This window comes from Myotis myotis, unplaced genomic scaffold, assembly GCF_014108235.1.
Source record: "Myotis myotis isolate mMyoMyo1 unplaced genomic scaffold, mMyoMyo1.p scaffold_m19_p_2, whole genome shotgun sequence".
In the NCBI taxonomy this organism is placed as follows: Eukaryota; Metazoa; Chordata; class Mammalia; order Chiroptera; family Vespertilionidae; genus Myotis; species Myotis myotis.
The window spans coordinates 25,480,588-25,545,767 of NW_023416324.1; the positions used below are offsets into that span (position 1 = coordinate 25,480,588).

General features: G+C 45.7%; 1 protein-coding gene, 1 non-coding gene and 1 pseudogene across 5 annotated transcripts; 2 read left to right on the forward strand and 1 right to left on the reverse strand.

The window, feature by feature from the left end:
* Nucleotides 1-6,825: 6,825 nt before the first annotated feature.
* Nucleotides 6,826-20,868, forward strand: MFSD2A (major facilitator superfamily domain containing 2A). 4 transcript variants are annotated; one of them, XM_036350823.1, is made up of 14 exons: nucleotides 6,826-7,081; nucleotides 8,554-8,682; nucleotides 10,366-10,490; nucleotides 14,161-14,284; nucleotides 14,405-14,483; nucleotides 15,052-15,209; nucleotides 15,650-15,740; nucleotides 15,865-15,986; nucleotides 16,187-16,270; nucleotides 16,893-16,976; nucleotides 17,067-17,179; nucleotides 17,921-18,064; nucleotides 18,156-18,332; nucleotides 20,421-20,868. In XM_036350823.1, the coding sequence occupies exons 1-14, from the start codon at nucleotides 6,989-6,991 to the stop codon at nucleotides 20,482-20,484; spliced, it is 1,587 nt and encodes a 528-aa protein (XP_036206716.1). In that variant the 5' UTR covers nucleotides 6,826-6,988; the 3' UTR covers nucleotides 20,485-20,868. The 4 variants fall into 4 exon arrangements, with proteins under 4 accessions (XP_036206716.1, XP_036206717.1, XP_036206718.1 ...); XM_036350824.1 differs by lacking the exon at nucleotides 15,052-15,209 and having other exon boundaries at nucleotides 14,427-14,483; nucleotides 20,421-20,496; XM_036350826.1 differs by lacking the exon at nucleotides 10,366-10,490 and having other exon boundaries at nucleotides 7,061-7,081; nucleotides 20,421-20,496.
* LOC118678061 lies at nucleotides 13,208-13,341 on the reverse strand. The gene has a single exon (XR_004974732.1). It is a non-coding gene; the product is annotated as a small nucleolar RNA U109 (small nucleolar RNA).
* A 9,745-nt stretch (nucleotides 20,869-30,613) lies between the features above and the next one.
* On the forward strand, nucleotides 30,614-60,698 carry LOC118675095 (annotated as a pseudogene).
* Nucleotides 60,699-65,180: the final 4,482 nt, after the last annotated feature.

Consider the following 65,180-nt stretch of genomic DNA (forward strand, 5'->3'; position numbering starts at 1 on the left):
CGTTATTCGTAGGTCTTCTCAGCACTCAGAGTTTTCTTGGCAAGTGGGATTGTTTCTCTCTCCTGGGAGGACCTTGAACTTGGGGGAGTCCAGGATGAGAAGATGCAGGGCACTGGTTGGTGGGGGCAAGGGAGGGCCACCAGGTGTCCCAAGTGTCGATGTAAGAAACAGTCAAACCTGTAGAGAATCCTTAAGAGTTTATTTGAGCCAAACTGACGACATGTACTGGGGAACAAGTTCTTAAATGTTCCAGAGAACAACAGTTTAGCAGCTTCTTTTACGCATTTGAAATTAAGGAGGGGATGTAAGGAAGATTGAAGAGAGCACTGTGGGGATTGGATCAGAGGATATTAACAAGGTTATGTGTGCTTTCTTAAGAAAGGTTATGTCTTTAAGGGGTGTTACTGCTGACATCTCAAAGGTATGTTCATCTATCAGGGGTGGGGAACCTTTCTTCTGCCAAGAGCCATTTGGATATTTGTAACATCATTCACGGGCCATACAAAATTATCAACTTAAAAATTAGCCTGCTATATTTGGTCAAACGTTTAATTAACTCACCTCACCCCTAATGCCTTGGCATGGCCAGACCAAATGATTTCTCGGGTCTTATATGGCCCTTGGGCCAATGTTCCCCACCCCTGAAGATGCACAAGAACAATGGACAGAGCTTGCTTAAGGCAAAGATAAACCTATTTATTTATTTATTTATTTATGTATTTATTTATGTATGTATTTTTGAGAGAGAGAGAGAGAGAGAGAGAGAGAGAGAGAGAGAGAGAGAGAGAGAAACATCAATGTGAGAAACATCAGTTGCCTCCCTTATGGACCCCGACCAGGGATCAAACCCACAACCTAGGTATGTGCCCTTACCAGGATTAAATTCGAACTCCCAACCTTTTGGTGTACAGGACAATGCTCCAACCAACTGAACCACCTGGCCAGGGTGGCAAAGATAAACATTTTTTTTTTTAATTTTTTAATATATATTTTATTGATTTTTTACAGAGAGGAAGGGAGAGAGATAGAGAGTTAGAAACATCAATGAGAGAGAAACATCGATCAGCCGCCTCCTGCACATCTCCTACTGGGGATGTGCCCGCAACCCAGGTACATGCCCTCGACCGGAATCGAACCTGGGACCCTTCAGTCCGCAGGTCGACGCTCTATCCACCGAGCCAAACCGGTTTTGGCAAAGATAAACATTTTTAAAAAAATATATAGTTTTATTGATTTCAGAGAGGAGGGGAGAGGGAGAGAGAAATAGAAACATCAATTACGAGAGAAAATCATTGATCGGCTGCCTCCTGCATGCCCCACACTGGGGATTGAGCCTGCAACCTGAGCATGTGCCCTGATCAGGAATTGAACCGTGACCTCCTGGTTCATGGGTTGACACTCAACTACTGAACCACACAGGCCAGGCAAGATAAACCTTTTAGTAAAAAGTTAGATGCCTAGGCCCTGGTTGGTGTGGCTCAGTTGGTTGAGTGTCGGCCTGTGCCCTGAAAGGTCACCAGTTCAATTTCCAGTCAGGGCACATGGCCGGGTTGTGGGTTCAGTCCATAAGGGAGGCAATCCACCAATGTTTCTCTCTCTCTCATTGATATTTCATGCACTCTCTCTCTCTTCCTCTCTCTTTCTAAAAAAAATCAATAAAAACATTTTTTTTTTTTTTAAAAAAAAGGGAAAATAAAACATATGCCTAGGGCATGATCCACCATGACTTGCCTAGTTAGGAACCTGTGAGGTGACTTTCAATAGAACCCTTTTATTTCATCCACACAAGGAATGTCTGGGAACTCTTCATGCCCCTCCTCCCCCTGACAACTGAGGCTCAGAAGCCAGACTCATCACCCAGCCCATTCCTGAAGCCCAGGATAGGGGGCCTCTCTCTGGAGTGGTCTATAGCTTTGTGGGATCACGGATCAGTCTTGAGACTTCTGCCCCACAATTGCCCAACCAACATCCAGGCAGGAACTGGCAGCCTCAGGTGACTTCAAGAGTCCTCAGCTACTTTTTCCCCAAAGAACCTCTCCTGGGATCCTCAGGAGTCCCTCCTTCCTACTTTCTGTCTGCCACCCCCCATCCCCGCTCTACCACCCTCCTCCCCCCACACCCCCCCACCCGGGACAAACAAAGGGACTAATTGGGAACAGGTTGAAGTATTCCCAACACCGTAGCTGTTCCAGGAAGCTCTTGTTCCAGCCTGTGCCTCTTCAACCTGGCCATTCCCTGGGCTCAGGCCTTAGAGCACCATCCGGCAGGATGTAAACTTACCAGTGGCTATTGAACTAAGTATTGTTAGGGCATGGGCTGGGCTCCTTTTCTCCAGAAGTCAGGGTGGTAGGTCTGCTAGTTAGGGACTGAAAAGATCTTACCATTAGATAACAGACCGTAAGCTATACTACTTGGCAACATTGGCATCTGACAACACCTTCACTTAGCAACAATCTCCTAGCACCAACACCTCAACAGCTCTACCTGACAATCCTGCCTAGAAGCATTCCGGTCTGCTAAAAATACCACCTTGAGTCCCTGACATAGAGCTAGTCCCTAGCCATTCATACCAAATTTTCTCCCTTCTGACTTAAGTGGTCTTACTTGGTGAGGTTTTGCTCAGCATACTAATACTGATAATGATAATAATAAACGCTTTTAAGTGCTTTCTATATGGCAAGCAGTGTTCTAGGCACCCCACTTAATCCTCGTGACAACCCTATGAGATAGATACAATTATTATCCCCACTTGGCAGGTGGGGAAAGTGAGGATCAAAGAGATTCACTAATTTGCCCAAGAGTAACCTGTAATGGTAGGGTAGGCTATGAAGCCCGGTAATCTGTCTTCTGGGATCTTTGCACTTACCTCTGCTGCTCTGTTTCCCAAGAAGCTCAGGGGACCTGGGGAATTCCCCCAAAGGCCTTCAAGGGAGTGTTCTGGGGCATTGAAGAAGCCCTCAAAGCTGGGCAGGTTGCCCTGTGATGGCACAGATAGGTGCAGAGCAACCAGGGGAGCACTGACGTTCATTTGCCTTAGGTCATGAGGCTGGGCTAGATCCAGAAAGGGTTAAGGATGGCCAGGAGGGTGTTCCTACCACAGAGCAGGGAGCTGTTGGTCTGCTCTCAGGGAGAAGCCCTTGTCCGCACTGCTATCCTAGGTAGAACATTGCTATGAAAAATGGGCCCAGGTCTCTGCTCCAGGCTCTTGAGGGTAATAGGGCTGGAGAGGTTACCTTCTGTCCATTGTGGACTGGAGCCTCACCAAAGCCCCTTGGGCTCCAGGCCTGGTGGTGTGGGGGTATGAGGGTAGGAGGGAGAATGGCAAGAGGCCCAATGGAGATACATGGTCAGGACTGTATTCATCTGGAGGACAACATCTCTAAGTGACAAATTCATTGACAGAAAAAGATGCCTGATTCTGGGGTTATAAAATTAGTTCCTGCTTCCCCTCTCTTAGTTTTAGGTTCATCATGGTAAATAGGGGTAACAACAACTACCCTCTTCAGTGGTGTTGTGAGGAGTAAATGAGATTGTGTAAATGGCAGGTGCTTTCCTCGTGCTTGCCCAGCACACAGTGGGTGTTCAATAATTGGGAGCTGTTGGATTAGCAGTTAATGGTAAATGAGTGTCTGTAGTGATGTGTTATGGGGCTCTTTCCAGACCAACAGTATGTATGGTGGAGTTGAAGTCCCAAGGAACAGCCTAGATCTAAACGTAGAGAGGGAGAGCCCTGGCTGGTGTGGCTCAGTTGGCTGAGTGTTGTCTCATGCAATGAGAGGTCACTGGTTGGATACTCAGTCACGGCACATGCCTGCGTTTCGGGCTCCATCTCCAGTAGGGAGCATGCAGGAAGCCGCTCAATGTTTCTCTCTCTCCCTCTCTTTTCCTCTCTCTCTAAAATCAATAAAAACATATTTTAAAAACTAAACTTAGAGAGGGAGAGAAAACAGGGGGCAATAGAACTGACATTCAAAACAATTTTGGTGCCCTAGCCGGTTTGGCTCAGTGGATAGAGTGTTGACCTGTGGACTGAAGGGTCCCGGGTTTGGTTCTGGCCAAGGACATATGCCCACAGTAGGGGGCCTGTGGAGGCAGCCGATCAGTGATTCTCTCTCATCATTGATGTTTCTGTCTGTCTCTCCCTCTCTCTTCCTCTCTGAAATCAATAAACATTTTTTAAAAATTGGTGAAAACACAATACAATATACAGATGATGTATTATAGAATTGTACATCTGATATCTATATAATTGTATTAAACAATGTCACCTCAATAAATTCAATAAAAATGAAAAATGGGGTCTTATCTTTAAAAAACCATATAGACAAAAATTAACAACAACAACAAAAAACCCACAAAATTTTGACAAGCTGGAATAAGCAAGATGACATTGTCCTTCTGTAGCTTCAAGTCTTTGCACAAAGCAGAGGCAGGGGAAGAGACCTCACTTGACCCCAGCTCCAGTGAAAAGGATCTGAATGATTTAGTTGACCACAACCTGATGGGAACTAATCATGGGAGAGAAAGACTCGGGAGCCCAGCAGCCTTAGGCTGCATTAACAATGTGTCGAGTCCAGACTAGGGGAAATAATGGGCCTATTGTGTTGGCTTGGTCAGGCCATATCTGGAATCTTGCATTGCTACACTGACAGACTGGAATCGGGCCAGGACTGGGACCAGCTCAGCCTCAGCTCCCAGGCACTTGTGCTAAGCACTTCCTGTGCATTTTCTTGTTTCACACCAAAATAACCCTTTAAGATAGTCACTCTTTAAAAAAAAATCTTTATTGATTTCAGAGAGAAAGAGAGAGATAGAAACATCAATGATGAAAGAGAATCATTGATTGGCTGCCTCCTGCAAGATCGGGAATTGAGCCTGCAAGTGGGGCATATGCCATGATCATGGGATCGAACTGTGATCTTCTGGTTCATAGGTCAATGCTCAACCAACTGGGCCAGATAGTCTCTCTTTTTATTGTTGTTAATTCTCGCCCGAGGATATTTTTCCATTGATCTTTTAGAGAGAGTGGAAGAGAGAGGAAAAGACAGAGAAACATCGATGTGAAAGAAACACATTGATTGGTTGCCTCCAGCACGCACCCTGACCGGTGCCTGGACTGGGGATGAGCCTGCAACCAAGGTACGTGCCTTTGATTGGAATCAAACCCAGAACCCTTTGGTCAGCAGGCTATCCACTGAGCCAAACTGGCTTGGGCCAAACAGTCACTTTTAATATCCCTACTTTATACATAGGAAGGTTAACTGGGTTGCCTAGAATCAATCACACAGCTAGTAAAAAAGCCTGTGGCTTTTCCGAATGGGCCTCTCTTGTACCTGGGGAAGGCTGAACATGCATCATTGAACATAAGTTTATTTATTTTATTTTATTATTTTATTTTATTTATTTTATTTTATTTTATTTTAATTTTATTTTATTTTACATACTAGAGGCCCGATGCACAAAATTCGTGCAAGAATAGGCCTTCATTCCCCTGGCTGCTGGCACCAGCTTCCCTCTGGCACCAGGGACCCGGGCTTCCCTTGTAGCCCTTGTTTCATCTGGAAGGTCATCCGGAAGGATGTCCAGTCTAATTAGCATATTACGCTTTTATTATTATAGCTATTTTTATTGATTTCAGAGGGGAAGACAGAGGGAGAGAGAGAGAGAAGCATCAATGATGAGAGGGAATCATTGACTGACTGTCTCCTGCATGCCCTCTACTGGGGATGGAACTCGAAACTGTGCCCTGACTAGAATTGAACCGTGACCTGGTTCTTAGGTCAAATCTCAACCATTGAGCCACACCAGCCAGGCACCACCAGCCTCTTGAGTGTCTGCCTGGGATGATGTTGGCACAACTGACCAAGAGGTGTCAGAAAGACTGTTATTGGCATCTATGTGTGGTCTCTGTTCTAGACTAATGTCCTCTCATCTTCTTTCAAGGACCAGGTTGATTACTCAGTACTCTCTTTTTCAAACTTTTCTTGAATTATTTCAACCCAGAGTGCCATTGAAGCTTTGTATCTCCCAGGGCTTCTTGCTGGGGAGACACATGCGGTCTTCCGGTGATGTTTGCCAGAGGAAAGAGGGAAGGCTTTGGGATGGGACAAAATCTTTCTGGCCTGGTTCCCCCACATGTGCGTCTCCCTTTCTTCAACTATAAAATGGAGATAATAATAGTACCACCCTCATTTGGTGGCTGTGAGGGCTGAATGACATCATGGTGAGCATCTAGGAAGCTCTCCATAAAAGGCTGCTCTTATCATCAACGTGTAGTAGTGTAGTAGCGGCTGTGGTCCCGGCTCCTCTCCACAACTTGGGGGTTTGGTGACCGCAGGGGAGCGTTGCCTCATCTTTCTCCCCCATCTCTGAGGGCCCCAAAGATGCCAATGGCAGGAAGAGGAAATGGGGGATGAAAGAGGGGAAATGCCAGTGCCACATCCTCCAGGTTTGGAGGAGAGGGAGACTCAAGCGATTCCAGATTTTAAAGGGGGTTCTGAAAAAACTACAGAGAGGCTTCTGAGTCCCTACCTTTCTCAGACTTGGGGTCGTGGAGTGCAGGCTGAACTCGGGGAAAGCTTGTTCTGGGAGACCACGCGCGCGCTCAGCCTCAGGCTTCAGTTTCTGGTGATGTCAGGTGGCTCTCCCCGCCTTCACTCGGTAGCGAGGTTCGGGCTTCAGAACGTGGCTCAAAGACTGAGCGCCTCAGGGGTGGAAGGCGGGGGGCCGGCGGGCGAGCGGATTGGCTGGAGGCGGGGCAGCAGGGCTCCGGGATTGGCCGGCTCCGGGAGGGGGGGCCAACCTTTAAGAGGTGCGAGGGGGAGTGTAAGGGAGTGTGCACTCGCGTCTGCCGCCGGCCTGCGGGCTTACTCTCGCGCGGTGACTGTGGCGGCGGCGGCGGTTACTGCCCGGGTCCGGACGGAGCAGAGGCCGGCGGAGCAGGAGAGCATCCCCGCGTCCCGATACCAGGCGGCGTGGCCCGCGGGTCATGGCCAAAGGAGAGGGCGCCGAGAGCGGCTCCGCCACGGGGCTGCTGCCTACAAGCATCCTCCAAGTTGGTGAACGCCCGGCCCAGGTGAAGGTGAGAACCTGGCATCCGGGTGGAGGGCCAGGGCCGGTGTGTGTGTGTGTGTGTGTGTGTGTGTGTGTGTGCGCGCGCGCAGGCTGATGGGGGCATCAGGATAAGCCTGGGTCTGGGATACATTGGGTTGCCCGGGGACTGGCGGCCCCAGGGGCAGGGGTGAGCCTGGAGGGGCCCTGGGGGCCGGGAGCCACGAAGTAGTTCGTAAACCCCAGCACCCCTGTTGCTCACCCTCCCTCCGCACCTCTACGGAGCGCGCCGAGCGCGCCAGCCCACGGCTCCACGAGGCTCCCGGCTCTGCCTGGCTGTCTTTCATTCTTCCGTGACTTGCGGCTTAGAAGCCAAAAAGATTCTAAAAGCCAGAGAGACCCCAGAAGTCTGGGAAAGTCCTCTTGGTTCCCCATATCTCCCCCCTACTCCCCACCCCCACATGCCTACGTTTTCGCCTCAACTCTGGGAGGGCCGCTCAAGTTCATTCATAAGAACAAGGACTCCGCTCTTAAAGGAGCCGCATTCCTGAGGCGTTTGTGTGAGTGTGGGTGCAGGGGCTCATCTCCTGCCTGTGCTTTGGGGGTCTTGACCTTGGGCACCACCCCCAGCTCTTCTCTGGATATAATGAAGGACCGGATGAAATCAGGTAGCCCCAGGGAGGGATCCCAGGTCATAGATTTCTGCCTGGGTGGTGATTGCCTTTTACTTTTAGTTTTAACTGATCTTTGAAAGGAGCCCAGGCAAGCAGTTAAGCCGCTGCCGTGAGTGAGTAATCTCTACTTTTCCATGGGCAACCTCAACCTCCCTGGTGCCCCACCCAGAGAGAACCCAGCCCTGCACCCTGAGGCTTTTCCTCCCCTCTCCGAGGTCCCCTAGGAGCTGAGGAAGGGCAGGGCAGCTCCTGGGTTTGCCTGAAGCTCTGGCTGCCCACAGGGGCCAGGGATGCTCTGGGACAGATGGAAGGAACAGCTGTGCCTGCAGTCAGCTGGGCTGGGCCCCTACAACTCTAGAGCCCTCGCCCAGTAGGCAGGTGGGTCCTGGCCTCTGAGCCAGGGCAGGAGCTGGGGCTGCGCTTCGGCAGCTCTTGTCAGCAAGAGGATTTTCAGGTTGTGGCAGTTGGTGCTGGGTGGGGACAGGTCCGCTGCTGGAGCATGTTCCTCTTCCAACCTGGAAATGAGCATGACTGAGGCCTTGGGGGGAGTTTTTTAAAGATGGTGGGCTGATAAGAATCTGGGGGTGGGGTAGGTTGGGTGGCTTAAGGGAAACTTCTTCAGTATGGACTCCCCCTTTTCCAGGTTCCTAAGAATAGAGAATACCTTTCTTTTCTTGTGGGAAGTGCTATCTAGCTGGGTGGGAATAGAGCAAGACAGATTTGTTCCGCCTGGCAGAATTGTCTGGAGGGATGGTCCTGTCTTTGGAATTTTCTAGGATGGGGACTAGGAAATTGGGTCTCCTTTTATGCTTTTCTCTTCTCCCAAAAGGAACCAAAGAAGAAACAACAACTGTCCATTTGCAACAAGCTTTGCTATGCAGTTGGGGGGGCCCCCTACCAGATGACAGGCTGTGCCCTGGGGTTCTTCCTACAGATCTACCTGTTGGATGTGGCTCAGGTGAGTGGACTGGTCATGCCAGGGTTCCTGCAGCATCCAAGGTTTTCCCCACCTGTGAAATGGGACTGGGAATCCCGACTTTGCTGCCTGTCAGAGTCACACTGGATGAGAAATAAGGGTTTGGAAGTATCCAAAATGAGAGTCTATATGCCCCAGGAGTCATAGCTGGCAAAGTCAGGCAACTCCTCCTTGTCTGGCAAGAGCAAGAGAGCCTGGAAGGGTAGGCGGTGGTATGAGGGAGAATGGAGCCTGTTGGTGACGCTGTTCTTAGAAGAGACTGGCACACCATGTCCCCAGCTGGACAGCAAGCAGTCAGCTGGCTTGGCTGTGGGGTTGGTAGATATTGCCAGGCATGTGGATGAGGTGCATCTCATTTTCACCTGAGGAGCAGAGGCATGTGGGGGGAGGGAGGGGAAGGCTCAAGTGCTGGACTGAGTTAGGGTGCCCAGTACATGGGATCTTTGACTGGGAGGGTATTTAAGGTGAAGCTGGGCTCCTCTGTACTCGAGAAGCTTTAGCCAGAAGCTTGGCATCCTGAGAATTCATCTTGTCTGAGAGAGTGGGAGGCTGCACAACCACGGATCTCAGGGCTCCCACACTGGCCATCTTTTTTATGTAGTATCGGACTTTGCAAGCAGGGCATCTTAGTTGTATGCATTTATATGTCGGGAACACTGAGCCCCAGAAAGGACAAGTGGCAGCATTCAACAGCTAGTTTTCAAGCAACTTTCATGGGTTGGGCCCTGAGTGGGGTGCAAATATGAGGAACCTGCAGCTAAAGTGTAAAACTGTGTTGTATGTTAAAGTTGGAAGTCTGATTAGGGAGACTGCCATGTGGGAGAGGCCAGAAGTTCCCCAGCTTCCTGGAGCAATAGCAATAGTAGGGTCTTTTCTTTTTAAACATGTTTTTATTAATTTTTGAGAGAAAGGAAGGGAGAGGGACAGAGAGAGAGAAACATCGATGTGAGAATGTAACATTGGTCAGCTGCCTCCTGCACAAGATTGAGCCCACAATCTGGGCATGTGGCATGACTGGGAATTGAACCAGCAACCTTCCGATGCATGGGATAACACTCAACCAGCTGAGCCACACTGGCCGGAGCACAATAGTAGGGACTTGATGGGTGAGGGAGAGACCAAAGAAGCTGTCTATTCAGGCCTAGAAGATTTGGGGGAGGGAATAGCTTGAGTGGGTAGTGATAGGCCACTTTTTAAAAGCATCTATAGGTTCCTTTTTCCACGTCCAAGATAGAGCTTGAGCCATAAGGTAGGGATCATGACTCCCATTATATAAATGGGGAAATTGAGATCTACTGTGGTCCTAACCAGCAAATGCTAACTCTGGTATCAGGTGGCTGGGGGATCAGGGCTGTGAAAGGGAGGCAAGGAAGTCATTCTGGATTCATTCTAATTGATGGGAGTGTTTTCAAGGGCAGTGAAGGGGAGGATGTAAGGGAACAGATCTGGGAAAGTTTCTAAGGAGGCACACAGTGCTATAGCTATCAGAATTGTTACTGTCATTATTAACAAGGCAAGTGAAGGTGCTTAAGGCCTGAGTGAGAGCTGCACAGTCTGCCAAGGGTCTGGCTGAGGAGGGGAGGGAGCCCCTGCTTTTGCCTACCAGTGAAAGCTGAGGTAGGTAGAAGGATGAAGGGGTCATTTTTTGCCTGTTCCCCATTCCAGGTGGACCCATTCTCTGCCTCTATCATCCTATTTGTGGGCCGAGCTTGGGATGCCTTCACAGACCCCCTGGTGGGCTTCTGCATTAGCAAATCTTCCTGGACCTGTCTGGGCCGTCTTATGCCCTGGTGAGTAGAAGAGGTTCCTTCAAGATGGCAGAAGTCAGGGCTTCAGCATGAATACTACCCTTCAGTTTTTCCATGTGCCTTGTCACAAGCTGAGGGGTGAGGAGAAGGAATGACGCAAAAACCCGAGTGTCGAAATGCTAGCTGAGGTCAGCTACCCCAGGCATGGGGCCTGGATGCCATGCCAGTTTATCTCCAGTCTGGCCAAACTGTTAAATTGAGCAACTTCCCCCTGCCCAAACCCTATTGCTTCCCAAGTTCCATTCCCTTCAATGAAACTGGAATTCTAATTTTTCCCACTGAGTCACTGCCCATAGTAGGACAGGTAGTACTGCATAGTGGTTGAGAGGAGCCAGCCTGACTCATTTTGAATACCAGCTTCACCACTTACAGCTGTGCAACCTTAGACAAATCACCTAACATCTCTGAGTCTCAAGTTTCTTCATCTGTAAAATGGGGACAATAATATGCCTATCCCATAGGGTTGTTGTAAGAATTTCAAATGTTATTTTATTTTATTTATAAGTACTTAGAACAGTGGCTGGCACAGATTAAGTGATATCTAATTTGGCACCCCTTCGGAATGACTCCTAGTGGGGGAAGACCGAGAATGGGATATAAGACCCATAACCCCTTGGTACAAAACCTACAGTACTCAGCCTCCGGCTATCTGGCAAGGTAGGAGGGGTGCTACAGATCAGACAGCAAAGGAGGCACATGGGACAGGCGGACAGGCGGGATCTCTGGTTCCCTCCAGGACATCCTGCTTGGTGGTGGTGGTGGTGTGGGGGGGATATTTCCTTTCATCTCCAGCCCATCCACGCTCAAGTGGGCGCCTTCCTGCCCCTGGGGTGCCCATACCTGGTCTCCGGCCTTCAGCCTTCAAAGCTCTTCCCACAGCCCCCGCCTCTCCCCCACAGCTTCCTTTCCCACGAGCCCCCTCCCACTACAATCCTGCCAGTCCCTGGCTAAGGCCCAGGCTGGGGCCTTTGATCCAAGACTTCAGGGCCAGAGGGCAGGACAGCCTGCCTTACCTGGGCAGCCTGCTCAGGGCTCCCTACGGCCTGGAGCCACACACCCAAGAAGCTATTGTACCCGCCTCCCTGGGAGCGAGGCGGCGGAGGCGGGGCTCTACTGCCACATCGCCTCATGAGGCCCAGCCAATGGGAGGCAGCCCCTCTCGCCAGCCCAATAGGCAGCAGGCCAGCCCGGGTTACTCCCAGTCACATTCAGTTCCTCGTCAGCTGCTGGCGAGGAGAAGATGGAGTGTTTGACGAAAGCTGACGCCCTTGTTCCCTGAGAAGACACGTGGGTCTGGGAGGGGTGGAGGAGGGCTGGGCGGGAGAACTGGGGAGGCCCTGGGCAGGTGTGGCAGCAGCTTGGTGAAGTTGCTGAGGCCCTTCAGGCTGGTTTCTGTTTTAGGACATGTCCTCACCTGTGTGGGTGATACCTCTCGAGTGGCACTACCACCCTTGTCTGAGGGCACACTGGACCACTCATGGGCTGAAGGGCTGCCTTGTAGTATTGTGACCTTCTCCCCGTCCATGCCACAGTTAGCACCTAGGACCTGACACCCCTTCTGTCAGTATAGGAAGAGGCTGGGCCTTTCTGAGTTTGTGAGCCACGTGGCCCATTCTCCTCCCAGGCTTTAGACCAGATCTGCCCTCAGCTACCATTTAAATCCCCCTTTCAGACCAGGAAGACTTTGACAGATAGTTTCCCGGGGGTTCCCAAGGCTGTCCCATGAGAGGCAGGGTGTCAGCAGGGCCACATGGGGAGGCCGAGATGCAGCAGGGCTGGACCTGAGGCCTGACTCCCAGCCCAGTGCTCTCCACAGCTCCCTGGCCGTACTCTTCCCTTTTAGTTTTCCTGGTGTGATAATCACAGCAAACACTCTCTGTATCCCAAGCTCTAGTCTACATTTTAATACCAACTTATTTAAGTCTCAAAACAACTTCAACCCTAGGATATAGAACCAAGGTCCTTACCTGGCTTGTAAACCCCTATATGACCTGGTGTCCCATTTCCTCTCTAATCTTACCTCCTAATTGCATGGTGCATGCTCACTCCACTCCAGCCTCACTGGCCTCCTTGCTATTCCTCATACCTGCCCGGCACAATTCCCGCCTGAGGATGTTTGCACTAACTGTTCCCCTTGCCTGACACACTCTTGCCTCAGACATCTACAAGGCCAACTCCCTCCTCTCATTCAAGTCTTGGCACAGATGTCACCTTCTCAAAGAAAGCTACCTTGTCTACTCAGTTGTGAATTGCACCCCCACACTCCTAATTCCCATTTAGCCTGCTTTATTTCTTTAACCCATAGCAATTAATCACATTTTATTTATTATTTTTTAAAATTTCTACCCAAGGATATTTTTCCATTGATTTTTAGGGAGAATAGAAGAGAGAGGGAAAGACAGAGAGAAACATCGATGTGAGAGAAACACATCCATTGGTTGCCTCCTGCATGAGCCCCAACCAGGGCCCAGGCCGGGTAGGAGCCTGCGACCAAGGTACATGCCCTTGACCAGGACCCTTCGGTCTGCAGGCCGACACTCTATCCACTGAACCAAACCAGCTAGGGCTTAATCAACTTTTAATATGTTTATATGACTTTTTTTGTGGTAAAATATACATACCAAAATTGACCATTTTAACTTTGTTGTTAATCCTCATTTTCCCCCCATTTATTTATTTATTTACTTATTTATTTTTTTCTATGTAGGAGAAATATACTACTACTCAACCTCTACTGTAAGGTTGGCAGCCCTGAGAACTCCTTTTATGTAGCATGTTATGGAGGTATTCCTGCTCCCAAAGGAATGAGGAACAGACATGTTTCCACATGCAACCCCCCATTTATTTTTAATTTTTTTTCCCTCCACTGATTTTTAGAGAGTGTGGAAGGAGTGGGAGAGACAGAGAGAAAGAAAAGAAACATTGATGTGAGAAAGAGACATCAATTGGTTGCTTCCCTCACACACCCCGACTGAGGGCCTCCGAGATGGAGCCTGCGACCAAGGTGCATGCCCTTGACCAGAATCAAACCCTCGACCCTTTAGTCTGCGGGCCAACGCTCTAACCACTGAGAAAACTAGCTAGGGTTTAACCATTTTTAAGTGTGCAGTTTAGTGGCATTGAGTATACTCTCATTGTTGTGTGACTTACTAACCATCCATCTAAGCTGAAACTCTATCCAGGGGTCCTCAAACTTTTTAAACGGGGGGCCAGTTCACTGTCCCTCAGACCGTTGGAGGGCCGGACTATAGTTTAAAAAAAAACTATGAACAAATTCCTATGCACACTGCACGTATCTTATTTTGAAGTAAAAAAACAAAACGGGAACAAATACAATATTTGTATTTGCATGTGGCCCGCGGGCCATAGTTTGAGGACCCCTGCTCTATACCATTAAACAGTAACTCCCTATTCCTCCTCTCCCTAACCCCTGGCAACTACCATTCTTTTTATCTCTGTGAATTTGACCACTCTAGTTATATCATATAAGTAGAATCATACAGCATTTATCCTTTCATGTCTGGCTTATTTCGGTTAACATAATGTCTTCAAGATTCATCTGTGTTGTAGCATGTGTCAGAATTTCATTCCTTCTTAAGGCTGTATAATATACATATTAGATGTGTATAATATATATCCACCCCTCCCTCAGGATCATCTTCTCCACACCCCTGGCCATCATTGCCTACTTCCTCATATGGTTCGTGCCTGACTTCCCACAGGGCCAGATCCTATGGTACCTGCTTTTCTATTGCCTCTTTGAGACACTAGTCACGGTGAGTGTGGGCACCTCCCCTGGATGTGAGGGCAGTCCCCTGGGGCCTCTAGGGTTGGTGCCCAAAGCCACATCTGTTTGTCCATCGTCTGACTGGCCGAGGGCCTCTCTTCCATGCCAGTGTTTCCACGTTCCCTACTCAGCTCTCACCATGTTCATCAGCACAGAACAGAGTGAGCGGGATTCAGCCACTGCTTACCGTAAGTCTCTCCCTAACCCACTGATCCCACCTACTAGGAACCCTGGGTCCCCCATTCCTTGACCGTCCTGCCACATTTCTTCCCTTGCTGGGAATGAATATGAAACCGTCTTAAAAATAACTCAATCCCCTTATGGCTCTGTTGAGACCAGACGCTAGTCTAGACCAGAGGCAGGGACTAGTCAGAGGTCACACAGAGCAAGGATATGAGTTTAGTGGTTCTCAACCTTCCTAATGCCGCGACCCTTTAATACAGTTCCTCATGTTGTGGTGACCCCCAACCATAAAATTATTTTCGTTGCTACTTCATAACTGTAATTTTGCTATTGTTATGAATCGTAATGTAAATATCCGATATGCAGGATGTATTTTCATTGTTCGCGACCCACAGGTTGAGAACTGCTGGAACTTAGGCCTAGGTGCCATCTGCCCCACCACCCTATGGCCACCCTACTTGGAGCTGCTACCATGATCTGGGGCTAGAATTTGGCTTCTACTCATCTGAACTTCCTCCCTTGTGGCCCACAACCCATGGGTCCCCTTCAAAGAACCTTCTCTTTATTGCTTAGGGATGACTGTGGAGGTACTGGGCACAGTGCTGGGCACAGCGATCCAAGGGCAAATCGTAGGCCAAGCAAATATGCCTTGTCTTGAGGACCCCAAAGATTCAGCAGTGGCCACGGAAGATGCCAATCATACACACAGCACCACCTCACTCAGAGAAACGGTGAGGCCCCTGTCAGGGCAAGGGTTTGGGGAGATAAGGAACAATGGGGTGGTTTGCAATCATCCTCAAAACAGTAATACTGTTGCTAAATGTTGGACATTTGATATGCAAACTATTAATGTGGCCATGGCCACTTTGTAGATAAGGAAACTGAAGCATAGAGAAGCTAAATAATTTGCCTCTCTATGAGTGGTGATAGAGTTAGTGAGTTGCCGAAACTAGATTTGGAAGAGATTTGTCTGTGGGTTCTCAGACTCCATAGCCGGCTTCCTAAAATTTTGGGAGACAGCAATAGGCCGAGGATGACTTTTCCATTTCACAGATGAAGTCAGTGAGGCCTCAGAATAGAAGGACTGGTCCAAGGTCATTGAGTGGAGCTACTGAGTTGAGATGAGACCAGACTGACTGTCTCTCTATGTTGCCTTTATCCCGCTTTATAGAAAAATGCATATCTGCTGGCGGCAGGGGTCATAGCCTCCATCTATGTCATCTGTGCTGTCATCCTGGTCCTGGGCGTGAGGGAACAGAGAGGTGAGAAGCCGTGAGGCGGGTGGGGTGCAGGCCCCAGCACAGAATGGCTTTGTCACTCTGCCTGGGTCTCAGGCTTTGGAAGGAGCTTCTGCTCTCTTTCCTTACTGTTCCCTCTGGTCCCCAGAAGCCTATGAGACTCAGCAGGCTGAGCCGATGCCCTTCTTTCGGGGCCTCCGACTGGTCATGAGCCATGGCCCATATATTAAGCTTATTGCTGGCTTCCTCTTCACCTCCCTGGCTTTCATGGTGAGTGGGGGTCTGACATGTTCAGCTTAGAGGGGGGAGGAGGTGAGCAGAGGACTCAGGATGTGACAAGCCTGAGAGATGGTGGAGTGAGGGGTAGGGGTAAGCAGAGACCCCTGGAGCATAGGGAATGTCTTGGGGAGGCCCAGCCCCAATATCACATGTTTCTTTGTGCTTCCCCCCTCCCTTGTCCTGTCTCCCAGCTGGTGGAGGGGAACTTCGCCTTGTTTTGCACCTACACCTTGGGCTTCCGAAACGAATTCCAGAATCTGCTCTTGGCCATCATGGTGAGTGTGGGGCCCCGAGGCTGGGTAGGCAGCCTGGGCTGAAGTGGCAGAGATTGTGAGATGGTTCTTAGGAGAGTCAGAGGGTATTTCTGAGACTGACCCAAGGTCATAAAGGGGTGAAGGAGGTTTCTCAAAATAATTTGGTTGGATCTGACCTATCATTGCTTAGATAGGAACGTGAAAAAGTTTGGGTGCATGTATGAAATCCATTATATTGTACCCTTAAACTACTAATACAATGTTGCATGTCAATTATATCTCAATAACATGGGATGGGAGGAAGGAAAAAGAGTTTGAAGTTAAATGGAACAACACTGGCCATCTGTTTTATGTAGTAGAAAACTCCTTGCTTGGAGTTAAGTGTCCAAGCAAGAGCAAAGAGGTAGAAGCCAGGAACTTTAGAACTTCGGCTCAGTGTGCTCAGAAAAGGCAGGAGATGAGGTTGGAACCTATTCTCAGCCCCCTTTGGGAGCCATCAAAGGTGCCTGTCAACTTCCTCACTGCTCAGATGAGGTCATCTGGCTGATGTCAGGCAGGGCTGGGAGTACCTTTGGGGTCCTGGGAAGGGCAGGAGGGGTTCCACAGCTCTAACCCACTTCCCTCACCCCTTTTACATCTACAGCTCTCGGCCACATTCACCATTCCCTTCTGGCAGTGGTTTCTAACCCAGTTTGGCAAGAAGACGGCTGTATATATTGGGATCTCAGTGAGTGGGACTAAAGGGGGAAATGCCTGCGCTGGTGGTTGCTGGTGGGAGCTTCCCAGCTGACTCATCTTCCTGTACCCACTTCCCTAGTCAGCAGTACCATTTCTCATCCTGGTGGCCCTCATAGAGAGTAACCTGATTGTCACGTATGTGGTAGCTGTGGCAGCTGGCATCAGTGTAGCAGCTGCCTTCTTACTACCCTGGTAAGTATATAGACCCACCTGGATATATTTCCCAGTTCTCCACCCCCACTTCTAAAGTTCCTTTGGGATAATTCTGTGAGGGCTTCTCTTCTCGAAGGCCATTCTGTGGGCCCAGGTTGCAGGTGTGGGGCAGGTCTTCCCATATAGTTATACAGGTTGTAAACTGTACAAGAACACCTAATCAGCTCTGGCTGGTGTTGCTAGGTAGTTTAGAACATTGACCTGCCCACCAAAGGGTCCGGGGTTTGATTTCAGGTCAAGGGCACATACCTGGGTTGCAGGTTTGATTCCTACCCTGGTCAGGGTACATGTGGGAGGCAACCAATCGATGTGTCTCTCACACATTGATGTTTGTCTCCCCGCTTCTCCCTCTCCGCATCTCCCCCTAACCCCCCACCTCTCTCAAAAAAAAAAAAAATCAATGGAAAAATTATCCTCGGGTGAGGATTTAGAAAAAAACACACACAAAAACCCCACACCTAATCAGACTGAGAAATGGGGGCTTGAGTCTAGTCTGCATGCTACTAGTCCAGTGGAGCACCTGTTGGGGCTAGTTCACCATAGGAAGGAAGGGGCCTTAATCACATCAAGTTGCCATCTCCTCACTGAGCTGTGTCCATGGGGCTGCAAACTCCCAGAGAGCTACCTCTTCTCATTGACACAGAGAGGTACCGAATGGGCTAGTAGGGGCCTGGGGTTGCTAGGTGGGTGGGTCCTCATGGCTGTCACTACTCTGTACAGGTCCATGCTGCCCGATGTCATTGACGACTTCCACTTGAAGCACCCCCATTCCCATGGAACTGAGCCCATCTTCTTCTCCTTCTATGTCTTCTTCACCAAGTTTGCCTCCGGAGTCTCACTGGGCGTCTCTACCCTCAGTCTTGAGTGAGTAAGGTGGGGGCCTGGGACAGTGCTGGACAGGTACAGGCCCCAGGCATCCCATCCTTACCACTCGCCTTCCTACTGGGTCCCACAGCTTTGCCGGGTACCAGACCCGTGGCTGCTCCCAGCCAGCACCCGTCAGGTTTACATTGAAGATGCTGGTGACAATGGCTCCCATAGTCCTCATCCTACTAGGCCTGCTGCTCTTTGAGCTGTACCCCATTGATGAGGAGAAGCGGCGGCAGAACAAGAAGGCCCTCCAGGCTCTGAGGTGAGTGAGGGAGGGGACAGGGAGGTGGAGGAGAGGCACCATCCAGACTAAGTCCTCAGCTTATGCATTCTGTGGCCATTCCAGACTTCCACACACCTTTCCTTGACAGCTCTTCCTCCACCCCTTTCCCCTGCCAACTTATAATGGTTCCAGCTGATATTTCGCTTTTTAAATATATTTCTTATTGATTTCAGAGAGGAAGGGAGAGGGAGAGAGAGATAGAAACATCAATGATGAGAGAGACTCATTGATCGGCTGCCTCCTGCATGCCCCCCACTGGGGATCGAGCCCACAACCTGGGCATCGAGCCCACAACCTGGGCATATGCCCTTGACTGGAATCGAACCCGGGACCCTTCAGTCCGAAGGCCAACGCTCTGTCCACTGAGCCAAACCAGCCAGGGCCCAGCTGATATTTCTTAAACATATAGTTGCATGCCAAGTGGTTTTACACTTATTTATTCATTCAACAAATGCTTATTGGAAGCCTACTATGTGGTAGGCATTGCTCTAGTGAATGAAACAAAAATCCCTGCCCTCAATGGTTGAGCTCAGTGGTTGAGCGTTGACCTATGAACCAGAGGTCACGGTTTGATTCCTGGTCAGGCATGCCCAGGTTGTGGGTTCAATCTCCAGTGTAGGGCATGCAGGAGGCAGCCAATCAATGATTCTCTCTCATTGATGTTTCTATCTCTCTCTCCCTCTCTGAAATCAATAAAAAAAATATATGTATATATTTTTAAATCCCTGCCCTCAAGGAGTTTGTTTTAGAGAATGTACATTCATGACCTTCTGTAGTCCTCCGACAACCCTAGGTGTCACAGGGCACTATGATTCCCACTCTGCAGGTGAAGAAACTCAGGCTTAACCAGGAAGAGTGACTGGCCCAGCTGATAAAGGGTGGAGCCGGGTTTGAGGCCTGGAGTTCTGACTCCACACCATGTACTCTTCATGGCACTCCTGGCATGCAGGACCTCAGGTGTGGCCTGAGCCCTGCCTTTTGGGAGATCAGAGGGCAGGGTGGAGTGAGTCATGCCAGCCCATCAGCCAGCCTAGGTCAGAGCATACTCCTTGGGCTTGTAATGTCTTGTGGGTAGCAAGAACAGTGATTAGACCAACCAGCAGTTTCTGGGCTGAAAGGGAGAGTATTTTATTTTTATTTATTTATTTACTAGTAGCCCTGCGCGCCAGTAGCTCTCTGCGGGGCCTGGCCCCTCCTCGCCCGCTGCCCAGAGGCTCTCTGCGGCCCAGAGGCCCATCTGCGGCCTGGAAATGCAAATGACTGCCCTCCCTGTTCTCAGGAACTCCGATAAAGGGCTTCCTTCCACTTTCACGGGCTTTCACCCCTATGCCTCCGCCACCAGCCCCTCCTGTCACACTATCCTCCACCCCCTCCACCCTCTGGCCACCCAGACTTGACCTTGCCTGGGAGTTGGGGGCGACTTGACTCTGCTCAGCTCACCAATTCCTTCTCTTCTTACACAAGTGTTCCGTGCCCCGGCCTGGCCACAGGCCCATCCACGGCTGGGCGCGGAATGCTTGCCTCATCACCACAGCGATGAAGCAAGCATTCCTCTAGGCCGCTCACGCTGCCCGCTCTCAGCGGCTGCCCTCCCGGGACTGGGGGCTCCAGTGAGCTGAGAGGACTGGGTGCCACCATCTTGTGGCTATGGGCGCCGCCATATTTGTGATGGTTAATTTGCATATTACCCTTTCATTAGATAGGATTTTAAAATCCTCACCCAAGAACATGATTAGAGAGAGAAAGGGGGTTGGGGCAGAAAAAGAGGGAGGGGGAGAAAAAGAGACATGAAAGAGAAACATCGATTAGTTGCCTTCCATAAGTGCCTACAATCCAGGAACCCGGGTATGTGCCCTGACCAGGAATCAAACTGGCAACCTTTTGGTGCACAGGATGACACTCAACCAACTGAGCCACTCCGGCCAGGCAAGAGACAGGGAGGGTTTTAGACTTGCCTGACAGCTGGCTAAGATTGCAGGGCCAAAGATTATGCAAGGAAGTAGGCATGTGGGGACAGGGAAAGGGGTAAGTATGATTCTTCTAACCTGTCTTCTCTGGCTCTTGCAGGGAAGAGGCCAGCAGCTCAGGCTGCTCTGACACAGACTCTACAGAATTGGCTAGTATCCTCTAGGATCCGCTGTGTTGCCTGAAGTCACCAAGCACAAGGCCTGAGTCACCAGGTCACACGAGGAATCTGGGCCTGCTTGCCTGCTCCAGGTGCCAGGAAGGCAGCCAAAGACTTGAGAGTATGTGGCCCAGGACACCTCCAATGCCCACCTTGGGCAGTCTATTCATACAGCCACCTGCCTCTCTTCCCGCCCATGGGGCCGAGCCCTGGGGCTGCTACTGTGAATATGCCAAGGACTGATGGGGTCTAGCCCAGGACACTAATGTAGAAACATTTTATACGGACACTAATTAATAACTTAATGACTGTGTATATAGCTATGTGTGTGTATGTATATGTCTGTGAGCTATTAATGTTATTAATTTTCATAAAAGCTGAAAAACAGAGCACTATGTTTCTGTCTTTGTCCTTCACCACTGAGGCCTTCTGTGCCAAAATTCAAATAGTGAGAAGGGAGCACTAAGCCAAATGGACCCTGGCTAGGGAGAATGAGTTTAGAAGTGTGATAACAGCATTAGCTAACATTAACTAAACACCTATCTGTACCAGGCATAATGTGGAGTATTTAAAAAAAAAAAAAAAAAAAAAAAAATTTTTAGAGGCACAGTGCACAAATTTGTGCACCAGTGGGGTCTTTTGGCCTGGCCTGTGGGATCGAGCTGAAACCCACTCTCCAACATCCCCCAAGGGGACCTGAATTGAAAGAGGGTTCAGGACAGGCCAAGGGACCCCACTGGTGCATGATTGGGGCTGGGGAAGGATGCTGGAAGTTGGCCAGCTGGGGAGGGACCAGGGGAGGGCTCCACGGCCGGAGCCCAGCAGCAAGGTAACCTACTGGTTGGAGCATCTGCCCCCCCTCCCGGGAGGTCAGTGCACATCATAGCGAGTGGTTGAGTGGCCTTAGCATATCATTAGGATATTACGCTTTTATTGGTTGACCGGATGACCAGATACTTAGCATATTAGGCTTTTATTATATAGGAATTTTTTATTTTTTTTTTAATTTCAGAGAGTAAGGGAGCGGGAGAGAGAGATAGAAGCATCAATGATGAAAGAGATTCATTGATTGGCTGCCTCCTGCATGCCCTACACTGGGCCCACAACCTGCAAATATTCCCTGATGGGGAATTGAACCATGATCTGGTGCCGGAAGCCGGTCCATCCTTGCTGCTTGACACAGTCACTGCAGGGAAGAAACATCTGCACAGCATGTTTCAAGGGACCTGGCGTATATGGCATACTGTTCTTAATATGTTTGCTCACCTTCTTGGCACTATGTGTTTTAACCAAGGTCACCTCTCCGAGAAAGGTTGTTTCCCCAGGTAGGGATTTTTCCCTGAAGTTAGGGAGGGAATAAAATCCCTTAACTAAGTGCCAGGCGGGTAGTTAATCACTTTAACTACGAACAATCACCCTTAAGCTATATAATCTTTACTCCCTGGAATGGAGATAAGAAACGCCCTAACCTTTGGAATAGAAATTGACAGGATTAAAATCAACTGGTATAAATACAGATGTAACAAGACAATAAAACACAGAACCTGGCTGGGGAACCTAACCAGAACTTGGCTAGAGATCCTGGCTAGGCTGCTAATCAACTGAACGCTGTCTCCATGTCATTCCTTCTTCGCCGACTCCGTCCACACCTTTGGGGACCCCTGGACCTGCTGGGGTTGGACCCCAGCATCTGGCACCTGAACAGGTACTTGAACCCTGGACCCTCAGAACTTGGCTGGAGATTCTGGACAGGACTTGGCTAGAGATCCTGGCTAGGCTGCTGATCAACTGAACGCTGTCTCCATGTCATCCTTCTTCGCCGACTCTGTCCACACCTTTGGGGACCCCTGGACCTGCTGGGGTTGGACCCCAGCATCTGGCGCCCAGCAATCTGGCAGGCGAGAATTCTACCACTGAACCACCAATGCTCCAGCTAAGCAATCTGTTTCATAGGTCGACGCTCAACCACTGAGCCACAGTGGCTGGGCATGGTATGGAGTCTTTACATTCACTTTGTCGGTGTTCTCAACCCTGGAAACCATCCTGCTATGTCAGAATTTGTCCCCATGTTATTTATTTTTTAAAAAGAACTTTATTAGATTTTAGAGAGAGGAAGGGAGAGAGAGAAAAGCATCAATCAGTTGCTTCCCACACATACCCTGACCAGGGATGCAACCCACCACCATTTGGTGTGCGGGATGATGCTCCAACCAACTGAGCCACACCAGCCAGGGCTGGACTTGCACCCATTTTAAAGATGAGGAGCTCTGGCAGGTGTTTCTCAGTGGTTAGAGTGTTGGCCTGCACACCAAGGGGCTGCAGGATTGATTTTATGCCCCTGTTGGGGTGTGTGTAGGAGGCAATTTATCCATGTGTCTCTCTTACTTCGATGTTTCTCTCTCCCCTTCCACTTACTAAAAGAAAAAAAAATCAAAAGGGGTGGAGGGAAAGATGAGGAAACAGCTCCAGTGTTGAGAGGAACTTGGCTAACATCACATAGCCAAGAGGACCTAACGAATTCCACCTTAGGTCTGTGAGACTCCAATATGTTCACCACCAACCTCTGCTCCCCTTTGTCTGATAATGACTGATCTACTGTCAGTAGCTCTGCCCAGACCCACACTGGGTGTTTTGCATCCTGTGTAGGCCTGAGTATGTGGGCCTGGCTGTGCTAGGGCAGGTTCTGTGTGATGGTCCATGTGGTGTCCTAGAGTCCTGTGATTCTTCACAATTGTTGGAAAGTGAGAATGTACCTGACTGGGTATATGTGTGTTAGTTGAAGAGGGGTTTCACTGGTGTGCAGGTGAAAACCACCTCTGGCAGGGAGCACAGTGGCAGGAGGTGGGGAGATTGGAAGCCTAGTTTGTAGCGTGTGCCTATTTCCACAGTGTAAACACTCCCACTATAACCAGTTTCTAGTTCTACATTCTTGCAAAATTCCTGAAAATTTAACAGTTGGCTCTTGCAAATAGATAGGAGCCTGCCCTGGCACATCACTGGATTTTATACACTTTTTAAAAATATATATTTTATTGAGCCCGAACCGGTTTGGCTCAGTGGATAGAGCGGCAGCCTGCGGACTCAAGGGTCCCAGGTTCAATTCCAGTCAAGGGCATGTACCTTGGTTGCGGGCACATCCCCAGTAGGGGGTGTGCAGGAGGCAGCTGATGGATGTTTCTCTCTCATGGATGTTTCTAACCCTCTATCCTTCTCCCTTTCTCTCTGTAAAAAATCAATAAAATATATTTAAAAAAAAAAAAAATATATATATATATATATATATAAAATTGATTTTTTTACAGAGAGGAAGGGAGAGAGAGTTAGAAACATTGATGAGAGAGAAACACCGATCAGCTGCCTCTTGCACAACCCCTACTGGGGATGTGCCCGCAACCAAGGTACATGCCCTTGACCGGAATCGAACCTGGGACCCTTCAGTCTGCAGGCTGGCGCTCTATCCACTGAGCCAAACTGGTTAGGGCAAGGATTTTATACACTTAAGCCAAGCTCCAAAAATCAGAAAAAGTAAAGCTGTTAGGATCAGGAGCTACCAGTCCAAACTCTTTATTTTATCGATTGATAACTGAGGCCCAGAGAAGAGAAGCACTTATGAGTACTTAAACTTGGGTGTGGGGCTCCATTTTTTGCTAATGAAGTTCCGCCATGCCACTTATCCTATGTAATAAAGAGGTAATGTGCAAATTAACCCTCACACCCTCACAAGATGGCTGCCTATGACCAGGCCAGTAGGGGCGTTAGTGAGGGATGACCAAATGATTGAACAAGCAGGCTGCCTGGGGCGACCAGGCCAGCAGAGGGGGTAGTAGGGGGCAACCAGGCCCGGCAGGGGGCGGCAGTTAGGGGCAACCAGGCTGGCAGTGGGGGACAGTTAGGGGTGACCAGGACGGCACGCAGAGGCAGTGAGGGGCGATCAGGCCGGCGGGGGGGGGGGGGGGGTGCGGTGCGCGGCGTGGCAGTTAGGGGCAACAAGGCAGGCAAGCAGGTGAGCGATTAGGAGCCAGTAGTCCAGGATTGTGAGAGGAATCAGGCCTAAACCGGCAGTCGGACATCCTCCAAGGGGTCCTGGATTGGAGAGGGTGCAGGCTGGGCTGAGGGGACCCCCCACCCCATGAACAAATTTTGTGCACCAGGCCTCTAGTAAATTTATAAAGTGATACTAGCAGGCACTTTGCCGGGAGCCGGTCCATGCTTGCTGTTTCAAGGGACCTGGCATATATGGCATACTGTTCTTAATATGTTTGCTCACCTTCTTGGCACTATGTGTTTTAACCAAGGTCTCTGAGAAAGGTTGTTTCCCCAGGTAGGGATTTTCCCCTGAAGTTAGGGAGGGAATAAAACCTCTTAACTAAGTGCCAGGCGGGTAATTAATCACTTTAACTACAAACAATCATGCTTAAGCTACATAATCTTTACTCCCTGGAATGGAGATAAGAAACGCCCTAACCTTTGTAATAGAGATTGATAGGATTTGAATCAACTGGTATAAATACAGATGTAACAAGACAGCAAGACACAGAACTCAGAAGAGAGAACCAAGAGAGACAGAACTTACAACTCAGAACTTAGAACACAGAACTTAGATTGAGAGAACATGGCAAAAGATCCTGGACTGAACCTGACTACAGAAATTGGCAAGAGAACCTGACTAGAACCTGGTGACTGAACCTGGCTGGAGAACCTGGACAGAACCTGGCTGGAGAACCTAGCGAGGGAACATGGCTACAGAACCTGGCTGGAGAACCTGGAGAACCTAGCAAGAGAACATGGACACAGAACCTGGCTAGAGATCCGAAGCAGAACCTCTCTGGAGATCCAGACCAGAACTTGGCTGGAGATCCTGGCTGGAGATCCTGGCTAGGCTGCTGATCAACTGAACACTGTCTCCGTGTCCTTCCTTCTTCGCCGACTCCATCTACGCCTTTGGGAACCCCTGGACCCGCTGGGGTTGGACCCCGGCAGCACTTAATAAAGATCAGTTTATTAGTGAATGCTAACCACCAAGTCCTGTTGTTGTTTTTTAAAATTTCTATGCTTTTATTTAAATTTTTATTGTTAATACTATTGCATATGTTCTCCATCCCCCACCCCCTTTGCCCACCTTCACCCAGCCCCTGCCCCCACCCACCCCTTGACCCTCACTGCACTATTGTCTGTGTCCATGGGCTATGCATATATGTTCTTTAATCCTTTCACAAGTCCTGTGTTTTTTTTTAATTGTTTTTAATTTCCTAAAGCACTCACACTTGCTTCTTTCCCATGCCTACAATTATTAGATGTTATCTTCTCTTCTTTCCCATCCCTACAATTATTTATCAGAACACTAAAACCAGCATTCTCACTGATCTGTCTTTGATTTGATCTCATATTCCTCCTACAAACTACCCAAGATAACCAAGCAGCTCTCCTATTTAGAAACTCTCCTGTGAGTCCCTGTTGCCTTTAGGAGGAAGTTTGAGAGTCCCTCCAGCCTCACCAGCCCCAGATCGAGATATAAGCCCTTTTTGCAGGCCACTGACCAGCCCTGGAATATTCCTCTGGCCTCTGGTCCCCCTGGCAGACATTGGCCCAATGTGTCTTGGTGTCAGTATGCTTCTCTAAAGTCATTTCTGACCCCCTACCCTTAGGGGCAGCTTTGAAATTTCCATGCTCACTTCATTGTGGTCTCCCACATGAGTCCAGGGCCAGGCATAGTGGGTTGGGGCTTGTGGAGCTAAATAAACACGAGCTATGTCAAGAGGGCTTTGTGAGCCAGGCCCAATTCCTAGTGACCCACTACGATGCTTCTCTCTTGGCTTCCCCCAACTGTACACTTGGGATTTGGAAATGAAAACCCTTGCCTCTCTCCAGTTTCATGCTCACAGAAAATTGTTCTTTTTTTTAAAATTTGTTTTCCTTTTCAAAGACCCCCAATGGAGGGTTTGGGGGTGGTATAGGTGGGCGAGTGGGAAAGCAGTCTGAGGTCCCAGAACCCCCTCGGGTCACTGGCTACTCCAGGTTCCTTTTGGACAGCTCATATCTACCCATCCTTGGGGAGAAGTGTCATCCTGACTTTCTTTCCACTTGGATCCAGCATTACCAAAAAACCCCCTGCTTCTCCCCTTTTGACCCTGTCCTCAGCAAATCCACATAACCCCTTCCAAATCCCTGCCAAGGACCAGATGTAGCTTTGGCTCCACCAGCTGGAAGAAAGGAGCAACATCTTTCACTATTGCAAAGAAGGAATTCCAGGTCTGTCATTGACTGGCTTTGTGATCTTGATTATCCATTTATTGAACAAATATTTATAATGGACCTACTATGTGTCATGCACCAGCTACACCCTGAAGATAGAGTGGTGAACAAATTAGGGCTTACATTCTCAGTGGAGACCAATGACAATAAAGGGACATATAAAGAAGTTCAGATTGTAATAAGCACCAGGAAAGAAAGAAGCAAGTTGATAAAGGGAACTTGTGTGGGGGTTATTTTAAATTGATGAAAGAATTTTCTGAAAAAGTGATGTTTGTCTTAAAGCATGAAGGAGAATTAGCAGACATTGAAGAACTTCTAGGAAAGCAATGCAGGTGGAGGAGACAGCTAGTGCAAAGACCCTGAAGTAGAAAAGAGCTTGGTGACTTCAAGTACTGGAAGAAAACAGTGTGGCCAGAGTGGAGTGAACAAGAGGGCAGATGGTATGAGGTGAGTCTAGAGCAGCGATGGCGAACCTTTTGAGCTCGGCGTGTTAGCATTTTGAAAAACCCTAACTTAACTCTGGTGCCGTGTCACATATAGAAATTTTTTGATATTTGCAACCATAGTAAAACAAAGATTTATATTCTTTTTTTTTTTAAATATATTTTTTATTGATTTTTTACAGAGAGGAAGGGAGAGAGATAGAGAGTTAGAAACATCGATGAGAGAGAAACATCGATCAGCTGCCTCCTGCACATCTCCCACTGGGGATATGCCCGCAACCCAGGTACATGCCCTTGACCGGAATCGAACCTGGGACCTTTCAGTCTGCAGGCCGACGCTCTATCCACTGAGCCAAACCGGTTTCGGCGAGATTTATATTCTTGATATTTATTTTATATATTTAAATGCCATTTAACAAAGAAAAATCAACCAAAAAAATGAGTTCGCGTGTCACCTCTGACACGCGTGTCATAGGTTCGCCATCACTAGTCTAGAGAGGTGTACAAGAATAAGACCATCCAGGGCCTTGTAGCCCACAGTGAGAGTTTTGCCGTTTTTTAAAATATATTTTTATTGAGAGGAAGGGAGAAGGAGAGAGAGATAGAAATATCAATGATAAGAGAGAATCATTGATTGGCTGCCTCCTGTATGCCCCCTACTGGGGATCAAGCCCACAACCCAGGCATATGCCCTTGACTGGAATCAAACCAACACCTTTCAGTCCCCAGGCCGACACCCTATCCACTGAGCCAAACCAGCTAGGGTGAGAGTTTTAATTTTATTTTGAGACCAAAGAGCCATTAAAGAGACTTAAACAAAAGTGATTTCCTTTTCTTTTTTTTAAATGAAGACAGTGGCAGATGGCACAGTGCTTTGTAGGCCATGTTAAGCACTTTGATCTTTGTCCTAAGAGCAGAAAGAAGACACTGATGAGTTTTAAGTAGGAGAGTCATATGCTAGATCAAGATGTGGACAAAAAAAGGGCTCAGATTTATATCTGATATAAAGTAGCCTCATAGGGTTGGATCATATAATTTCTAAACTGGGCAGGTCAGGGCAGGTAGTCACTGGCTCAGGCCTATAAAAAGTTTAATCTTTGCCTTAAGCAAGCCCTATCCCTTGTGTATATATATATATATATATATATATATATATATATATATATATATATATATATATTTTAGAGGCCCAGTGCACAAAAATTTGTGCACTCAGGGCAGGGGCGGGGGGTCCCTCAGCCAGGCCTGTGCCCTCTTGCAGTCTGGGACCCCTCGGGGGATGATCACCTGCTGGTTTAGGCCTGCTCCCCGGGGGATTGGGCCTAAGCTGGCAATCAGACATCTCTCTGGCAGTCCGGCAGCCCTCAGGGGATGTCCACTTGCCAGCGAGGAGCAGACCTAAGCTGCAGTCGGACATCCTTAGCACTGCTGAGGAGGCAAGAGAGGCTCCCACCACCACTGCTGTACTGGCAGCCATCAGCCTGGCTTGTGGCTGAGCAGAGCTCCCCCATGTGGGAGCATACTGACCACCAGAGGGCAGCTCCTGCATTGAGCATCTTCCCCCTGGTGGTCAGTGTGTGTCATAGTGACCAGTCATTCCCAGTCTTTCTGTTGTTAGGGTCAGTTTGCATATTACCCTTTTACTATATAGGATAGAGGCCTGGTGCATGGGTGGGGGCCGGCTGGTTTGCCCTGAAAGGTGTCCCGGATCAGGGTGGGGGTCCCGCTTGGGTGCCTGGCCAGCCTGGATGAGGGGCTGATGGCTGTTTTCAGGCTGGCCACACCCCCTTCAGGGTGGGGCTCCCCACTGGGGTGCCTGGCCAGTCTGGGTGAGGGGCTGAAGGCTGTTTTCAGGCTGACCGGCGACTGAAGCTCCCAGCCTCTCCTTTTTTTCTTTTTTTTTTCTTTTTATTCTGGGATTTATTTACCCTCTGTAATTGAAACTTTGTTGCTTTTGGAGCTTAGAGCAGGCTGCAGCAGGCAGAGAACCTTGGCTTCCTCCATCACTGAAGCAAGCAAGCCTCCTGCTCGCTTCAGCTGCATGGCTGCTGGCCGCCATCTTTGTTGGCAGTTAATTTGCATATCTCGCTGATTAGCCAATGGGAAGCATAGTGAAGGTATGGTTAATTACCCTTTTTGTCTTTTATTAGATAGGATATATATATATATATATATATTGATTTCAGAGAGGAAGAGAGAGATAGAAACATCAATGATGAGAGAGAATCATTGATCGACTGCCTTCTACATTTCCCACACTGGGATCGAGTCCGCAACCTGGGTATGTGCCCTAAGGGAATTGAACCGTGACCTCCTGGTTCATCCACTGAGCAATGCTGGCTAGGTTCCCTTGTTCTTATGCATTTAGGTAACACACCTTTGAAATGTCAAACTAATTCTCCTTTTCAGACCCTTAGGAGGTATAGCCATCCTCAAGGAGTACATAATCTTGTTAACTATCCTGTAATCCCCACCTTGCTTTCTCCCACCTTCATATAATCTTCTTTAGTTCCCTTAATTCCAAAGTATAAAAGGAAATGCAAAATTGTCATTCTCCAGAGTACTTGTGATCTTGGTTCCCAGTATGTCATCAATTTGGCTCAAATAAATTCTTAAGAAATTTTCTACATGTTTGGACATTCTTACTTGGACAAAGAATTTAGAAAGACCATATAATCTGCTTTGTGGAGAAAATATTGAAGGAAGTGAAAGTGGAAGCAGGATGAGTTGTGTAGAGACTGCTCTTGGAATATTCTTAAGCAATGAAAAGGACCAGACTGGGTGGTGATAACATAGTAGGTAGTTAGACATAAGCAGAGTAGAAATGATAAACCAGCAATGGACAATTATAAGGTGGGACCTTGCCCCCAGGGTGACCTTTCCTCCCCTAGCATATCGAGCTTTAGAACCCCTGACCTTTCATAACTTTGGTCATACGGTTGGGCCCCTTCCCTTGCCTTTCCTCCCCAGGCATGTCGCTAATCATGCATTAGACCCACTTAGAGGAGGAACAAGGAGGACAGAGTATAACCTCATATAACTCCCATATAAGCCCTTGCAGGACCACTCCCTTAAGCATTAAGCCCTCTGGCCCCATCAAACAATTTTAGGAACAAAGCCTCAGGTCTGTTGACCATAGAGACAGAGTTTTGGTCAAACCAGAGATAACATCTAGGCCTAAGTTGTGTTTCAGCTCCAGGCCCGGAAAAGCAGCAAGGCCAGCCCAGTGACAGCATGGCTGATGTCAGGACCAGCTACAATGACCAATGATCCCCTGCCCTGGAGCTGACCCATCAGCAGGAGACCAAAACCCTCAGTAGACACACCTGGAAAAGCTATTCTATTGAGATCCTCCCCTGAGATCTCCCCTAAAAACTCCTCCTTTGGAAACCAGATAAAAGCCTTTAAGACAAAAGACCCAGTGGAGCTCTCTTTGGAGCATGCCCAAGCCTTTCCCCCTGTTCTTCCCTGAGGTGAGTTTTCTTTGCCTTTCTCCTAAGCTTTGTAACTTGTTTCCTGAGCCCTTGCAGCCCAGCTGGCCCACTTCTTCTATCTCTGTGACTTTCTAAATAAACTTTCACTGGTGATATGAGTTCCTTGGCTCTGAATTTTTTCAAGGACTGATAGCTAACATCTGGTGCTGTTTCGCTGTTAACAGTGGCAGTGAAAATGGAAAGAAGACAGATTTGACAGCTGGATGGCCTGGATAATAAAGAGAGATTGGGGTGGGCGGGCAGGGGAGAGGGAAAGAAAGACAGAAATAGGGCGATGCCTAGATTTCTAACTTGGGAAACAATGCTGCCTCAGGGATAACTGTAAGAGGAACAAGCTTGGGGGACAGAACAATTCATTTTTCACCTCTTTGTGTCCTATATAATAAAAGACTAATATGCAAATAGACCGAATGGCAGAATGACTGGTCACTATGACTTGCACTGACCACCAGGGAGCAGACACTTAATGCAGGAACTGCCTCCTGGTGGTCAGTATGCTCCCACATGGAGAGCGCCACTCAGCCAGAAGCCGGGCTTATGGCTGGTGAGCACAGCAGTGGTGGTGGGAGCCTCTCCCACCTCCGCGGCAGTCAGACATCCCCCGAGGGCTCCCATACTACGAGAGGGTGCAGGCCAGGCTAAGGGACCGCCCCCCCTGGAGTGCACAAATTTTGTGCACCGGGCTGCTAGTTATTCTATGTAATAAAAGCTTAATATGCAAATTGTCCCTTTGACTGGGCGTTCAACCGCTCGCTATGACGTGTGCTGACCACCAGGGGGCAGCATGGAACATGGTGGGTGTCAGTGACGTGACACTGGCAGCAAGTGGCAGTGGAGGCACTGCCAGCCATGATGGGCCCTGACAAGAACAGGATCACGGCGAAATAGTGGAGCAGGTGTGCAGGCAGCACCAGACCAAGATGGGTGTGAGCAGAGTCCCAATCGCCCCACTGATCACCCTGCAGATGGTGACCAGCAGCTGGCAGGCCCTGATCACCCGATCAGGACTGGGCCCCAGGCTGGGACAGGGAACTGGGTGTGAGTGGCAGTGACCAACTTCTCATGGCACCCAGGTAAGGAGCTGCAACCTCTTGCCAGCTACCTGGGGGTGGGGGTGGCAGGGATGGAGGTGTGGTGAGAATGCGGGGTGTCTGCTAAGCTTACTCTCACTCCTCCAGCTATCCTCCCCCAGGATGCCAGGGCTCGTGCACCAGGGAAGTCCCCCCCCACCACCACCACGCTCAGGTGCCAGGCACCCACAAGGAGCCTGCCCCGCACCCAGTCGGCCTCTTCTGGGTGAGCCAGGCCACAGCCACTGAGACCACAGGGGCCAGTGGGGCTCCCCATGGAGCAGCTGGTCTGCAAGGCCAGCCAGGAGAGAGCACACTGCCCATTCGGCTTCCGTGCAGCACTGCTGAGCGGCCCAGAGGCCCACATTGTGCCCCGGCCTGCGGTGTCAGGCCACACTCACCACATCTCCATGTGGGGACTTGGGACCACGACTCAGATGAAGGGGGGCTCATGGGGTCCAGGGGCCCAGGTGCTGCCTAGGGCCCAGAGGTCAGCTGGGACCTGCTCTTCCACACCAGATGCTCGCACTTCAATCACTGGCCAGGCCTAAGGACTGTACCTGTGCATGAATTTCATGCACCGGGCCTCTAGTTTTCATATAAAAAAAGGAATCAGCCCCGGTTGCAGTGGCTCAGCGGTTGAGCGTAGACCTATGAACCAGGAGGTCATGATTCGATTCCCTGTCAGGGCACATGCCCAGTTGCAGGCCGAATCCCCAATCGTGCAGAAGGCAGCCAATCAATGATTATCTCTCATCATTGATGTTTCTATCTTTTTCTCCTTCTCCCTTCCTCTCTGAAATCAATAAAAATGTTTTGTTTTTTTTAAAGAGTGGATTATTTCAGGTAAGGTTAACTTTCCTTAGGGGAAAACAGGGGTCTTATCAATCAGATTACCTTACTAGTGTTTTCAGGAAATTCCAGACTGACTGATTTAAAATTTCATTCCTTGGGGAGATTAAAACTGCAATTAAGTTAGGTATTAAGTTTTGGTGGGGTTTACTACAAGTGACTCCATTTTGGGTCTGTTGTTTCTTTTTAACATAGTCAATGCAATTAGATAAGAAAAACAAAAATTGGAAAGGAGTAGGTAAATTTATCTTCATCTATCAATGACATATTTGTATTCTAAGAGAATCCAAGTTAATCAACTGAAAAACAACTATCAACAAGAAAATTCACTAAAGAAATGAGTATAAAATTTTTATTTTTATCCTCACCCAAATATATGCTTATTGATTTTAGAGAGAGATGAAGGGAGAGAGGGGGAGGGAAAAAGAAAGAGAAAAACATGGATGTGAGAGAGAACATCAATCAGTTGCCTCCCATACACTTTTGGACTGGGGATCGAACCTGTAACCTAGATATGTGCCCTGACTGGGAAATGAACCTCAATCTTTTGGTGTACAGGACAATGCGCCAACCAATTGAGCCACTTGGCCAAGGTGGGTATAAGATTTAAATTAAAAAATCAATACCCTTTACATAAAACAAACAGTTAAAACTGCATTGTCCAAAATGATAACCACTACTACATGTTGCTATATAAATTTAAATTTAAAATAACTAAAATTAAATAAAACTTTAAATTCAATTTTTTTCCACTCATACTAGTCTCATTTTAAGTTCTCGATAACCACAAGTTTTATAGAACTTGTTCATTGTTGCAGAAAGTTCTGTTATCCAGTGCTGAGTTAGAAGATATGGTGAGAGAAAACAATATTTATGAGCTCAACAAAATACCTGGGGATAGAAAAGAAATACTGTAGCTATTTGATTAGTTTTTGATTATAGGCCCCCTGTCTGGACCTCTCTGTATTCCAGGCAGAGTTAGAGGTTCCTCCAAGGGCCCCCAGCATAACACACAGCTGATCCTCATTCTTTGCAGATTCTGTATTTGTGAATTTGCCTACTTGCTAAAATGTATTTGTAACCCCAAGAAGGGAGGCAGGAGAGAGAAGGGAGAAGAAAGAAGCAACAATGACAGAGGAGGTAGTGGGCCAGAGAAGGTGTTTTGGATTAGAGCCAGAGCTTCCGCCTTTTCCTCCAGGGCAACTGGGCAGGTAGGGTGGGGCTCAAATCTCCTGGGCAATCAAGGAAATCTCTGATTTCTGTGGCTTGAGGCCCTTTCTGGGGTGAGGCCCTAAAGAGGCCCAGCCCAGAGTCAGCTCTGATTGCTCACCTTCCAGGAAATTGCCTTCAGTTTGGCAGAGAGTCCACAGAAACTGTCCTAGGTTGGATGGACTGCGTCCTCACCCCAAAGCTTTCAAAAATCACCTGGATAGTTTGGGAGGAGTCTTGGATGTCTTGGGGTGGCCTACGGTCAGAAAAACAGGGAGCTATCTGCCCTTCTAGTGGTTCATAAGAAATGGAGAATGAGACCTAGAGCCTCTACTGTCTCCCATGACAGTCATGGCAGTCACTCATCCCAGTACCTTCCTCTTCAGGAGTCTCATGCAGCCTCAAAGGATGCCTGTATGTATTAGGGAAGGCAGAGGAACAACCCAGCCTAGGGATTTGCACAAGGTACACAGTCAGAGTCAGAAGAGAATGGAATCTAGGGCTTATTCCCAAGCTCAGAGTTATTTTTCTTTTCCCACCAAGTTGTTTTTCCTTCCCCCTTCACTTCCACCAGGACCCAGTCTCCAAAGCTAGTTCCACATTTATCTATGGCTACCAGATCATTAGCTTGGTCATAAATGATAACACCTAGGAACAATGCAGTGGGGGAGGACCTGTTCCACTCCCTGCTTACAGGGACCCAGTGGCAGAGGCTACAAGGGAAAAGACCTAGGTTTTCTAACCCTGAGGAGGAAACTGGTCTTGCAAGGTGTGTCAGGCCATAAAAACTGTGAACAATACACTGCCCTGGAGGGAGGGGGGGAGGTAGTTATCGCTGGCCCCAGGACAGATCATCGGATATGGCCTGGGAATTTCCAAAACCTGGGGGCCTTCCTGTAAGCCCACAAAAGGGGGCAGAATCATATCTGCAAGACAAAGACCCCAGAAGGTTATAAAAAGTGAAGCCCTCTGTGTGTTACTCACTCTGATTTGGAAATTATTCCTGAGTCCACTAGTGTTAATAAGCAGGGTCCCTCCCTTTCTCTAGGAAGCGTGCTTGGTATTTCTTTGGTCTTCTGCAACAGTACTTTTAAAAAAATATATTTTTATTGATTTCAGAGAGGAAGGAAGAGGGAGAGAGATAGAAATATCAATGATGACAGAGAAACATTGATTGGCTACCTCCCACACACCTCCTACCGGGGATTGAGCTGTGACCTCCTGGTTCATAGGTAGACACTCAACCACTGAGCCACGCCAGCTGGGAGCCAGATGTTCTCATAAATTCTGGGAAAAGTCACAAAGTAAAAGGGGGACCTTGAAATCCAGTCTGTTGCCCAAGATATCTGGCAGAGGAACCTTGAAACCTATAGACAGAAAAGTATAAAACCCTTAAATCTCTACCAGGCAGAGTGCTCAGACTAGCTGGGTTGCCCACTGTGCTATATGCCAAGTGTATTTTTCATCTGTATATATAAAAGCCTAAGTGACTGGCCAACCACCAGGGGACAGATGCTCAACGTAGGAGCGGCTGAGCAACAGCAACTTTGCAGAGTGCCCTCTTGCACTCCAGGACCCCTCAGGGGATGTCGAACTGCTGGTTTCAGCAGGCCAGGCAGAGGGATTCCATCAGTGCACAAATTTGTGCACCAGGCTTCTAGTTTTTAATAAATTTTCTTGCTTTGCTCCCACGCTGCTGTCTGTCACTTGTCTTAAATCTTTCTTATAAGACTGACAAGAGCTGAATAGAAAATAGCCCTCTGACTCAAGGGACTTTCCAATAACAGTTGTATTTGTACTAAACTCAGACTTTTTTCTCGTCATTATTCCCTAAATAATACAGTATAACAACTGTTTACATAGCATTTACATTGCATTAGGTATTGTAAGTAATCTAGAAATTATTTAAAGTATATTGCAGGATTTTCATAGGTTACAAGCAAATACTACACCATTTTATTTAAGGGACTTGAGCACCCTTGGATCTTGGTATCCTCTGGGGTCCAGGAACCAATCCCCTGTGAATACTGAGAAATAACTGTACAGGCGATATAAACTCTACCTAGTTCAAGATATAGAACATTTCCATCCTCTGGAAGGTTCCTCATGCTCCATATAATCAATATCCATTCCACCAGAGGTAAAAACTACAATAGACCCCCTTATTTGCAGGGGATATTTTTCAAGCCCACATTAGATGCCTGAAACCATGGGTAGCAACAAACCTTATATATAATTTTTTTCTATACATACATATCTATGATAAAGTTCAATTTATAAATTAGGCACAGTAAGAGATTAACAATAATAATCAGTAATAAAATAGAATTATTATAAAATATACTGTAATAAATGTTATATAAATGTGGTTTCTCTCAAAATATCTTATTGCACTGAACTCACCTTTTCACTTAAAGCACTTTACAGCTTCTCTTTGGCATATTCAAATTGCCAACATCATTATTCTTGCACTTTGGGGCCATTATTAAGTAAAATAAGAGTTACCTGAACACAAGCACACAATACTATGACTGTTGGTCTGATAACCAAGGCAGCTACTAAGTGACTAACAGAAGAGGAGTTTGTACAATGTAGATATGCTGGATAAAGGGATGATTCCTATCCTGGGCAGGATGGAGTGGGATGACGTGAGATAGCATCATACTACTCAGAACAGCACACATGCAATTAATACTTATCAATTTTTTATTTCTAAAGTTTTCCACTTCATATTCTCAAATGATGATCTTGGTTCTTATTTAATCAGAAAAGCAATCAGAAGGTAACCTCTATGTTCTACTACCACCACATCAACCTACCCACCAGCATCTCCACTGCCTTATTCAAGCACATTCCTTCTACAGTTATTTTATTTTTCCCTCTTGCATCTTCCATTTTCCCCTTCTACTGATACATTTTCAGCAACTTACAAACATGCCATTGTTAAGCCCAGATTTCAGGATCCCCAAAAGACCACCAGGGAGCCAGCCAAGTCCGATGTAAAAAGCAAAAGAGTCTTTATTCGGGCTAGCTCAAGCTCCCCCCACACTCGCCAACGCAGCGGCAAGTGGCAGAGAGAGAGAGTGAGCTCTGTGGGGAGAGGAGTTTTATAGGGGGGTTGGAGTAAGGGGAGGAGAGAGGACTGTGGGCCCTGCCGATTGGCCAGGCGCAAGTCGGTGTCTTGTTACACAGGATGTGGTCATATCTATGGCGTGCACTTCCCTTGATTATCATTGGTTAGTTTAAAGAAATCCTAGGTGTGGCTAGCAGAGGCTTGGGCTTCCGGGAAGAAGCTCCTTGCCGAGCACATGGCTAAGGCTGCTGCCCCAAAATGAAGGATCCGGGGTAGGATGGACGTAGCCCTCGCCCTGGGGCAAGATGGAGGGCGTAGCCCTCGCCCTCTCAGCCATGTTATCTCCTATCTTAAAAATCATATAAAATCAAAATCCTTCTCTGACAGCACACTTATTTTCTAGCTACCACCTCACTACTCTAATCTACTTTATAGCAAAACATTTTGGAAATTTGACTCTATCCTCTCTCTACTTTCTCTACTCCCATCCTCTCTTTTTAAAAAAAATATATTTTATTGAGTTTTTACAGAGAGGAAGAGAGAGGGATAGAGAGATAGAAACACCGATGAAAGAGAAACACTGATCAGCTGCCTCCCGCACACTTCCCACTGGGGATGTGCCCGAAACCAAGGTAATGCCCTTGACCAGAATCGAATCCGGGACCCTTGAGTCCGCAGGCCAACGCTCTATCCACAGAGCCAAACTGGCTATGGCTCCCATTCTCTTTTGAACCCACTCCAATCCACTTACCATAACCATAGGGAATGCATCAAGGGGAGCAGAGATAAGGGGCAGCATCTAGAGCAGGGGTCCTCAAACTGCAGCCAGCCGAAAACATTTATCCGGCCCGCCGGGTGTTTTTGCCGCCGCTGCCTGTTGCTTAGCAGCCAACTAGTTTTTTTTTAAACTATAGTCCGGCCCTCCAACGGTCTGAGGGACAGTGAACTGGCCCCCTGTTTAAAAAGTTTGAGGACCCCTGATCTAGAGAGATAGATGATTGGACTCTAATCCAGTCAGGTTGTCCCCACCATTACACCAAAATTGCTCTTTTCGAAGTCATCAATGACTTCCATGTTGCTAAATCCAATGGTCAATCTTCAGTTGCACTCTTTCTCACTCACCCACAGCCCAAATGATCACTTCCTCCTTGAAACACTCACCTGACCTCACAGGGACACCCTTCTCTCTGTTTTCTTTTTCCTTCAATGGCTTTTCCTTCCATCTTCCCAACCTCTACCTGGAGTGCCCAGGAATCAGTCTTAGACCTCTTCTCTTGCCTATACTTCCTGCCGTGACTGATGCTCCTGTCAGACCCAATGTTCCATTTTAATTTAATCTAACTTATTTTCTAAATGTTTTATCATAAGGAATTTCAAACATACAAACAAAAGTAGGGAGAACAGCGCAGCCGACATGGCTCAGTGGTTGAGCATCAACCTATGAACCAAGAGGTCACAGTTCGATTCCCAGCCAGGGCACATGCTCAGGTGGCAGGCTCCATCCCTAGTGTGGGGTGTGCAGGAGGCAGATGATCGATGATTCTCTTCATTGATGTTTCTATCTTTTTCTCCCTCTTCCTTCCTGTCTGAAATCAATAAAACTATTTTTTTTTTAAAGTCAAGAGAACAGTACAATGTATTCTCATATACTTATTACCCGGAATCAATATTTAACAATATTTTCCCCATTTGCTTTATCTATCCCTTTTTCTCTTTTCTTTGCAGAGTATTTTAAAGCAAATCCCACATACCATGTGTTCATCTATACAGACCCAGGGAAAAGCCCTGAGACTGAAAATCTACCTCTGTAAGCAAAGGACAGGGAAAGACTGAAGAAAGAGGCTGGCCACTCCAGTCTGGTAATTAATATAAAGTTTATTAAGGGAAACTTGCATACAAGGTGTGTCTTGGGTGACTGCAAGATGAAATGGATCCTTGTGCTGCTTGGCAGGCACCAAAGACTTATATAGGATAAAAGAGGTAGAGGTGGGGGGTAGGCAGGAATAGTCAAGTCATAGGTACTAGTACATGAATGCTACCGAGTATGGAAATCACTTTACATGTTTGACCAGATCAGGACAACAGCCTGTTCCAGGAAACAGCACAAGTGGGAGGCAGGCGAGGGGTGCTGATTTACCCTAGTATGTCGGAATGAACATCAGTTACAATCATTCTCTAAGAGAGGTTTGCAGTAAGCAATCTCCCCTTTCTGGCCCAGTGTAGCTCACTGGTCATGCATGGTCAAGTTATGGAACAGTCTCTCCTACTCACCATGTCATTTCTTTCTTTTTTATTTTTTTAATATATTTCTTATTGATTTCAGAGAGGAAGGGAGAGGGGGAGAGAGAGAGAGAAACATTAGTGATGAGAATCATTGGTCAGCTGCCTCCTGCATGCCCTCACTGGAGTTCAAGCCCGAATCAATGGGGGGACTTGTCAGTCCTCAGGCTGATGCTCTATCCGCTGAGCCAAACCAGCTAGGGCATCATTTATTTATTTTTTTATTAATCCTCACCAAGGATATTTTTTCATTTATTTTAGAGAGAATGGAAGAGAGAGGGAAACACAGAGAGAAATATCCATGTGAGAGAAGCACATTGATAGATTGACTCTTGCATGTGCCCTGACCAGGGCCTGGCCTGGGGAGGAGCCTGCAACTGAGGTACATGCCCTGACCAGAATCGAACCCAGGACCCTTCAGTCCACAGGCTGATGATGTCTCCACTGAGCCAAACCGGCCAGGGCTCCATGTCATTATTTTAAAAAATATTTTTATTTTTTGCCGAAACCGGTTTGGCTCAGTGGATAGAGCGTCAGCCTGCGGACTGAAAGGTTCCAGGTTCGATTCCGGTCAAGGGCATGTACCTGGGTTGCGGGCACATCACCAGTGGGAGATGTGCAGGAGGCAGCTGGTCGATGTTTCTCTCTCATCGATGTTTCTAACTCTCTATCTCTCTCCCTTCCTCTCTGTAAAAAATCAATAAAATATATTAAAAAAAAAAAAAAAAATTTTTATTTTTATTGATTTTAGAGAGGAAATGAAAGGGAGAGAGATAGAAACATCAGTGATGAGAGAGACTCATTGATTGGCTGCCTCCTGCACGCCCCCTACTGGGGATTGAGCCCTCAACCCAGGCATGTGCCCTCGACTGGAATCGAACCTGGGACCCTTCAGTTGGCAGGCCGACGCTCCATCCACTGACCCAAACCAGCTAGGGCTCCATGTCATTTTTAAAAATATATATATATATTTTATTGAATTTTTTATACAGAGAGGAAGGGAGAGGGATAGAGAGTTAGAAACATCGATGAGAGAGAAACATCAATCAGCCGCCTCTTGCACACCCCCTACTGGGGGTGTGCCCACAACCAAGGTACATGCCTTTGACAGGAATTGAACCTGGGACCCTTCAGTCTGCAGGCCAACGCTCTATCCTCTGAGCCAAACCGGCTAGGCTCCACGTCATTTCTTAAAGACATGGGCCATCTTCTCAGATAACCATGGTGCCATGACCACACCTAACAAAATTTAAAATAGTTATTTGATATCATATAATGTATGATTCATAATTATACCTTTCCTAATGTCTCTGATATGTCTTATTACATTGGGTTTGTTCAAATTAGGATCCAAACAAGGTCTACACATTACATTTTGTTATGCCCTTTCAACCTTTTAAATCTGCAGTGGTCCTCCTCCTCTCTTTATTTTTTATACCATTGACTGATTGCAGAAACCAGCTCAATTGTTCTGTAGAGTAATCCACATTCTGGATTTATTCCCTTTTTATAACACATCTTTTCTAGTTGTCCTTTTACTGTCTTGAAGTGAAATTCAGGAATAATGTAACTACTGTATTAGTTAGAGCCTGGAAGGAAACAGATGGCACACTCAAGCCAAGTCCAGTTGAGGCCAGTTTAAGCAAGGGATTATTGACAAAGATGTAGGCAAAGTTAAGAGAACAAACAAGGAATAAGAAAGAATTAGAGGGTGAAAAAATGTCAAATAAACTCATCAAAATTTCTCAAAACACTAGAGGGAGTGTCTGCCATCCTTAGGCCTAAAGGGCCAAGATAAGGGAGTGGTATGTTCCTTTGGTTGAACCCAACCAGAAAGTACAGGGCAAGGGAGCTTGACTCATGCCTTTCATAAAAGCTGGCCCCCCAGGGCAGGAAGCAAGGGTGCAAAAGAGCAGAGAGTGGATCGGGTTTGGAGGGGTAAATGCAGACTATCCCTCACCCCCTCCAAAGTATCTTCACATGTAATTTCAAAATAATGAATTTAAGTCCCTATAATAAAAGGAGAAATAAGGGAAAACTAATGCATACAACTATATATTTGAACATGTAAAATTATGCACAACTTCAGCAGAAGCTCTAATGTAATCATCAGGTGCTTGTAGCCATCCATCCCTAGAATCACTGTACCTGCCAAAGCTGCATATGCAGACTGATTTAGGATTGGCATCTAAAATACAGAGAGCAGTGGTGTTATTGATTTTCCAAAGAAGACAAAGCACTCTCTCCCATCAATCACATTGTTGGGAATCTCAGTGTATATTAAAACCATATAAAAAAATACTGTGTATGTGCAGAACCGATGTAGGTTGAAATAAATATAAACATATTTTCACCAAATGAATGTCCAATAGGACATTTGAAAATGATGTAAAATGTAAGATAATTTCTATAATATAGGATTATCTTGTGCATTGCAGGATGCTTAGAAGGCCTGGCCCCACCTATAAAGCCTTATAGTGTTCCTCACCCTAATCATCATGATCTCCCACTCCCATATCCCCCTTTTCAATGTTTTGGTGATTTTCTAAAGCTTTCTCTAGTGGGTAGATCATTCCGGTAGAGACTCATTGGCCTAGATCCGTGGTCGGCAAACTGCGGCTCTCGAGCCACATGCGGCTCTTTGGCCCCTTGAGTGTGGCTCTTCCTAAGCCTTAGGAGTACCCTAATTAAGTTAATAACAGTGTACCTACCTATATAGTTTAAGTTTAAAAAATTTGGCTCTCAAAAGAAATTTCAATCGTTGTATGTTGATATTTGGCTCTGTTGACTAATGAGTTTGCCGACCACTGATCTAGACGAGTCTCAACCGGGCTGACCGGGCACTTCAAGTCTCTGCCACGTATCTGTTCCATGCCAGTAGGCTACCTCAGGAATGTCCTCATGGAGATGACAGAAACACAAGAAAGAGCAAGGCCTCTCGAGTTGTAGACTTAGAAGCACCATACTTGCACTTCTGCTTCATTCTATTACCCAAAGCCAGGCACATGGTCAAGTCCAGAGACAGAGGCAGAGGACACTTCAAAGTTAAATGCCCAAGGGGGTGGATGCAGAGAGGGTAAAGATCATTCAACCCATCAGCAAGACCTATCAATTCTACCTTAGAAATACTTTCCACACCTGTCCAATACTCCTTCTATCTTATTGCTACCACCACTTCAGTTCAGCATGATCTCTCTTACCTATCACCACCTGACTGCTCTGTCCAAATCTTGTCCATTCCTCCTCAGACCATTCTCAATGCAGCAACGAGAATAAACTTAAAAAGAAAACCTGCTCTGACCACTAATTTAATTAAGTCTGCCAAATGGTTTCCTATTGTTCTCAGGATAAAGGTGAAAATCCTGACTAAGGCCTGAATTGTTTTCAATTTTCAATTGAGGGGTTATTTTAAAGCAAATAGGTGAACCTGGTGAAAGGGAGAAAGACAGTGAAGAGGGAGTGTGGGAAATAGAGGCTTTGTAATGACTTCCATGTGAGGACAGCCTGGGACCCCTTTCTCCAACCTCAGCTCCTTCCATCCTTTCTTTCACTTTATGGTTGGAACACATCATAATTCCCCAACTTGTACACTATTTCAAGCCTCTGGGGTCTTACTTGGACTGCTCTGTGTCCAAGTAGAGTTCTTTATCCCTCCTTTTGGTACGGATTCAAAACCTTCTGCCTTTCTCCTTTCCTTCTTCTAGGGAAAAAGAAGTGAGGATAAGAGCCCCCCAAAAAGAGAGAAGAGCCCTGATTGGTTTGGCTGAGTGATTTGGCTGAGTGAATAGAGTGTTGGCCTGCAGACTGAAGGGTGTCAGGTTCGATGAGAGAGAGAGAGAGAGAGAGAGAGAGAGAGAGAGAGAGAGAGAGAGAGAGAGAAGAAGAAGAAGAAGAAGAAGAAGAAGAAGAAGAAGAAGAAGAAGAAGAAGAAGAAGAAGAAGAAGGAGAGGAGAGGAGGAGGGAGAGGAGGCCAGCTTAGGAGTACCCTAATTAAGTTAATAACAATGTACCTACCTATATAGTTTAAGTTTAAAAGATTTGGCTCTCAAAAAGAAATTTCAATCGTTGTACTGTTGATATTTGGCTCTGTTGACTAGTGAGTTTGCTGACCACTGGCCTAGATCATCTCCTCTGGTCCTGTGAATTTAAATACACTGCACCTTCCAAATTACTCATTCAGCTTCATCCTCTCTCCTGAATACACATTTGTAGACTCAATTTCTACTTGATGTCTCTATTTACATCACTAACTGACATCTCAAAATCTTGAATCTACACCCCAACACAGGAACCCCACCCTTCTCTCCCAGACTTATTTTAGTTTCGGAAGTGGCAATTTCATTCTTGTAGTTGTTTTTATATTTTTGTTTGTTTTGTTTTGGTCTTGTAGTTGTTTAGGCCAAAAATATTAGCATTATTCCTGACACCTCTCATTTCCTCATACCCCACATTGGATCTATCAGCCAATCCAGTTGGCTCTACCTTAAAAATATATTCCAAGCCTGGCGAGCATGGCTCAGTGGTTGAACCAGGAGGTCACGGTTTGATTCTTGGTCAGGGCACATGCCCGGGTTGCAGGCTCAATCCCCAGTGTGGGGCATGCAGGAGGCAGTCAATCAAGGATTCTCTCTCATCATTGAAATTGTATCTCTCTCTCTCTCTCCCTTTCCCTTCCTCTCTGAAATCAATAAAAAAATATTTTTAAAAAATTTGACAAGTAAATTTAAAGATCAAATTGGCTTTATTAAATCATTCAATAATTGGGTAGCATCCTATCTAGCAGATACAAAGGCGTTCCAAAGAGCTGTACAAAATGGAAGGCTTTAGCCCTGGCCGGGGAGCTCAGTTCCTTAGAGCATCATCCCAATATGCCAAGGCTGCCAGTCTCTGGTTAGGGCACATACAAGAAGCAACCAATGACTGCATAAATAAGTGGAACAACAAATTGATGTTTTTCTCCTTCTCCCCCTCCCCCCTTTAAATCAATAAACAAAATGGAAGGCTTAAATACACAGGAAGGGGAGGAGACAAGTCTGGCAATAAGGTCTTTTTTTTGCAGAAGCAGAATGGACTTCATCCACATGTGTCACAGCCTTTATAGAGTCTGTTGTTGCTGCCTTTGCAAGAAAGTCAGCTAGGGCCTTTCCCTGATACTCAGGTCAGTCTTTTTAGTGTGCACCTCAATTTGATGACAGCAATTTCAGAGGGTAAGAGAATAGCAGTAAGAAGGTCGTTTACTTGTCCACTTTTTAAAAATATTTTTTATTGATTTTTTACAGAGAGGAAGGAAGAGGGATAGAGAGTTAGAAACATTGATCAGCTGCCTCCTGCACACCCCCTACTGGGGATGTGCCTGCAACCAAGGTACATGCCCTTGACCGGAATCGAACCCGGGACCCTCCAGTCCACAGGCCGACGCTCTATTCACTGAGCCAAACCGGCTAGGGCTACTTGTCCATTTTTAACTGAGGTCCCAGTTGACATAAGAAAACCCCTGCCATCCCCAAATCATGGACAACCCCTAAGGCATATCAGCTATCAGTATATTAACCATTTGTCCTTTTGATAACTGGCATGGCTCTGTAAGGGCATGGAGTCTGCTTGTTGGCTGCTTTAGATCATGGGAGACTTCCCCTCTCAAGGAGTTCAACAACATAACCAGTCTGGTAATTCCCTTTTTCATTTTTACAATATGACCCATCAACAAACAAGATTAAATCCAGATTAGTCAGAGGAGTGCCTTGTAAATCATGACACAGTGTTGCGAAATGGGATGTCATTAGCTCACGGTCATAGGGCTCATCTTTGTCAGGCAGGGACAGTAGCTGAATTAAGAATGTGATGTTTAAGATGCAGATTAGGTGGTGAAAGCAGAAGGATCTCATGGGAGGTTAGTCTGCTTGGAGAGAAGTGTTGAGTCAATTCAGAGTTAAGAAGACTCTGAACAGTGTGTGGAGTTTGTTAAGTAAAAGTCATGTTTTGGCGTGAGCATTCCTGGGGTTTGGTCATCTCTTTCATAAACAAATAAGGTGAAAAGTTTTGAACAGTTAGGTAGCTGTAGGGCAGGTGGTTCTTGCAACCCTTGTTTTAGTCTTCTAAAGACCTGCTCATGTTTATTTTCCCAAGGAAGGGGTCCAAGGACTGAAATTTTAGTAAGTTAATAGAGTGGAGAAGTCAATTAAGAAAAATTAGGAACCAATAGCCAGTCAGACCTAGAAATCCACAAAGCTGTCACTTGATTGTGGGCCTAGGAAATTCTTGGATTAGCTTAATTCTTTTTGGAGCTAGCTGGATTCCTTGAGTGCTTCTATGACCTAGATAATGAACAGTGTCTAGAGATAATTGTAATTTTTCCTTAGATCCTTTATGTCCCTTTTCTGCTGACTGTTGTAGCAAACAAAATCCTGTATGGCCACCTCTTTGGTAACTGAGCATAGCGAAAAATCACCTACATATTGTAAAAGGGTTGATTTCCTGGGGAACTAGAGGATGCTTACATCTTGGTGGAATACTTCAGAGAAGTAAGAAGGGGCCTCAGCAGATCCTTGCGGAAGGACTGTCCAGGTACATTGTTGATTGTTCCAAGTAAAGGCAAGTAGATACTGGCTGTTGGGGTCTCTAGGGATGCTGAAAAAGGCTGAACAGAGGTCTACAACAGTGAACCATCTTGAATCTGGTGAAACTTGTGACAGAAAATTGTTCAGGTTTGAAATAACTGGGACATGGAAAATAACTATCATGTTAATAGCTTTCAAGTCTTGGACAAATTGCCATCTTCGCCCATTAGGTTTTTGGAATGGCAAGATTGTCCCGTTTTTTTGTTCCACATGGCAGGTAGCCAACCCATAGCTCCTAAGTATACATCTCCTCTGTGTGAAGTTCCCAGATTGAATTGAATTGGACACTCCTTGTTCTAATTACAGATTAGAGAGAGGGAGAGAGAAAGAAATGTACCCTAGAGTTGTATACTTGGTACATAGAGCTGCCCACATGGGGGTAAGATACTTCAGGTGGTACTTTAGGTACTTTAGCTCTCAACTATAGAGATATTTAGGTCCTACACTGTATTTATCACCTGCTGAGAGACCAAGACGTCTCTCTCCTATGGGAAAATCTCTTTGTACTCTACTGGCAGCCAACCTCAACCTTCCAGGGACAGCTAAGTTCAAGTGGAAAGAGCCTTATATGCAATCTGAAGTCCTGGGATGGGATCAACATCCAGTTTACCACTTACTAGCTGTGTGACCTCGGGCAAGTTATATAACTTCTATGAGCCTCTGTGTACTCATTTCAGAAAAATCAGAAAATGCTAACAATTGTAACTAGTAAAAGAAAACCACACTCTTTGTCCCTTTCTTTCTCCCTTTCACAAGCTTCTTTTTATATAATATGCACAAGCACAGCCTGGAGGAGTTTAAGGGTTTAATTTCAAAGCTTTGGCAGGGCCTTTGTGTCTTTGTGTAGAAAAGGGAGAAGCCATTAAGAGGTACCTGACTCTTCAATAGGCCAGCTCACTATTTCCAGCAGGCCTAAAAGAACACAGTTTGGAAGGCCAAGGAGCAAAGAAATAAATACAACTGTTCTGCATTGCAATAGAAGTCCTAATTCCACTGTGAGAGAGGCGGCTTTCCAAATTATGGTGGTAGAGGGAATGAGGTAGCTAAAGCAGGAACAATTAGTGAAACCCAAGAGTGGAGAATTGTATAAACCTCCAGGGGAAGGTAGGTGAGAAAGTGTTATTTAGGACATGTATGGGAGGGGTAGGTTTCCCCTTCTTGTTCAGACACAGCCAGTGGCACCTCTATCCCACAGAGGCCCTTAGAGGAAGTTAGTAAACGGTGCCCCCTCCCTGAGTAGAAGCAGCTCTGTGCCAGGATGCAGGACTTGGTGTGTGGAGTGTGGGCTAGGCACCATCTTCAAGGTTATGCTCAGTGGCCCTGCATGTCAGCCCTTATTGTAGACTAGTGGGCTGCAAGGAAGGTCTACCAACAGGAGTGGACCCAAATGGAGACAGAACAAGGGTGGTTCCTAGGATTCTGCGCTCACCCCCCGCCCCGCCCCCCGCCCCCCCCATCTCAAGCCACACCTAGTAGGATGAGAAAAGGAGAGGCCAAACACACAGGTTTTATATGTAAACCAGCTCCCTACCCTTTGAATTACGTAAGATTATCTCTAACCTCTAATCCCAAACTGAATGGAAAAAATATGCACATTGCTTAAATCCTGTTAATTTGCAGGGGTTACATTTTCATATTATCCTTCTGGGTTCCAGATTCCTTTCAATTATATGCTATCCCCTCTTCAAGTTTTATAAAAGCCATTCATACTAAGCATTAACTTGAGTATTAGGTATTATAGAAAATTAGCCCTAACCGGTTTGGCTCAGTGGATAGAGCGTCAGCCTGTGGACTCAAGGGTCCCAGGCTCGATTCCGGTCAAGGGCATGTACCTTGGTTGCGGGCACAACCCCAGTAGGGAGTGTGCAGGAGGCAGCTGATCGATGTTTCTCTCTCATTGATGTTTCTAACTCTCTTTCCCTCTCCCTTCCTCTCTATAAAAAAATCAATAAAATATATTTTTTTAAAAAAAAAGAAAAGAAAATTAGGGGTGGGAAGGGAGAAGATGAAGGATGTACACTTAAATTTTGCATAAGGGAAAACTACAACCGTAAAATTCTTTTCAGTTATCCTGCCATTCTACAGATTTCTCACTGACATTTAACTTCATGTACACCCAATCTTCCAGAATTTTGCTGGGTCCCATCTCTTTCCCCTTTCTATGTCCTCCTTCTTCTAGAATTGCCTTATATACTCCAAATTTGTCTTCTCTATTATGCAGAGCAACTTAGCTCGCTTCAACTCTGAATCTGCAACATAAATCTAAACCCATCAAGTAGTCTTATACTGTGACATATGATATAGTTGTAAGAACCTAAGGGAAAAAATATTAGCTTTGTTCAACCAACCAATTTGCTGGTGAACCTCCATATATTAAGTATGTGATACTTAATAAATAGGAAGCATAGAATATTAGGTAAAGTTGGAAGTAGAATGATTTTTTTAGCCACACTGAAAATTTGAATTTTCACCTTGCCCTTCACATTGCTGGGAGATGTGGAATATTCTGCATATATAGTTTAGTCAGGAAAATATTGATCTTTTATTAACTTGATCTATAAGTAAAAAATTAAGGTCTCTCAATAGTGAAATTTTCGATTTTGCCACTCACTGAGGTATGAAAGAGAAGAAGTTGGGTTATATGGGGGTCTGAGGATTATATATTTTTATAATGGTGGTTTAACATTTAAAAATTATTATTAAAAATGTAACTCAGTGAGACTTCAATGTGTGATGAAGGGAAGGGGTTCTACACCTAGGAAGTGCTAAGACTAGTCCAGTTACTTTGTGCAATTTTGTGTAAAGATGGAGCTACCTAAGTTAATGCAAGTCCAGAGTGTTTTGATTGTCCATAACTTGGGGGCAGAGATCAAAGCAAAAGGGGGGACACACCTGATGTCAAAAGTGTGAGCGTAAAAAGGAGAAACACTATTTTTTCTTCTAAACTCCACATATAGTAATATGAAGAAAGCCAGATATATTTAAAAGTAATTATCCTTTTCTTTCCTTTTCCTTTGCCCTAGAATAGCATATGGTGTGGGTTGGTGATGGTTAAGTTTGTCATTTTGTCCACAAGTTGCACAATATGCAGGGGGATCATGATGGAACCAGGGAACGGATGCCATAACTGGATGTGGGCTGTCTCCTTTTAGAAATTGAGTGTATTTTTTTGTTTGCATGTGAGATAATTATATTGTTAGGCAGAGGCATTTAAAAAAATTATATATGATATAAAAAAAAGTGGGAAGACGTTGCTTGGCAACCCATGGTTGGAATGCAGAAAACATCTGTTGTTTTTCTCTATCAGCATTCTATCTCCTTGTTTTGTACACTGCCTCCTCACCATTGCACACTGGTTTGATGGGGCTGTCAATCATCGTTCTCTGCCCTTCCCTAGTCAGAGGATGGTATCTAATCCCAACTAAGGCAAATGGAAGAGCTTCCTCTGTCTCTTTAGTGGAAGACAGGAGGGCAGAAAACTCTTGAAGCTGACTCATTCTGGGGTAGCATTCTGAAGAGACTTTTTATTCATTTCTGCTACCTACAAATGCAGAACTGCCCTGATTCCTGAATATGTTGAAACTTGGCTGCTCAGATTGTCTTTTGACTTTATGGATTTTCATATTTTATTTCAATAAGTTCCTTCATGTTTCACCTTAAGTTATCCAAACTTAGCTCCTGGCGCGTGTAGCCAAAGTACTTTAACTAGTAGTTGGTCCCTTAGTATTAAGCTCAATTAAAAGGGTCCCATAGCCCAGCCAGCGTGGTTCAGTGGTTGAGCATCAACCTATGAACTAGGTGGTCCCAGGTTTGATTCCCGGTCAGGGCACATGCCCAGGTTGTGAGCTGGATCCCCAGTGTGGGGCATGCAGGAAGCAGCCGATCAGTGATTCACTCATCACTGATGTTTCTATCTCTCTCTCCCTCTCCCTTCCTCTCTGAATTCAATAAAAAAATATATATCCTATATAATAAAAGCCTAATATGCTAAGATGGGCTGGACATGACCTGGAGCCCTTCCAAGGTCCCTCCCCAGCCCCGTGCACCAGTGGGGTCCCTCAGCCTGGCCTGCACCCTCTCGCAATCCGGGACCCCTTGGGGGATGTCGGAGAGCCGGTTTCGGTCCAATCCCTGCAGGATCCCATAGCAAAAGGACAATAAACTCAGAAGAATACCATAGATAGCAAAGAAGACCCCCAAATGAGATGATATTTAATGATTCAACTTTTTCAAATCATGTATATAGCACCTTTCTCCCCAGACATTCCAACACAGTGTCTGGATTGGAAAGGTTTCAGGAAGGGTACCAGTAATTGCTGATACATTGTATTCAGAACTACCATTTAGGTATGGCCTTACAGGTTTTGCACTACAAAAAACTCCAGAAACTTCCATTCACAAACATTATGATGTGTATGGTGTTTTTGGTATTGTGTAGTGCAGTGACCTGTTATTCCCCTCTCAGAGTCCGTTACTGGATTTGTCTTATGACAGCCTCATGCAGCCTCCTCCTTCTCTTTCATTTTCCCTCAAGTGCACATTTGAGCTTCCTGAAATCAGTCAGGGCCATACCAACCCATCAGATAAATTTGTATGTGTCTGAATCAAATAGTGGACAGAGATCAAGACTGTTTCTCAGGAGGTTCCTGAGAAATTAATGTATACACTGAATGTGTCCCCATCCAAATTCAAATGTTGAAGACCCAACCCCCAGTGTGGCTGTTTTTGGAAATGGAGTCTCTAAGGAAGCAATTAAGGTTAAATGCGGTCATGATGGGGGGTCCCTGACCTGACAGTATTAGTGTCTTTATAAGAAGAGACACCAGCCCTGACAGGTGTGGCTCAGTTGGTTGGGCAATTTCCTATGTACCAAAATGTTGTGGATTCAATTCCTGGGCAGGGCACATTTTCAGGCTGTGGGCTCGATCCCTGGTAGGAGTTCGTGTAGGAGGCAGCCCATGCACATTTCACTTTCACGTCGATATTCAATGTTAAAAAAAAAAAAAAAAAAAAAAAAAGCCCTGGCCAGTGTAGCTCAGTTGGTTGAGTGTTGTCCCATGCAATGAAAGGTAACTGGTTCAGACAAATTGGGAGAACCAAGATGGCGGCATAGGTTAACGCCAGAGTTTGCTGCTTTGAACAACTACTTCAAAAGTGAAACCAAAAAACGGAAGGGACATCACCCAGAACCACAGGAACACCGGCTGAGTGGAAGTCCTACAACTAGGAGGAAAGAGAAACGCATACGGACACTCAGAGGAGGCACAGTGCTGAAGTCAAATTCTGAGGTGCGGAGTGCGAGTAGCAGGCTGGCGGTGGAGGGCGCGGTTGGCGTTTTCAATCGGGAGGGAGTCGCAGACTCTGAGCTCCAGATCCGGGTGAGTCTTTAGGGACCCAGACTCAAACAGGAGAAGCGGGACTGTCTGGCTTCGGTCAGAGCGAGTGCAGCTTTCTCTCTGAGCTTTGCAGCGGGTGCTGGGACTCAGAGAGGCAGAGCCCCTGGGGACAGGACTGAGAGCCGCCATAACTGCTCTCTCCAGCCCACCCTGTTGATCCTGTGCAACCCGCCCCGCCCAAGCCCTGCACTGAGGCATTTGCCGGATAGCCTCAGGCAAATGCCAGATTAGCACCTCCCTAGAGGACAGAAGTTCTCTCACTGCTGACACAGCTGATTCTCATAGCCACTTGGCCTGGAGGTCAAACCCTCCCTGGAATTAGCTACAACAATCAAGATTTAACTATAAGACTGCAAACAAAGACCACTAGGGGGTGCACCAAGGAAGCATAACAAAATGCGGAGACAAAGAAACAGGACAAAATTGTCAATGGAAGATATAGAGTTCAGAACCACACTTTTAAGGTCTCTCAAGAACTGTTTAGAAGCCGCCGATAAACTTAATGAGATCTACAAGAAAACTAATGAGACCCTCGATCTTATATTGGGGAACCAACTAGAAATTAAGCATACACTGGACTGAAATAACGAATATTATACAGACTCCCGACAGCAGACCAGAGGAGCGCAAGAATCAAGTCAATGATTTGAAATGCGAGGAAGCAAAAAACACCCAACAGGAAAAGCAAAATGAAAAAAGAATCCAAAAATGCGAGGATAGTGTAAGGAGCCTCTGGGACAGCTTCAAGCGTACCAACATCAGAATTATAGGGGTGCCAGAAGATGAGAGAGAGCAAGATATTGAAAACCTATTTGAAGAAATAATGACAGAAAACTTCCCCCACCTGGTGAAAGAAATGGACTTACAGGTCCAAGAAGCGCGGAGAACCCCAAACAAAAGGAATCCAAAGAGGACCACACCAAGACACATCATAATTAAAATGCCAAGAGCAAAAGATAAAGAGAGAATCTTAAAAACAGCAAGAGAAAGAAACTCAGTTACCTACAAGGGAATACCCATACGACTGTCAGCTGATTTCTCAACAGAAACTTTGCAGGCCAGAAGGGAGTGGCAAGAAATATTCAAAGTGATGAATACCAAGAACCTACAACCAAGATTACTTTATCCAGCAAAGCTATCATTCAGAATTGAAGGTCAGATAAAGAGCTTCACAGATAAGGAAAAGCTAAAGGAGTTCATCACCACCAAACCAGGATTATATGAAATGCTGAAAGGTATCCTTTAAGAAGAGGAAGAGGAAGAAAAAGGTAAAGATACAAATTATGAACAACAAATATGCATCTATCAACAAGTGAATCTAAGAATCAAGTGAATAAATAATCTGATGAACAGAATGAACTGTTGATTATAATAGAATCAGGGACATAGAAAGGGAATGGACTGACTATTCCTGGGGGGGAAAGGGGTGTGGGAGATGCGGGAAGAGACTGGACAAAAATCGTGCACCTATGGATGAGGACAGTGGGTGGGGAGTGAGGGCGGAGGGTGGGGCGGGAACTGGGAGGAGGGGAGTTATGGGGGGAAAAAAAAGAGGAACAAATGTAATAATCTGAACAATAAAGATTTAATTTAAAAAAAAAAAAAAAAAGAAAGGTAACTGGTTCAATTCCTGGTCATAACACATACCCAGGTTGTGGGTTTGATCCCCAGTTGGGATGCAACCAATCAATGTTTCTCTCCCACATGGATGTTTTTCTCTCTCTTTCTCCCTTTTTCCTGTCTCAGCAGGAGTTACTCAGAGGACTGCTCAGTTGTAAACTCAATTTTCTTATGGAAAAGGAAGAAATGATTCAAAGGGTTGAACCAAGCCCACAGTGAACAAGAACAACTCTCAGGCAATTGGATTAAGCTCTAATCAACATAGACTTGTTGGACTTCAGAATTGGCTCTGTTGTGTGTGCCTCCTACTTTCCCTCTCTTGGAAGGGGAATGACTATACAGATTATCCTGTGCCTTTTCCACCATTGTGTGTACAAAATATATAGGGGAGAGATAACTTGCCTCTTACGGTTCACAGATCTGCTATGTAGGGAAGGGTGTTAGGGAGAGACCAAATGAAGAGGTAAATTAAGAGGCTCTTAAAGATAGTCCAGGCAAGAGACAATAGTGATTTGGAGTAGGTAGTAGTGGGAAGAGGAATAGGTGGTGAGATTCAGAATATATTTTGAAACTGGAGCCCACAGGCTTTGTTGATGGAAGTGGGACATGAGAGAAAAAAGAGTTGAATATGACTCCCCAGTCTTTAGCTTGAAGAACAGAGTAAATGAATGTTTCCCTCAAAACCTTTTGATTGTCTCATTTTCAGAGAAAATTTTTCAAGTGACCTACAATGCTGTACCCATTTTCTCACCTTTCACTTATCCTACTCCTATCTAGTCTCTGCCTACTACCACTTTACAGAATTACTATTGATAATATCACCAATGGCCACCATGTTTCTAAATCCAATGGACACTTTTCCATCCTCTTTTCATTTGATCACTATTGCATTTAGTACAGGTATCCACTGACGTTCTGAAATATTTTCTTCCCTTGGCTTCCTTTCTTTTTTTAAAAAAAATATATTTTATTGATTTTTTACAGAGATGAAGGGAGAGTGATAGAAAGTTAGAAACATTGATCAGCTGCCTCCTGCACACCTCCTACTAGGGCTGTGCCCGCAACCAAGGTACATGCCCTTGACCGGAATCAAACCTGGGACCTTTCAGTCCGCGGGCCAACGCTCTATCTATTGAGCCAAACCAGTTAGGGCTCCCTTGGCTTTCTTGATTTTCTGTTACCTCTCTGGTTGCTCCTTCTAACTATCCTTTTCTTTTCTTTTTTTAAAAATATATTTTATGGATTTTTTACAAAGAGGAGGGAGAGGGATAGAAACATCGATGGGAGAGAAATATCGATCAGCTGCCTCCTGCACACTCCCTACTGGGTATGTGCCCGCAACCAAGGTACATGCCCTTGACCGGAATTGAACCTGGGACCCTTGAGTTTGCAGGCCGACACTCTATCCACTGAGCCAAACAGGTTAGGGCCTAACTATCCTTTTCTGGCTTCTCTTCCAACTACTATTAATGTAGCTCCTCAATAGCTCTGGCTGACCTTTTTCTGGTCTCATTTTATATTCTTTCAATCTTAGGACTCCTAAATCCACACCTCCTGGCCAGACTTGTCTTCAAAGCTCCAGTCCTAGGTCTACCTGCACATTCAGGAAATCTCACAGACACCTCAAACTGAACATGTCTAAAACTGAACTCATCACTTTTTCCCCTCAATCTTAGTCTTCCTCCAGTGTTCCCAGTCTCTATAAAGAAATACCGTCTCCCCAGCTGCTCAACCCAGAAAACTAATAGTCTACTTGACTACTCACACACTCTCATAAACAACCTAGCTCCTGTAATGTCCAACTCTTAGATCACTCACTCTCAAATCTGTCCATTTCTTTTTATCTACTGCTGTCCAAACCACTCTCATATCTTGCCAGGACATCTGCATCAGACCCTCACTCCTAGCCCCACTGGCCTCCACCCCATGGCCAGAATGTTCTTGTTCAAACATAAATAGGACTGTGTACTTTCTCAGTTTAAAGTCTTTCAGTGATTTCCTAAAAGCCTTGGAATCTATATATATAAAAGGCTAATATGCTAAGTGTCTGACTGGTCGCTATGACGTGCACTGACCACCAGGGGTCAGACGCTCAGTGCAGGAGCTGCCATGGCGTGCACTGGCCATTTACAGAGAAATGGCACTGCGAACCTGGCACCCACAAAGCAACACTCGGCTTCCCCCAAGTGGGACACAGGCCCCGCCACCACTCCGGAGCCACAGCCCACCAAATCACAGCCGATGCTGCCAAGACCCCATGGTGCAAAATGCAGCCCACAGTCCAGCCCAGCCCGAAATGGTCACTGTGGGTGCTGGGTAATGATGTCATGTAGCAACATCCCGCTTCCTCTCCCTAGTGACGACTAGCCTCCTTGCAGTTTCTTCAACCCAGTAACACAACTTGCTTTATAGCCAGATGCAAACATTTCACACTTTAACCAAATGTCTGTGAAGCGTTTTCCCATGCCTCATCTCATTTGATCCTCACAGAAGTCCTGGAGTAGGTAGATAGGAGACTTGGTGGAATCCTATTTTCTGTTCATTAGCCAGAAAACAGAGATTTAGAAAGCTTAGAAACTTGAGCTGCCTGAAAAGAAGTAAGAAATGGTGGACCTTGAAAATGACTTCAGGTTTTCTCACTGTGCAGAATATAGTCAAACACTGCTGCAGTTAAATATCTTACCCTTTGTTCTCCCTGCATGATCTACAATAATAATCTGCTTCCTGTTGATATTTACTGCTGTGTTGCTGACAACTACCTGAAAGAGAATTTGGGGTGCTTCACTGACTGGGCTGGGAAAAGGTGTAGCTAAATCAGAAAGCAGATCTAATTAAGCAAGTTTATTCTATATATACTAGAGGCCCAATGCACGAAGATTCGCGAAATAGGCCTTCCTTCCCCTGGCTGCCGGCACCAGTTTTCCTCCAGCACTGGTTTTCCTCCGGCACCCGGAACCCAGACCTTTGGTCCGGCTGCAGTGGAGAAGCCAAGCCTCTTCAGTCTTCAGTCTTCACTCTGGCCAGAGCCTTCTGTCTTCGCTCTGTGCCTGCGTATACAAATTAACCGCCATCTTTGTTGGGTTAATTTGCATAGTCACTCTGATTGGCTGGTGGGTGTAGCGGAGTGACACCAATTTGCATGTTTCTCTTTTATTAGTGTAGGTAAAAGGCCAAGTTGACTTGTGCATGCACGATACATATAAAGCTCTTGCTGGTGCCAATCGCACACATGTGTTTCCATCTGTCATTGTTGATCATGAATTTGACTGACACTTCTATTATAGAGAAAGGGCAAATAGCGATATTAAAATATTTCTTCTAATTAATTTCCTTTAAATGTGCATGAATCCATGCACTGGGCCACTAATATATTATAGAATCCTTCATATAGTTTAAAAGAGCTTTGCAAGATCTGGACCCTGATGTCTCTTTCACTTCAATCTCTTATCACTTCCCTTTATTCTCTGTGTCCAGCCACACTGAACTTTTCTCAATCCCTTGAAACTGCTGATCTTTCTCTCACCTTTGGACCTGCACACTTTTTCTCTCTGCTCAAACAGCTCTTCTCCAATCTCTTTGTTTGACTAATCTTACTCATCCTTCAGGTCTCAGTTAAGAAAAATTTCCTCAGGGCAGCTTGCCCTAATCTCCCCAGATTGTCTGTTTACTGTTTCTTGAATCTTGAGAACAAGCATGTCAAACTCAAAGGCTAACAGGGACCAAATAAACAAGGTTTAAGTTTATGTGGGCTGCAAAAAAAACAAAAGCTTCAATTTTCATAGAAACATAGGTTTATTTCAATAGAGATATGCTGAATACAAAGGGCTGAAGTAAATAAGTAACCGTTAACATAAAATAATAGAGCATTTTAATAAAATTAATATTTTTTCTTGAACATTAACTTACCAGACACTGAATAACTGCACAAATTAATAAGCGCAACACAAATAAACCTATTTTTCTTATTCTCCAAAAGTGAAATATTTCCTCTTGCGCATACCAAACAAGTCAGTCCAAGACTAATGACATGGCAATCAGCTGCTAAAATATTCACTGCTCGTATTAGTGGAGAGAAATGGTGTGCCTGTGAGTAAGGCACATAAGGAAAATGAATGCAACATGATTATAGTAATGAGTCATTATGAGCATTGTAGTTCGTTATTAATAATTATGTATAACAGGATATTGTGAAAATTAAGTTACGAAATTTTAAAATTTTTATTAAAACGTTTCTTGCATACAGTTATTTTGGCTGAGCTGCAAAAATATTCATTGTGGGCCGCGAATTTGGCATGCTTGCTTTAGAACAAAGAGATGTTCTAAACATCTCTTGTCACTTGTGGTCAGTGAGGAAAGGAGAGGGAGAGAGAGATAGAAACATCAATGTTGAGAGAGAATCATCAATTGGCTGCCTCCTGCATGCCCCATACTGGGGATCGAGTCCACAACCATGGCATATGACCTGATCAGGTATTGAACCGTGACCACCTGGTTCATAGGCCGGTGCTCAACCACTGTGCCACGCTGGCCGGGGCTGCTTGTGATTCTTATAATTATTTAGTGGAATATGTTTCATGTTGTCTTCCCCACTAGAGTAATTTCATGACATTCTGTACCTATTTTATTCACCTTTATATCCACAGTGCCCGGTAGTGCCTGGCATGTAGTTAGATGCTCACTAAGTATTTCTGGACTGGCTGACAATCAGGGAAGGTCCAAGTAGCACTGGCCTCAGGCAAAGGCTATAATTACCTAAGGCTACACCCCCATCCCTCTCCTCCCTTAAGGAAATTTGTAAGGGCCAGGGGAAATGCAAACACCGGATGACTTCATGCACTGTCTAGTACAAAATGAAAGAATATTCATCACAGTTTTACTTATTAGAGTGAAAAAATAGAAAAAAAAAATCCAACATCTCCCAAATGTGCAACAATGTGGAAATGGCTACATATATTACTTCAGTAGTTTAAAAGTACTGTCTAATATAGTTAATACTTATTTTTCAAATTGAACTTTTCATGGGGCTCAATATCTAAAATGCATTAAAATTGTGCTATTTTATTTCCTTTCCCCTTGCTCCTCCCTTTCTCCTCAAATCTTGAAGGCTTTCCAGTTTCTGGTTTTATTCTCTCTTTTCTCTCTCTCTCTTTCTCTTTCTCTTTAAAAATATTATTTTAGAGAGGTGGGGGGAGAGAAGGAGAGAGACAGAGAGAAACATTGATCAGGTGCCTTCTGCATACCCCCTACTGGGGACCAAGCCCACAATTGATCAGGAATGGAACAAAAAAACTCTTTCAGTGCATGAGACAATGCTCAACCAATTAAGCCCCACCAGCCAGGGTCATTCTCTCTTTTAAAGCCAGGACATTGTTTCTGCTTAGGGTTCCACGAGACACTCCCAAATGGTCTGTTGTGTTGTTGTTAAGCTGGTTCAAGTTGGTTTTCTGTTAATTGTAATTAAAAACAAAAGAACGTAAATAATACTGTTGCAGTTTGAGATTTACTTATGTAATGGAAAAAGAATTGGCTTTGGAGTCAAAACTGATTTTAAATCTAGGTCCTGACTTTGAGCAAGTTAACCATTTTTAACTCAATTTTCTCATCTGCAAAGGGAATTATACTTAACTTTTGCAAATATTAAAAAATACGAATAGCCAGAACCGGTTTGGCTCAGTGGATAGAGCGTCGGCCTGTGGACTCAAGGGTCCTGGGTTCGGTTCCGGTCAGGGGCATGTACCTTGGTTGTGAGCACATCCCCAGTGGGGGGCGTGCGGGAAGCAGCTGATCGATGTTTCTCTCTCATTGATGTTTCTAGCTCTCTATCCCTCTCCCTTCCTCTCTGTAAAAAATCAATAAAATATATTTTAAACAAATACAAATATATTCAAAGAATTGATATTGAGTAGGCTCTCAACAAGTATATCAATAACATTAAAGTCTTACTAGAAGTCGCTCTTAACCCCTCCAACTTGAAGAAGTGAATAACTGGATTCAGGGTAGTCAAAACTAGCAAGGCTGCCATCTTGTGGTGATTTACTGACATACTGTCCAAAGTCATTTAATATATTTGAAGCAAGATACTCAAGAACATAAAGCTACATGAAAGGATGGCAGACATACCAGAGAGCCATTGGAATGAAGATAATAACTAAAGATACAGGATAAAGGTAATTCATCATTGGAAAGCACAAGAAATAAAGAACCTAAGACTGAACTTTTAGGAACTGTAACATGCAGTAGAGAAGTCAGAGGAAGAAACAAAAGAAGTGATTGATGAAGAAGGAGAAGTAAATAAGTACTTTAGTGTATCACTCAAGCCAGGGTTGACATATATATTTATGTTGATAGCTAACCTGATCCTGTTTTTTGTTTTTCAATACTTCAACAGCCATTACAAAAGCCAACCCAAGGGGGGAAAAAAAGCCAACTAACACCATCTATACTTCTACACTAATAAAAGAGAAACATGCAAATTGGTATCACTCTGCTACACCCCCCAGCCAATCAGGATGAGTATGCAAATTAACCCAACAAAGATGGCAGCTAATTTGCATATGCAGGCGCAGAGCGAAGACTGAAGAAGACTGAAGACTGAAGAGGCTTGGCTTCTCCGCTGCGGCCGGAGCGAAGGCCTGGGTCCTGGGTGCCGGAAGAAAACCAGTGCCGGCAGCCAGGGGAAGGAAGGCCTATTGCACGAATCTCTTTGTGCAACGGGCCTCTAGTAATTATTATAATACCACTAGAGGCCTGGTGCACGGAATTTGTAGAAGGGGCTCAGCCTTTGCAGCTGCGGCAGCTTGCCTCGGCCCTCACAGCCCTGGCTTCATCCAGAAGGATGTCCAGAAGGTCGTTTGGCTGTTTAGTCCAATTAGCATATTATGCTTTTATTATTATATTGCCCAGGCTATTCATATACTATCGTTCCTCTTAAATCAATGTTTCACCTTCCTTCTATATCTTATTACAATATACCACTAGTAAGACTTTTACTAATTATGAGATTACTGTATGTCAAGGGTTATCATTACTCCATTTACCACCAACAATGGGATTCTCATTGCTGTCTGATCCAATTCCAGAATCCCATCCTGAGACTTTTATTTCTAAGGTCACATCCACTATCAAATCTTTTAGACTTAATTTCCCCCAAAAGTATAGCCTGAGACAAGGGCATGAAATAGGTTTTTTTGTTTGTTTGTTTTCAGAAGTGATCCCATGGAACATGAGTCAAAGAAGGGAAGAGTAAAACAGGAAAGTCAGCCCAAGGATGAGGGATAGGACGTCACTGCTTTGGACACATGGGGTTCTATTCCCCTGGAAATATTCTGAGGCCATGTAGAATGTGCTTTTCAATTGTCCAACCAAGGGAAGGAAGAGAGAAGTATTCATTCACTGGCTCCTGCCTTCACTGGTGAAGGATTAACTCCCTTGCACTTTCGAGAGTTAGCACTTTCAGGAGCACTTCTGGAGCCAGACGGTCACCGTGAAGTTCAACCCCTTCATGACCTCGGAACGCAGCAAAAACCGCAAACGCCACTTCAATGCCCCCTCGCACAAGCGCCGCAAGATCATGTCTTCCCTGCTCTCCAAGGAGCTGCGGCAGAAGTACAACGTCCGCTCCATGCCCATCCGCAAGGCCGATGACGAGGTCCAGGTGGTTCGAAGACACTACAAAGGTCAGCAAATCGGCAAGGTGATCCAGGTATACAGAAAGAAATACGTCATCTACATCGAGCGAGTGCAGCGTGAGAAGGCTAACGGCACAACTGTCCACGTGGGCATTCACCCCAGCAAGGTGGTTATCACCAGGCTAAAACTGGACAAAGATCGGAAAAAAATTCTTGAACACGAAGCCAAATCGGAAAAGAGAAAGGCAAATATAAGGAAGAACTTATTGAGAAAATGCAGGATTAAATGTAACCTGTTGTGTAACCACAGTTTAGCTGTAGGTTTTTAGCCTAGTGTGTATTCCTTTAAAATTGTTCAAGATGTCTCTGGAATATTTTGTTTCCTTGCTGGTTTGTTATTGATATGTGGCCTGGTATATCTATTGCTGCTGTTTGGATTAATTTTATGAATAAAAATTGGAAATGTTAAAAAAAAAAAAAAGAGCACTTTCAAGATGACACATGGGTCACATGGCTGTGTAAATTCCCATGGGCATCCTATGAGGCTAATTCCATGAGAGAAGCCCTGAGGCAGAAAACAAGAGATATTTGGAGAAAGCAGTTGAACTTTTGGACTGTCAGGTCATACCTGCATGCACCTGATAGCCACAGAAATGGCTGGAATAGAAAGGTGGCCAGCAGAAGTAAGAGACAACAACTTGCAGGATAGAAAAGTAGCCTATAGGATGCACTATAAGTTCTGAACCAGGAACCAATGTGTGGTAGTGTTTTACTCATAGCCAGAATAGATGGATCCCGGAAGAAAAAGGGTAAATGTGGAGTGGCAATTCTATTATACTTAATTGACTACTTTTATTTTTTTTATTTTTATTTATTTTTTTTGAGAACCAATTTTTTTTTTATTAAATCTTTATTGTTCAGATTATTACAGTTGTTCCTCTTTTTTCCCCCCATAGCTCCCCTCCACCCAGTTCCCACCCCACCTTCCACCCTCATCCCCCTCCCCCCACTGTCCTCATGGATAGGTGCACGATTTTTGTCCAGTCTCTTCCCGCATCGCCCACACCCCTTACCCCCCCAAGAATAGTCAGTCCACTCCCTTTCTATGCCCCTGATTCTATTATAATCACCAGTTTATTCTGTTCATCAGATTATTTATTCACTTGATTTTTAGATTCACTTGTTGTTGTTCATAATTTGTATCTTTACCTTTTTCTTCTTCTTCCTCTTCTTAAAGGATACCTTTCAGCATTACATATAATACTGGTTTGGTGGTGATGAACTCCATTAGCTTTTCCTTATCTGTAAAGCTCTTTATCTGACCTTCAATCCTCCAATGATAGCTTTGCTGGATAAAGTAATCTTGGTTGTAGATTCTTGGCATGCATCACTTTGAATATTTCTTGCCACTCCCTTCTGGCCTGCAAAGTTTCTGTTGAGAAATCAACTGACAGTCGTATGGGTACTCCCTTGTATGTAACTGACTGTCTTTCTCTTGCTGCTTTTAAGATTCTCTCTTTGTCTTTTGCTCTTGGCATTTTAATTATGATGTGTCTTGGTGTGGTCTTCTTTGGATTCCTTTTGTTTGGGGTTCTCTGTGCTTCCTGGACTTGTAAGTCTATTTCTTTCACCAGGTAGGGGAAGTTTTCTGTCATTATTTCTTCAAATAGGTTTTCAATATCTTGCTCTCTCTCTTCTTCTGGCACCCCTATAATTCGGATGTTGGTACGCTTGAAGCTGTCCCAGAGGCTCCTTACACTATCTTCGTATTTTTGGATTCTTTTTTCATTTTGCTTTTCCTGTTGGGTGTTTTTTGCTTCTTCATATTTCAAATCTTTGACTTGATTCTTGCAATCCTCTAGTCTGCTGTTGGAACTCTGCATAATATCCTTTATTTCAGTCAGTGTATGCTTAATTTCTAATTGGTCCTTTATCATAACCTTGAGGGTCTCACTAGATTTCTTGAGGGTCTCACTACATTTATTGGCGGTTTCTAGAAAATTCTTGAAAAATCTTAAAAGTGTGGTTTTGAACTCTATATCCAGTTGTTTGCTTTCCTCCATTTCTTTCATTTGTGACCTGTTTCTTTGTCTCCGCATTTTTTATGCTTCCCTGTGTTGGTAGAGTGGCTTTGTGTGCTAGGTGTCTTATGGGGCCCAGTGGCTCAGCCTCCCCAATTATCTGAGGTGGACATTCTTGGTGCACCCCTTTGTGGGCTTTGTGCACAGTCTTGTTGTAGTTAAGCCTTGATTGTTGTAGGTATCACTGGGAGGAATTGACCTCCAGGCCAATTGGCTGTGAGAATCAGCTGTGTCTACGGTAGGAGAACTTCTGTGCTGAAGACACCCTTATGAGGTAAGATTTGCTTCAGTGGGGCTTTGGTGCTCACTGAGTCTGCCCCCTGAGTGTGTCCCTTATGGATCTGAGGAGTTGTAATTGGATGGTCCCACTTTGACCACTGGGTACACTGGCTCTTGGATCTAAGGAGGTGCTAATTTAGCCTCTGCCTGAGGCTACCCAGCAGGAGCTACAAAGAGATCTGCAGATTCCCCTTCCTTGTTTGGGGTTTGGAGGTGCCCAGATGAGGCCCAGCTGTGAAGCAATGCAAGCTGCTGTGGGGCCTTGGGCCTTCTCTTGGAAGTTCTGGGTCTGTCTGGCCCAGCTGCAGTTTGTTAGGTAATTTTCAGATTGCAAAGGGCCAGGGCATTCATATGCAAAAGCCTCTGCCACAGCTTGGGTGGGGCAGGGTCTCAGGGAATCAACAGGGTGGAGCAAGCAGCTATGGCTGATCCTCAGCCCTGCCCTAAGGGGCCCCGTGTCTCAGTGTCCTGGTAATTGCTGCAAGCACCTTTAAGAGAAAGCCGCCCTCGAGTTCTGAGTTCTGCCAGACAGTCCAGTTTCTCCCCATATGAGTCTAGGTCCCCAGAGACTCACCCAGAACTGGAGTTCAGAGCAGTTGGGGGCTTGTGACTCTCTCCTGATTCAAAAAGACAGCCGCATCCTCAGTTGCCAGCCCTTGCCGCATGCGCCTCCGTACCTCTGCGCTTTACTTCCGCACCTCCTCTGAGTCTCAGTGTGCTTTTCTCTTTCCTTCTAGTTGTATAATTTCCACTCAGCCAGCCTTCCTGTGGTTCTGGATGATGTCCGTTTTGTCTTTTAGTTGTATTTTTGAATTTGTTGTCTTAATTGACTACTTTTAAATGTTTATCTTCGTGTCTTTGTGATTCTGAACATGGCTAATCATGTTTTATTATCTTCTACTAGAGGACATGAAAATAGTTTCACTGGATTGGAAACTAAGGATGGCAGTTGACAATTCGGGCTTGTCATTTACCAATTTGGGCTTTCATGCCAGTAGGTGAATAGATTTAAAAGACAAAGGTGAATTCAGTGGTGTGCTAGAGCCAGCTCACATAGGCTTACAAGAGTCAGTTATGTGCATGTATTAGTTTCCTATTGTTTCTGTAACAAATTACCCCAATTTAGTGCTTAAGACAACACAAATTTATTACCTTACAGTTGTGCAGATCATCAGAAATCCAAACTGAGCTAAAATCATGGTATCAACACAGCTGTGTTCCTTTTGAAGGCTCTAGGTGAAAATCTGTTCCTTGCCTTTTGCAGTTAGGGGCTGCCCACATTCCTTAGTCATATCACAAAGACTTCTACTTTCACTGTTACATTTCTTTTTTAAAAATATGTTTTTATTGATTTCAGAGAGGAAGGGAGGAGACATAGATAGAAACATCAATGATAAGAGAGAATCATTGATCAGCTGCCTCCTGCAGACCCTACATTGGGGATCAAGCCCACAGCCCAGGCATATGCCCTGACCAGGAACAGAATTGTGACCTCCTGGTTCACACAGGTCATTGTTCAACCACTGAGCCACGTCAGCTGGGCTTACATCTCTTTTTCTGCCTCTGCCTCTCCTGCTTCCTTCTTTCCCTTATAAGGATACCTTATAAGGATACCTGGATAATGCAGGATAATCTGCCCATCTCAAAATCCTTAATTTAATTATATATGCAAAGTCCTTTTGCCATGTAAAATAGCATATTCACAGGTTTCAGAGATTGGGATATGGACATCACTGGGGGACCATTATTTCACCCACTACAGTGCATTTTTCTCAACTCTATATTCAGTGACATAACATTGGTTGTTTAAAATTGGCCCTGGAGGTAATATTTACACTGCAGAAATTGGAAAATTCTTCAAATCAGGGATATTATCGCTGGAGAGCTTATTGTTAAACTTTACCTATCTCTGATTGTGATGATTGACTGGGATGAATGAGCCTATTATCAAGGCAAAAGAATTTTCATAATAGAGGAAGAGAGGATTATGGATATAATCCAGAGGATACCTAGGGTACCTCCTATTCTTGCCATGTTTAGTGAAGACAATTATGGGAATATCATACAGGCAGCACCACCAAAGTCTCTAGTCCCCCAAGAAAAAAGGTTTGGGTCACTTCTAGAAAACTTACTTATATGATTAAGTTCTAGTTAATGCAATGTAAGTGGAAGTGATATATGCCACTTCTGGATCAGGCCCTTTAAAACAGTAGCATGTCTCCTTCATGGCCTCTTCTCTTCCCATCACTATGACCCTGAGGAACTGAGGTGCTGGTTGAAGACCAAGAAAGTATGGAATGGGTAGTAAATATGTGAAGTCAAGACTATCAACCAAGGCCAGGCAATCAGGTACAGAAAGGTTTCTGGCCATGTCAGTTCAACAGTTACATACTATATTTAATTTTCTC

Excerpts from the sequence above, each read along its gene's own strand:
- MFSD2A (XM_036350823.1), top strand. The coding sequence starts at position 6,989 with ATGGCCAAAGGAGAGGGCGCCGAGAGCGGCTCCGCCACGGGGCTGCTG. Across the intron at positions 8,683-10,365 it reads ACCTGTTGGATGTGGCTCAG|GTGGACCCATTCTCTGCCTC; the intron begins GTGAGTGGACTG and ends TCCCCATTCCAG. Across the intron at positions 18,065-18,155 it reads GTCTCTACCCTCAGTCTTGA|CTTTGCCGGGTACCAGACCC; the intron begins GTGAGTAAGGTG and ends TGGGTCCCACAG.